General features: G+C 47.2%; 4 long non-coding RNA genes across 4 annotated transcripts; all 4 read left to right on the top strand.

The window, feature by feature from the left end:
• The first annotated feature begins 19,570 nt into the window (after positions 1–19,570).
• LOC144901668 (uncharacterized) lies at positions 19,571–20,887 on the top strand. The gene is made up of 3 exons (XR_013629712.1): positions 19,571–19,707; positions 19,933–20,179; positions 20,609–20,887. It is a non-coding gene; the product is annotated as an uncharacterized LOC144901668 (long non-coding RNA).
• A 6,135-nt stretch (positions 20,888–27,022) lies between these two features.
• LOC144901705 (uncharacterized) lies at positions 27,023–29,002 on the top strand. The gene is made up of 4 exons (XR_013629769.1): positions 27,023–27,082; positions 27,175–27,271; positions 28,765–28,835; positions 28,929–29,002. It is a non-coding gene; the product is annotated as an uncharacterized LOC144901705 (long non-coding RNA).
• A 3,823-nt stretch (positions 29,003–32,825) lies between these two features.
• On the top strand, positions 32,826–34,805 carry LOC144901706 (uncharacterized). The gene is made up of 4 exons (XR_013629770.1): positions 32,826–32,885; positions 32,978–33,074; positions 34,568–34,638; positions 34,732–34,805. It is a non-coding gene; the product is annotated as an uncharacterized LOC144901706 (long non-coding RNA).
• An 8,786-nt stretch (positions 34,806–43,591) lies between these two features.
• Positions 43,592–44,978, top strand: LOC144901688 (uncharacterized). The gene is made up of 2 exons (XR_013629745.1): positions 43,592–43,819; positions 43,889–44,978. It is a non-coding gene; the product is annotated as an uncharacterized LOC144901688 (long non-coding RNA).
• The last annotated feature ends 24,132 nt before the right edge of the window (positions 44,979–69,110 follow it).

Raw genomic sequence — 69,110 nt, 5'->3', positions numbered from 1 at the left:
AAGGCTGGCCCTTTAAGGCTGGCCCTTTAAGGCTGGCCCTTTAAGCTGGCCCCTTAAGGCTGGCCATCTAAGGCTGGCCCTTTAAGCTGGCCCTTTAAGGCTGGCCCTTTAAGCTGGCCTTTTAAGGCTGGCCCTTTAAGCTGGCCCTTTAAGGCTGGTCCTCTAAGGCTGGCCCTTTAAGACTGGCCCTTTAAGGCTGGCCCTTTAAGGCTGGCCCTTTAAGCTGGCCCCTTAAGGCTGGCCCTTTAAGCTGGCCCTCTAAGGCTGGCCCTTTAAGCTGGCCCTCTAAGGCTGGCCCTTTAAGGCTGGCCCTTTAAGGCTTGCCCTTTAAGGCTGTCCCTTTAAGCTGGCCCTTTAAGGCTGGCCATCTAAGTCTGGCCCTTTAAACTGGCCCTTTAAGGCTGGGCCTCTAAGGCTGGACCTCAAAGGCTTGCCCTTTAAGCTGGCCCTTTAAGGCTGGCCCCCTAAGGCTGGCCCTTTAAGGCTGGCCCTTTAAGGCTGGCCCTTTAAGGCTGGCCCTTTAAGGCTGGCCCTCTAAGGCTGGCCCTTTAAGGCTGGCCCTTTAAGGCTGGCCCTTTAAGCTGGCCCCTTAAGGCTGGCCATCTAAGGCTGGCCCTTTAAGCTGGCCCTTTAAGGCTGGCCCTTTAAGCTGGCCCTTTAAGGCTGGCCCTTTAAGCTGGCCCTTTAAGGCTGGCCCTCTAAGGCTGGCCCTTTAAGACTGGCCTTTTAAGGCTGGCCCTTTAAGGCTGGCCCTTTAAGCTGGCCCCTTAAGGCTGGCCCTTTAAGCTGGCCCTCTAAGGCTGGCCCTTTAAGCTGGCCCCTTAAGGCTGGCCCTTTAAGCTGGCCCTCTAAGGCTGGCCCTTTAAGCTGGCCCTCTAAGGCTGGCCCTTTAAGGCTTGCCCTTTAAGGCTGGCCCTTTAAGGCTGGCCCTTTAAGCTGGCCCTTTAAGGCTGGCCATCTAAGTCTGGCCCTTTAAACTGGCCCTTTAAGGCTGGGCCTCTAAGGCTGGACCTCAAAGGCTGGCCCTTTAAGCTGGCCCTTTAAGGCTGGCCCCCTAAGGCTGGCCCTTTAAGGCTGGCCCTTTAAGGCTGGCCCTTTAAGGCTGGCCCTCTAAGGCTGGCCCTTTAAGGCTGGCCCTTTAAGGCTGGCCCTTTAAGCTGGCCCCTTAAGGCTGGCCATCTAAGGCTGGCCCTTTAAGCTGGCCCTTTAAGGCTGGCCCTTTAAGCTGGCCCTTTAAGGCTGGCCCTTTAAGCTGGCCCTTTAAGGCTGGCCCTCTAAGGCTGGCCCTTTAAGACTGGCCTTTTAAGGCTGGCCCTTTAAGGCTGGCCCTTTAAGCTGGCCCCTTAAGGCTGGCCCTTTAAGCTGGCCCTCTAAGGCTGGCCCTTTAAGCTGGCCCCTTAAGGCTGGCCCTTTAAGCTGGCCCTCTAAGGCTGGCCCTTTAAGCTGGCCCTCTAAGGCTGGCCCTTTAAGGCTTGCCCTTTAAGGCTGGCCCTTTAAGGCTGGCCCTTTAAGGCTGGCCCTTTAAGCTGGCCCCTTAAGGCTGGCCATCTAAGGCTGGCCCTTTAAGCTGGCCCTTTAAGGCTGGCCCTTTAAGCTGGCCCTTTAAGGCTGGCCCTTTAAGCTGGCCCTTTAAGGCTGGCCCTCTAAGGCTGGCCCTTTAAGCTGGCCCTTTAAGGCTGGCCCTTTAAGCTGGCCCTTTAAGGCTGGCCCTTTAAGCTGGCCCTTTAAGGCTGGCCCTCTAAGGCTGGCCCTTTAAGCTGGCCCTTTAAGGCTGGCCCTTTAAGCTGGCCCTGTAAAGCTGGCCCTCTAAGGCTGGCCTTTTAAGCTGGCCCTTTAAGGCTGGCCCTTTAAGCTGGCCCTCTAAGGCTGGCCCTTTAAGGCTGGCCCTTTAAGGCTGGCCCTTTAAGGCTGGCCCCTTAGGGCTGGCCCTCTAAGGCTGGCCCTTTAAGCTGGCCCTTTAAGGCTGGCCCTGTAAGCTGGCCCTTTAAGGCTGGCCCTTTAAGGCTGGCCCTTTAAGCTGGCCCTTTAAGGCTGGCCCTTTAAGGCTGGCCCTTTAAGGCTGGCCCTTTAAGCTGGCCCTTTAAGGCTGGCCCTTTAAGCTGGCCCTTTAAGGCTGGCCCTTTAAGCTGGCCCTGTAAAGCTGGCCCTCTAAGGCTGGCCTTTTAAGCTGGCCCTTTAAGGCTGGCCCTTTAAGCTGGCCCTTTAAGGCTGGCCCTTTAAGCTGGCCCTTTAAGGCTGGCCCTTTAAGCTGGCCCTTTAAGGCTGGCCCTCTAAGGCTGGCCCTTTAAGCTGGCCCTTTAAGGCTGGCCCTTTAAGCTGGCCCTGTAAAGCTGGCCCTCTAAGGCTGGCCTTTTAAGCTGGCCCTTTAAGGCTGGCCCTTTAAGCTGGCCCTCTAAGGCTGGCCCTTTAAGGCTGGCCCTTTAAGGCTGGCCCTTTAAGGCTGGCCCCTTAGGGCTGGCCCTCTAAGGCTGGCCCTTTAAGCTGGCCCTTTAAGGCTGGCCCTGTAAGCTGGCCCTTTAAGGCTGGCCCTTTAAGGCTGGCCCTTTAAGCTGGCCCTTTAAGGCTGGCCCTTTAAGGCTGGCCCTTTAAGGCTGGCCCTTTAAGCTGGCCCTTTAAGGCTGGCCCTTTAAGCTGGCCCTGTAAAGCTGGCCCTCTAAGGCTGGCCTTTTAAGCTGGCCCTTTAAGGCTGGCCCTTTAAGCTGGCCCTTCTTCTTCTTCTTCTTCTTAATTTATTTCAGACATGAATACTATGTTACATTATTCTTTCTCACATATGCACTTACAATATCTATTTATATATATATATATATATATATATACATACACAAATATATACATACATATACATACACAAATATCTACATACATACATATATACATATATACACATACACATACATGCATACACACAACACCTCATTACTACACATGTCTGAAAAGGAGCAGGAAGAAGCAAAGCTTATTAAATCCTACCCCTTCTCCACGCCATAGCAGTTACCAATTCAATAAGTTTTTTTTTTTTTTTTGTTTGCTTTTTTATTCCACACTTATGACAAAACAACAAAAGAAGAGTGGGAACATCGGACACCCCAGCAAAACCCCAGAACATTGCTGAAGCACACCACCAACCCCGCCAGTCAACCCACCTGGCCCCGACCCCCCTAGCCCCTGAGTGCACCCACCGAGTGCCCAGCACCCCAGCAGTCCCCGCACACCCCGCTGCCCTCCAATAAGACGCCATTTTGGCTGAACCCACAAGTATGTGTGATCCCTGGGCGGGCCTACATTTGGATGGATTGTTTGTTCTGTTATCCAACAGACCTCTTCCTCGTGCCACAGACATGTTACCAACATGTGGTCAACGTGACACCCGATGTCCAACCATCATTTACCTCATTATTGTGAGGCCACACGGAATGCTCCCATAAGAAGCACCCACCAAGCCCGGGCGCCCACAGCGCCATCTGCGGCTATTGAGGCCCCAGCCCCGCCAGAGAGCAGCAAGCAGCTGCTGAAGCACCTGAGACCCAGACTCACACCCCCAGTAGCCAGGGGAGGCCAGACAAGGCAGGGTCCACTTTACGAGGCCACAGCACACTCCCGCCCTTCCCAGAGCTTCACCTAGATGCCCGACATCACCCCCCCCTCATGTTGTCTGCCTATAAATGATGTTACCATGATGTAAACATAACAACTGGATTTGTTGCAACTTGGCTCACAGCAACTGTTATGTAATCTATACAATGCGGTTTACAATTTGCTTTCTGGTACTCATGATTCCCTTTCATATTTACTCATAAGATTGTTTATAAATAGTTGTTTAAATCTATTTAGCGTATCACAAGTTTTCATCTTTAAATCTAAATTATTCCATATATCTACTCCGTTGATTGACATACATCTTTGCTTTACATTTGTTCGTACTTTCCCTTTTGTATACACACTCATTCCTCGTAGGTCATATTGACTAGTACGAATCTGAAACATCCCCTGGACAACATTTGGGAGCATGTTTTTATTTACCTTAAACATCATTTGCGCAGTTTTGAAATCAACTAGGTCATAAAATTTTACAATTTGTGAATGTAAATAGAATTTACTTGTTGGTGCTTGGTAAGCAGCTTGATTGATTATCCTTATTATTCTCTTTTGCATCATGTAAATTGGTTTTGCAATGGTTTTGTAGGTGTGTCCCCAGATTTCAATGCCATAGACAATATATGGCTCTATAAAAGTTCGATATAGTAATTGTAGAGAGTGTTTATTGAGGATATACTTTAGTTTATATAGTATTGCGATTACTTTTGATATTTTGTTTTTTATATGATTTATATGTGATTTCCAGTTGAGTTTGTCATCTACAATAATTCCTAAAAATTTGCTTTCCTTTACGCGTTCAATTTCCGTATTCTCTATTTTAATTTGTGTTTGTTTTATTTTTTTATAGTTTCCAAATACAATATATTTGGTTTTATGTAGGTTTAATGATAATTTATTTGTGGCGAGCCATCTTTTTATGGTTCCGAGCTCCCTCTGCACTGTAACCAGGAGATGTTCCAGATCCCCACCAGTACATAATACATTTGTGTCATCGGCAAACAAAACAAAATGTAACAGCTTAGACACTTTACAGATGTCATTCATATATATAATAAATAATTTAGGACCCAGCACAGAACCTTGTGGTACCCCGCATGTCACATTCAGTAGATCAGATTTATTATCATTTAGTTGCACATATTGTTGTCTATTATTTAAATAATCTTGTAACCACCTTAGTGCTATACCTCTGATCCCATATCTTTCCAGCTTCTTTATTAATAAGTTGTGGTCAATAGTATGGAATGCTTTTTGTAAGTCCATAAAAATACCAATTGCATATTCCTTATTATCTATTGCTGTCGCTATTTTTTCTGTAAGTTCCATGACTGCTAATGTCGTAGATCGCTTTGATCTGAACCCATATTGATGTTCAGTTAGTACTTTTTGTGTTTCTATAAAGTGATCAAGTCTATGGTTAAAAAGTTTCTCTAAAATTTTGGAGAATTGTGGAAGTATAGAGATGGGTCTATAATTAGCGAATATATGTTTATTTTCGGTTTTATATATTGGAATGACTTTTGCTATTTTCATTTGATTAGGAAATATGCCTGTTTGAAATGACTGGTTGCAAATATGGGTCAGAGGTGTAGCTATACAATCTACAACTTCTTTTACTAATTGCATATCAATGCCAGTATAGTCAACTGATTTTTTGTTTTTACATGTATTTACCACATCCACAAGTTCTCTTTCAGTTATTTTCTTGAGGAAGATGGTATTTGGATTTACCTTAATAATATTCTCATCTACATCTTGAGTTGCTGTTGGGTGTACAATTTCTTTTGACAAGTCATGGCCCATATTCACAAAATAGTTGTTAAAGCCATTTGTAATTTCATTAGCTTTGGTTATATGTGGCTGATTCTCTTTAGTAAAGTAATTAGGATAATATAATTTAGTAACTCCTTTTTTAATAATAGTATTAAGCACTTTCCATAAACTCTGTGTGTCATTTTTGTGCTCTTCTAATTGTCTATGATAGTAATCCTTCTTATTGGTTCTCAATATGCTAATTAATTTATTTTTATATTTTTTATATTTATTCTCAGCTTCCTTTGTTCTTGACTGCAGAAACTGTTTGTAAAGTAGGTTTTTCTTTTTACACGCATTTTCCAAACCCCTTGTCATCCAAGGCTTTTCACATTGTATTTTCTTCTTTTTTGTTGTAATGGGACAATGTTTATCATATAATTTGGTAAAAGTTGCCAGAAATTCTTCGTATGCTTTATTAGGGTCATTGTTTGAGTAAATACCTGTCCATCTTTGCTCTTTTAAGTCCTTCTTAAGTGCTTCTATGGATTCAGTTGTTCTATATCTTATGTTGTAGGTATCAGAGTTTGCCTGTGTTTGGGTGTCATATGAACATTGTACTGTTATGAATACAGGTAAATGGTCACTGATGTCATTAAGAAGAAGTCCACTTACTATTTTTTTCTCCATTGCATTGGTAAATATATTATCTATTAGTGTTGCAGTGTCTGTTGTTATTCTACTAGGTTTTAATATGGTAGGAAATAAATTTACACTGTACAGTGATTCAATATAGCGTTTTGTCTTATTGTGTTTATGTGGGTTTAATAGATCTATGTTAAAGTCACCACAGACAATTACCATTTTTCTATCATTCATCTTATGATACATTTCAATAAGTTTATCATTAAATACATCTATACAAGATCCTGGTGTTCTGTAGATGCAACTTATTATTATGTTACTGGTTTTCCCCATATCTATTTCTATTGTGACACATTCCATGATGTTTTCTATTTGCACTGACATATGCTCAATTTTTTTATACTTTAAATCACTGCTCACAAATAGGGCAACTCCTCCTCCCTTCTTATTGCTCCGATTTGTGGTAAATAATTCATACCCATCTAAACTAACATCAGCTTCTTTCTCACTGTCCAACCAAGTCTCTGATATTGCAATCACGTTAAAGGTAGGAATTTGTTTTAAATAGTCCCTGATTTTGGTGAAGTTTCTACTCAAACTTCTGCTGTTGAAGTGTATGACTGAAAAGGTTCCATCCATTAATTTTTTTTCTGTAAATGTCTCATCTGTGTAGTAGTCACAGCTACAGTTAATTGTGTTATAATGATGATTTTCTGAATCAATACTATTGTCTATATCATACATCTTGTGTTCAGTGTATGCAAAAGTTTCCAAATTCAGCTGTTCTAAATCATGATGTTCACTGCTCACGCTGTCTGCCACAGTCTCAATCAGTCCATCATCGTCTAAATCACTGAAGGGAAGTCTATATTCATTGTTCAGTTCCATTATTGGCATCATAGTGTATCATATAAACACAGTTATAATTTGGGATAAATGCACTTTTGTTCATACCCTCATTTACCTCATATATTTCACTCATAATATCAATATCTATATTTATATATGCATCCATGTTCTAATATATGCCCATTTTCTATATCCCACCACAACATATTGTCCATAGCCTGTCTTTCAATCAATTATAACAACAATTGTTCATTTCCTTCTTCTAAGTTGTTCAAGGTCTTTCAAGTCTCTTATCATCCTCGGCTGTGACCCTTCTTGTTCTCTTATCCATATGTTGCCATTTCTGGTCCATGTTGCGAAAATGCTTTTTTGTTTTCTTAGTATCCTTGCCTCTCGTGCAATGTCCCCATTTTTCTTTGTCAAGTGCTCATTTAAGTATACATTTGTACCTTTAAGTTTCTTTGCTTGCATTAACAGTTCATTCCTATGCTTTCTACTGATAAATCTTATGATGATAGCCGGTTTCTCCTTCTCTGTCTTTCTGGGTAATACGTGACAGATAGATATATCAGCACTTTGAATGCTTATGTTCTTACTGTGCAGAAATCCCACTACTTGTTGCTCCAGTGTCAGTAGTTCTTCCCGTGGTGCATCTTCTGTTGTCTCCAAGTTAGCTGTAGCTCGTGCGTAAGTTCGGTGTCGCGTTTCCAGACCTGTTAGTACCAAGTTGTCTCTTTTCGTGTATTGTTCCAATTCGTCCACCCTCTGCTCCAGCACAATAATCCTTCTGTCTTTTTCCATTAGCATAGCCTTCAAGGTTTTTACTTCCTCCACCAGTCCAATTAGTCGTTCCTGTTGTGATGTTAGCTTTGCAAGCTCACCAGACATAAAATTCAATGCTTTTTTAATCTCTTCCATGTCGTCAGCTGCTGCCGTGTCCTTATCTTTGTCCCGTGTATTGCTTCTCCCACTAGGCATTCTCGTTTCACTAGTCAGTGATTTGAGGGGGGGGTAAATAATAATAATAATAATAGTCCGGTGTCTTCCGGGTTTGCGTAAAGCTTCACTCATTTCCCGGTAAGTCAGCATGATGTATTTTGTATGGATGAATTCATTGAAATCTCAAGATATATGATGGTTTGGCAGTAGTTTTAAAGCTCAGTCCGCTATATTGTCAAAAGTGTCACTCTTGTATTTTTTTCCTCTTATACAGCATGATACTCCAAAACAATTAGCTGCACCACATACAGTTGAAATAAAAGTCTATGGTCACGTCGCGGTAAAACAGTTCAACTTTGCAACAACTTTTCACTCCTTTCCCGGTCAGCAAGCATGATGTATTTGGTGTCAATGGATTGGTTGAAATCTCAAGATTCATATAATACCACTGGTTTGGTGCTACCTTTGAGTCCGCTAGATTGTCAAACATGTCCATGTTGCATTTTTCTCTCTTATGCAGTACGCTAGGAGCCTCCAGCACGCTAGGCCTAATGTTTGTAAACATTGCCAATCATGAATTGTTATTAGTAAGGATCATTTGAGATGGTTATGTTTTAATGTGATGTTTTGCTTAATGTCTATAGCCTGTACTATTTACAGCATCATTTAGTTTGTTTTTGTAACCCACATGGAAGTTATGCATCCTTGGAAAATAATGAAAATATATTTTATAATCAAATGATGATGATGAATATTTCTATCATATAAAAATATTCCCCGGTCTTTTATAACGTCCGTGAATGCAACCCAGTCACATGACGGAAGACGGAACGTTCTTCCGCTTGCGCTGCGTCTCAGCCAATCAGGTTCGCCAGGGCCGCAATCAAATACACCGGTGCGCTCTCCCTCACACACACTGGTGAGGAGACAGGCTACAGGACGCTGCTAACACGGTTAGTCTCGAACAAACTACTTCAACTTATATATATTGTTGATCGTTCTCTAAAACTTTGTGCATTATAAAACTTGTAGAAGCCGCGTGCCGTCGCTGCAGACATCTGGGTTCTAGCGGGGACTGAATTACGAGGGAATCGGTGAGTCTGGATGCTATTGTTGCGTGTGGTTAGCTTATGTAGCGTTAGCATATCAATGCGATCGGCAACCAACTTCGCTGCTGTAATGCGATTCATTGTTATGCTAACCCCCAAAACGATAATCAAACTTTTTAACTTGATTAACTGTTTAAATATTGAGCCACTGCTTTTGATTACTGTGTATTCTGAATGTTATGCACCTTAAATTGCATTTTAAAACAATCCTCTTTAAAGCTAAACCGGGGTTGATCATTGAAAATGTATTTTTATATTCTGATTTTGCATACTGATTCATTGATTTGTGTACACTGAGCTAGCTGATGATAATTATGACTGATTTACTGATAGTGGTCCTGTCTGTGATATACAGGCCAGGTGTGCCTGGTTGGGGACCCCGAGGCGAGCTAGACCCAAAGAGAACCGAACCACTTCAACATCCTCCTGCGGTCTGGTAGGGGTGTTGGCAGCCAGTTCTCTCCCACCTATGCACTGGTCACTTTATCTGTTCACATATGAACTCTGTTGCGCGCGATCATGGACAATTTCCACATATACCATGGACTCTGGGTTCCTATGAGATGGACATTCGCTCCACACATTGTTGTGGCCACTGACCCTTTATTGTGAATACTGTGATTTTGTGCTTTGTGTGATTTGAAGGGCGTTTACACCCTGGACTGTGCTGAGCCACTGTTGAATTGTGATTTCTTTATTTGTAAGAAACAAATGAACTAGATTGAAAGACTGAAGTGCACTTCATCAAACAGCTATAGGAATTCCCAAAACCTCTATACCATTTTACTGCCGTTTGTAAATATTGTCAATAATTTGTCACTGTTTGCACTTAAAGCAAATAATAAGGCACCAAGCCACTTAAAAGTACATTTTGTGTCTTGTGTGATATTACTGTACCTCAACCTCCCTAGAGCCGAGCATAGATCTTCTGAGCTAGTCCGTACTTGTATTTAATTCATCTTGACCTTTTCTTGCATTTCTCATACGTATATGCTACATTTTCACAAAATGCAATTTGATATTGTAATACTTACTGTAATACATTACCGTTGTGGTGTACTGGCCACCGGTCCAGGGTGTACCCCGCCTCTCGCCCCCAAGTCAGCCGTACTATGTACTATGTACTATGTACTATGTACTATGACTGTTGTGATCAGAGGTGTAAATGTTCAGAAATCCTATGTGTTTGATTGTAGGACCTTCTGGGCTGTGACCTGTCTGAGACTTCAGGACCATAGACAGCGATGGTCACAGACTGAGTGCTGTCAGTCTTAAAGGTACTATATGTAAGAAATGTGTAGATTGATTGATTTTTGAAAAAATGGGACATGGGAGATGATAGCCGTATGGCTAATTTGCACTTCCCATTGGCAGCTTGGTTTTGAACATATAAATCACATTATTCATAAAACATGCAAGGTTATGTGTTTCATGCGTATTACTATATTGCAACTTGCCCAAGTGCACACTAGATGCTGTAAAGTGCTATTTTCATTTGACAATTCTCCAAACATTTTACAATCATGAAATACCAACAATGGTCATTTTATAATACTGAGAGAACTAGACTCTAAAAATGATTCATGGGATTAGTTAGTTGAGCTTAAAATCAAGGGCTTTTTCAACATAAAAGAATAAGGTTGTTACATGGACTTATTATAACAAGTTGGTAACTTATTTGAAGAAGTTGGTCCAGCTGAAAATATGGGCTTAGTTAGTTGAGTTGAGTTAAAATCAAGAGCTTTTTCAACATAAAACGATAAACTTGTGTCACTGACTTATTAAAACAAGTTGTTAACTTATTTGAAGAAGTTGGCCCAGCTGAAAATAGAAAAATAGAAATGTTAACTTAAATATGTATGTATATTTTGAAGCAAACTTTTGAACAAATTCAAATACAAAAACTTTATCTGTCCCCAGGGGTAATTCAAAGGCCACATTAAACATGCCGTTTCAAAACAAGAGCACCGCTCATGTTTCATGTTCATAGTAATGGGAGCTTTTATTTTGAAAAAAACAGGGAAGACGTTCTATTGTACGATGTCTCCGAGATGTCAGGACCAAACGTTTCTCCGAATTTTCTGGATGAAGGTAAGCTACAGGGTCACATTCTCACTTAAAAGGTTGTTAAAACTTGATGAAATGACATATTCCCACAGCTAGAGCCAAATGTTCAACAGCTTTCAGAAGCTGCTCTGCTCCTGCTCCTGCTTCTGGTTTTATCCTGCAATCACGTACAGAGAGGAGCCAGACTGCGACTGCTATTAATGCCTGTTGGAAAATCCCCAAAATCCCAAGAAAAAAACAAGAGTTTCTATGGAGCAATACGAGGTAAGTAACTGTTTTTGCTTTATTTTGTTCATAACGGCTACTAACTGTATCAGCAAATGTTGCACTAATTCGTGTTAACGCAGACATCATTGAAATGAAGCTAATGTAGCCATTTTGTAAAATGGTAGCTTCATAGCTGCCTATAACTGCATGTTACAAAACTTTAGAACTGAAGCTGTTCATAAATGTCCTTTTGCCCGCGCTCTCTCGCCCAGCGCCGCCCCTCGACCGTTTATCGTCAGACAAAGACGTCTGTGGCAGCCGAACGATTTGAATTAGCGGTAAACGTTAGTTAGTATATCACTCTTATCAAGGTAAGAGAAATGAGTGTATTGTTTTGTTCACATTTTTTCCAAGTTTGGACTACATTGATGAAGTTTGGCCAGCTAGTAGTTTCTGTTTTAAGTGACGTGTTGGTGTGTGTCTATGAGAGGTTAAGGCACCCACATTAGTTGTAGATACGCCATAGAACAAGTTTCCTTTTAGTAAGGCTGCAGTAGGCCTGGCTATTTTTCTCTTTTGCTATTGAGACAGGTGGCATTTTCTGAAGTTAGGAATGAATGTATACACACAAAATGTGTGTATAGTGGTGTGTAGTGTTTTTTTTTCTCATTTAGCTCACTTTAAAAGTCCAAAATATTGTGAAGCAGTTCAACCATATTTCAAATCCTTTAGAACCCAAGACAAAGGATCATTTTTGTGCAGTTGGTTGCAAGCACATTTTTCACACTTTTTCCATCTTCAATTTAGAAACACATCATAGGCAATATATTTTTCCAAGTCATGCTGCACACGCTGTAAGCACTAAAGCTATGAATCACTAAACAATTCCAAATGTCATGAAAAAATTCAAAGCCGTTTAAATAGAGCTTTGTTTAGTTTTAAAAATGAATTGGACCTGTAAACTTGTGTCAAGAAAAAGTGATCTTTGAAAGCATTATAGGCTTAGACCATGGTGGCCATGGTGGAGAACTTCTCCCTTGCCTCCATTGGGAGCGTTATTGGGAGCGTTATTGCTCGTTTAAAACATGGGGCAGCCTGAGAACCCATCTGTCAAGAAGCCATTCAACTCGTGAGACAGGGACACGCAGAGAAGTTCTGTCTTTGAAATGTTCATGTTGCTCTTTAAACACCATCTCCACAGAAAGAGAATACTTTGAACACATTGGCCGTCATTTAAAAAAGCAGGAAACAGTGTCTTGTGTTTTTGAAAATTGCTCTTGCTCTCAAAACAAACATTTCTGGAACATTTGCCTCTCATAGGAGCCGGAAACACACTCCTCATTCCCTGGATGACTTCAAGCCTGAGCTCTTGCAGAGGTACTGTATGTTCATCTTTCAAATACAGGGGTCCTTTTGATATGATCCTTTTGACGAGGATATGGAGGTTACAGTGAGTGAAGATCCTGAAGATGAAGAAATGAGAGAACTGCCACTGCAACTTCATTGAAAAAAATGTAGCCCACCTGCTGTTGAAAATGGAAAGCATATTCAATGTACCACAAAGGCCACAAAGGTGTATTCATGAGTTAGTGGAAGAACTGCACTTTATTTCTTCATCAGCTTCAGGTCCTCTTTTGAAAGATATTTTACAGTCATGCTTAAAGAGGCATAATTGTTGATGAAAAGTTGATGATGTGATCATCTCAGAGATGGCGACAGACCTATCTGTGCAAGTCTAAGCCAATGACATTAGCTCTAGGACATACTGCTCCTCTTTCCACCTTTCCACCTACAAAAGAAGGGAGCATTTTTCCATGGTGGAACCTACAGAATATCTAATCATGTCTTCTCAGTTCTTCTCAGGGAGAAGAAAAGTTTCCAACATGTACCAATTTGAAAGTCCTTGCATGAGGTTTTGAAGAAAAAAAGAGATCCAGGATTTGCTCAAACATAGCTCTGAAGCAGACAGCAGCTCTGACACTCACTACAATTCATTTCATGATGGCATACATTTGAAAAACAATAAATTGCTATGAGAAAAGAATCCAGCCATTTCTCTCATTCTGTATGTGGATGATTTTGAAGTGTGTAATCCACTTGGCACATCAAGAAAAAAACACAAAATGACTGCTGTGTATTGGGTTTTAGCCAATGTGCCACCATTGCTCAGATCCTCGCTCACATCAATCTACCTTGCCATTCTCTGCAAGGCTGATGATGTTCAAAAGTTTGGCTATAGTGCTGTGTTAGAACCACTGCTTAAGGACCTTCCTTGCCAGCCTAGAAGAAGAAGGACTTTACATTCCTTCAATAGGTCTACGAGTCAAAGGTACTGTGTATTGTGTCGTTGCAGATAACCTTGGTGCCCACTCTATTGGAGGGTTTGTGGAGAGCTTCTCACGTCTCACAAGTACACACACCTGCAGGTTCTGTCTTGGAGAAAGATCTCAATTCCAGGTGAGTGAAGTTAAAACAGGAACAACACAAGAGCACAGGTTGCATGTTCAGACAGCACAGAGAGATACAAGTGCATTCTTCTCATTGTTATGGAGTAAAGAGACAGTGCCCACTGACTGACAAACTCAAATATTTCAATGTTTTATCTGGCTATCCACCTGATTTGCTACATGATCTCTTTGAAGGCGTTGTGCCTTTAGAGTTAGCACTATGCCTAAATGTGTTCATCAAAGAGAAATATTTCACACTCGAGGAATGAAATCAATGAATCAAAGAGTTCCCATACAGATGGACAGATAGAACGGATGCACCGCAACCAGTTCCACTGACTTTTGCTGCAAGAAAAACTGTTGGTGGAAATGCCCATGAAAACTGGGCTTTGCTTCGCCTCCTTCCCCTGATAGTTGGAGAAAGAATCCCTGAGAATGAACCAGCATGGCTGATCCTTCTGAACCTTAAGGACATAGTTGAACTTGTCCTTTCTCCTGTTCACACAGACCTCGCTGTTTGTTTCCTTGAAAGCAAGATTTCTGAGCATCGGCACAGATTCCTGGAGGTTTTCCCTCAGGAAAGCATCATTTTCTTGAACACTACCCACACCAGCCAGATGAAAGCTTTTGGTCCACTTGGTTCATTTGGTTCACTTTGTGGACTATGCGCTTTGAAGCTAAGCACAGCTTTTTGAAGCGTGTGGTCAGACATACGCATAGCTTCCGAAACATTCTGTTGTCTCTTGCAGTGAAGCATCAGTTAATGATTGCATACCATCTACATGGCAGTAAAATTGTTCAGTCTCTACAAGTAGCAAAAGTGTCAACAGTGGATTTGACTGTGCTGAGGGAAGACATTAAGAAAGCAGTGGAATGAAAATTCCCTGGTGAATCATTTGTCCACATGGCAAACACAGTGTGCTACAGTGGCACCAGTTATTCCACTGGCATGATCTTGGCACATGGTTCAACAGGTGGTCTGCCAGATTTTGTAGAATTGATGCAGCTTGTTGTCATAAATGGCAAGGTTGGCTTCATTGTCAAATGTTTCAATTCATGGTATATTGAGCATCTTAGAAACACAACAAGTGTTTTCAAGCTCATTGAGCCTCGTGAGTTGTTTGACATCTTCCCCATGGCAGCATACGGTGTTGCAGGGAAGCGTATGGTGACCCAGAAGTGCTACATGAATGTACCATAGATTGCAAAGGGGTCAGTATAACTCATCATTTGTTTGAGTTTATAGGAGAGACCTCAAAAATGGCATCATCCTCTCTGTATATGGGGTTACTGTCTCATTACAAAAACAAAGTTGTTGTTTTTTTTCAATGAACGTGCTTGCCCCACACTTGAGCACAAATGATCATTTTCACTTGCAGGTGTAGTGAGAATATACAACTCCTTGAATGTGTGTATTCCAATCATATTTTTGTGATGAAGTGTGATAATGTTCAACCTATAATCAAACATGAGACAATATTAGTTTGTCAATTTGCCAGAAGCATGGTAAGACTTTTAAACCCAGACCACACTGATTCTCGCTGAGGAGAGGATGTTAGGCTCTTGATGACTATGCCAATATGGAGATCTGAAATTATGATTAGTAGTAGTTGTAAATATGAGCTCCATAATACTGACACGAGATGGACAACAAGATGGTACAAGATCTTTGTAGTTTGACTTTTATGACATTATTCTTCAGGGGGAAATGTTCAAGTGAACAAAGCTTTGTTCCTATCCTTGTCTTTGCCACAGAAATAAAAGTCTTCAACATTTAATCATAGTATAAGCAGGCATATAGGATTCTTTGCATTGGCTTTTGTAGAAGTATACTTATGGACACAAATCTAAGACTTGGTGTGAAGTTTGATGATGAGGAAATGTCACGGATGTGTGATGTCAAATTTCTTGGAGACTGAATCAACCAGTACTTGTCAGCATACTAGTTTACTATATGATAAATGTGATGAAAATTCAAAGTCCAAAGCTTTTATTTATCTAGAGTCATTTTTAGTGGTCATATTCTTCTCCCATACTGAATGATGATGATTATATGATGTGTCTGCATGTATTCTAGAACCCAAACTGATGTCATGTTTTCTCTAATAGATACCCTGATGTCTCCTCAAGCCAAACTTGGGATCATTCTTCAGGACCGTGAAATTGGCAAACTGGACTTACCGGATGGAATCCCTGATGAACTTGAGTCTATTGTGAGGGAGAAATTTGGGCTTGATGGGAACTTTACCTTGCATTATAAGGATGCTGACTTTGGAGAGGAATATTTTTCTCTTACCTCAACAAGTGACACCAAGGACAAGGATACCATTAAGGTGGTTCACATTGTTGAACCTCCTACAGTTACTCTGACCTTTACTGATGGGTACTGACAGTTCCTTTGAAAGTGCATCAGTAGCCTCGCTCCCTAATTCTGAGACCTCTGTCCATCCTGCTAGCAGCAGCTGTTCCTCTGGATCGCAGGACACACTGATCACACTTTCATCACCTGAACAGGTTACTCACCGTACACAGTGTTGGCCCACTACATTTCCTGTACCTAATTTTGCTTACGACACAGAGCTTGTGCTGGCCTCAGGAAATGAAGTTTTCAAGAAGGATGGAATTCAGCTCAACTTTGCCACAATCCTTTGCCTCCAGACATCCTTGAGAAGCTGGCTGAAAGCATCTTACCCCACTAGTGCGCAGTTTAACCATGTTGCTGAGGCACTGATTCAGAAGCATCCTTGCCTTAAAGAACCAGGGTCATATAATGGATGCTACGCATGGCAACAAAGACTAAAACATAAAATGGCCAGCTATAGATCTAAATGGAGAGGGCTAGGATGCCCTGAGCTTGATGTGAACTCTCTCAGAAAGAAGCGAGCATAGAGCATGAGAAAGCCCCTGCAAAGAATATCCAAAAAAAAAGCCAAGAAGGGCAGGCAGAGGTGAACTATTTACCTCCTCACCCACAAGGAGAAACAGAAGGAACTTTGGAGCTCCTTGATGAAGTAAAGAAGAGGAACAACTGCCAGGTCATCAGTGAGAAAATGGCAAAGACTTTCTCCATTCGCAGGCAGGAAGTTGCACCACAAGCACCACAAATCTGTGACATAAGAGACCGATGGCCGGCTCTTTTCGATGCAACTCAGGTTAATATTGTTTTATAAAATGGTTTGCAGTATGTGCTATGTCAGTCAATTTACTACATGAACAAATTGCACCTTTTTATTTGTATTTTATACAGATAAATGAAGAATTCAGAAGGATCACCACTGGTTGCCTTGAGAGAACATTCATGGCAAAACTGGACCAGTATACCCCAAAAATAATGGCACTGGTGTCCTCAAGAGGAGGAGATTCAGCACATAAAGAACATGCTGCTAGAGGTATAAATAAATGTAACAAGGTTCATTTCAAATAGAAAAAAAAATCACTTTATTTTTAGGAGGTGTTGATGGGTTAGTTAAATAAATATTTCAATCAATAAATCATAAATTCATCTTTTTAAAGATTGTTTCATTTTCTTGTATTATTTTATTTACAGGACCAGTCGGTAGAAAGTAGGAGAGAAGCTGCAATCCGTAGCCTAATCGTGTACCTGAGAGAACAGGAGGAGGATCTCTTTAAAGAACAGCTGCTAAGTAATCCAACACTTCAACTTCAAGGATTTAACCTGGGCAGTATTTAGGGGTGGCAGACTGAATGACTGGGTGCAACTGAATGATAGGAACCAAAATCAGGACCATCAGTGATATATTCAGGAAGTTTGGTGAAAAGTGAAAGTTTTCTACGTTTTATCAGGGCTTTATGGGCAGCGTTTGTTTGTCAAAAGTATGTCATTAAAAATGTTTGTTTTGCTACTAAACAGCCATCCCCAAAGCCCACGTTAAATCCTGAAGTTAACCCAAGTGCAGATTCACTGTACATTATTCTTGTTTTTACATAAGACAAAAAACACTGATGTTGACTCTGATCTACTTATGCCAGAATGGTGATGAAGTGATGAAGATTGTTGTGAGCAGAGGGGCATCTGAACCAGCCAACGCAACAGTGGTGATTGAGGGAGCAGAAGTCCTGGATGGCCTGACTGTCCCAAGAGCATGTGCCTTGCTCATGGGACTAATGTATGCACTCAACCTGAGTTACCCAAAAGAGTTACCTGAAAAGCACTTTTGAGGTATTTCAAAAGATATTCCTTGAGCTGGATGCTCTGAGAGCAAGTCCCAAGGTAATGTCTCTAAAAGCTAAACTGCTGCACTGAAAATTAGGCTGCATTCTAATTTCACTGTTATGTTTAATGCAGTTTAATACAAGTCATTTCTTTGAAGGATCATTTTGAAGACTAGTTTGTCATTTTTTTTTTTTACTTTTGAGCTGTTAGCTGTCAATATTTAGACCTACATACATACGTACACATTTGATATATTCTGTGTTCTTTTTTGGAAGAAGTATGACTGCTATGTAAAATATGTTTCAATATTCTTCAGGAAGAAATATGTATAATATGTAATATTTGATTTCATGTCTTCATTTGGAGCTCCTCCATGTTTATTTGATGGTAAACAGTTGGACAAGTTGGCCATTATATGCAGTGGTGGAGTGAGTACACGACTTCAGTACTTGAGTAAGAGTACAAATCCTCCTTGTCAAATTTACTCCACTACAAGTAAAAGTAGCTCTGTCAAAATGTTACTCGAGTAAGAGTATGAAATCAATTTTCTACTCGAGTAAAGTACAAATCCTTAAAATCTGTACTCAAGTAAATTTACTCCGTTACTTTCCACCACTGATTATATGTAATAAACAAGTTTGACCATTAAACTGACTGAACTGTATTTATGTTCATAAAATTAACGTTATTGATAAAAAAAACAATTGAGAAAACAATTTGAAATATTTGTGATGAGGAATGAAAAACAAATGAGCTGGAATAGCTTAAATTAATTATATTGACAACTTCATTGAACTTTAACCATTTTATTAAAATTGAGTTGGTTCACCTGAATTGAACTTGAACCATTTTATTAAAATGAAGTTGGTTCACCTTAATTAACTGTTTGCAGGATGAAGTAAATCATGTCGGTTGTCCTTAAATAACTTAGTTAATAACATTAAAAGACTTGTTGGATTTACTGAAAGGTTTTAGTTGGAATTTCTTAAAAAGATTGACGCAAATTGTTACCTTCATTGAATTAAGCTGAGCCACTATATTTTTTTTTAGAGTGTATAGAACAGAAATATAAAGTGCTTGTTGAATTGCACGTTGCTCTCCTGCCTAAGAATAAAAGATAAATGATGACAGAATTACAGACTTATGACATACTACAATAATGAATTAGCAGTTATAATTTGTGGCTACCCAACTATGTAAAAATGCAACATTATAACATACAATAGATAATAACACACAACAAATCAGCAGCAGTGGACAAGTTAAAAATGATCACAATCAGTGGCAACGGGTTTGATTTTCCAAAGTTGAAGATGCTTGGAAAATGAAGCAATAGTGGGTAGATCAGGCACTTGGTGTGGAGTTCCAAGAATTTGTCGCTCCGTAGGAAAAAGTTGCTTGACCAAAGGTCCTTCTCCTTAAAAGAACAGTGGGTTAGCACAGCAAATCAGAGACCTTTTCTCCAAAAATAACAGGTGGGCGAGAGCTTGGATGACTCTGACCTATCTCGCTTATGGGCGGTACAAAGTCAAAGTCTTCTTTTGGAAGCCTCAGTCCTCCTGTGGGCGTCTCTTTCCCGAGTGAATGGTCTTATATGGTAGAAGCACATGCATGCAGAAGCCAACTTTTAACATACACTTGCATACTTGCACTTAAGTGCGTTCACACTGTGTACAAGCAGAACAGAGACACCTAGTGCCAAAAACGCAGAACTACAGCACACAGACTTCCCACAATGCCATTTTTCTTAAAGGGCCATGACGCACTTTCCGGAAACGATGGTCGCAACATTCAGATGAAGCACGGACGGCCGGAAGCCCCGCCCGGCACGCTATAGAGCGGTTTCAAATAAAAGAGGGACGGCCTGAGGGCAACCTGCTTCTTACGCACTTTGAAGAAAATTGAACAAGTGTGAGTAGTAAGTACGCAAACTCTCTGTACTCTTTGTACACGCTATTAAAACATTATAATTGTTAAATGGCTTTAAGTGACCTTTAAACGGCATACATTGAGCTAGCTTAAGTAGCACACGGCCTTCAACTTCAGAGGCTCATATTCAAAAAACTAAAGCAGACAGCAGGCTGAATTCTATATAGTTTGAAAGCATATTGACTGCGCTTTCCCTCCTTTTTTTGTTTTACAGAACTCCCTTCTATGGCAGGAGGCTGGTCCACCGGTCACACCTGTAATTGATTGCAGCAGCTACTCACAGTGAACATGGCCACCTTGTGCCATGCCATTCTGCGCATGCGTCAGAGGATCGTTTGAGCTCAGACTTCCCAAGGCGAAGTTCGAGGGCGCCATGTTTTCACGGGAAGACAATGGAAGACGACGGAAGACGACGTGGACAGTCGTTTAACAAGGAAATTCATCGATGTGGAGCCATATGGGTAGGTCATATGCTTATCTGACTTGTTTTCTGTCACCTTTCCTGTTCCTGTTCAATGTTTACGTCAGTGTCATAATGTGACATACGCGACGTTAGCATTAGCTTACCTTTAGCCTGCCAGCCAGCTAGCTAGCTAGCGAGCTAGCTCGCTATCAACTGCGAGCTGTTTTCGGTTGCAGAACAGGAGATTTTTATGTTTATTAAATGTGTAAGGATTCGTCCCTTTTATATATGTTATGTGATTATTTTGGCAGCAGCAGTGTCCTCTAAGCCATGGGAACCGCGTGTAGCGCAAACATTTGTTGAAGTATGCTAGCGACCTGAGTCTTGTGGATACCGTCGGGGAGCGGGAGTTTTTGTTTGTGACAAGTATTCCATGGAAGTGAATTTTGGAACTTTAATTTCACCTATACACATACACCATCTCTAGACACCTGGGGTGAAGGACGCGCCACAGAGAGGCCGCCGCCGGGGTCAAGGTGGCCAACCCCTACAGAAGGTAACATTACAATATGTATATGGTTATTTGAATCTGGAAATGGCAGTTTAGCCTTTTAAGTTTTATTGATTTAAAGAGTTGGATAATGGAGTTCCTCAACGATATCCCGTTGTGAGGAAAAAAGAGTTTTGTTTAGGTTAGGTTTCAAGACACAGATGAAAAATGTGTATTAACCCGTAGATGCATAAGTGGGTCAAAAATGACCCAGTCAGGTTGTTTTCTTGAAATATCTTCATAATGAATTTTTTTTTATCATTTCATATTCCAGTTATTCCGAAAAAAACATGTTTTCAATATAATACCATTCAAATTTTTAACTTAGCTTTTATACATTTCAAGAAATATGGACTCTTATGGAAGAGTGTAGGGTCCAGTCACTCATGCATCTTAGGGTTAAGAACTAAGTTGATTTTGAGTGTTTTGTTTAAAAAAAAAAAAACAAAAAAAAAACCCAACAAATATTGTCAAGCAGCTTTGTCGTTTGGACTACTAACCATTGTGATGATTTTAGATTTTGTAGTTGCCATAATTGAAATGATTTCTCCATCCATTTAACAGAATGCTGAAGGATGTTGACGCTCAAGAATTTGGTCCCAACAGCTTAGACAAGGTAAGATTACAGTACAGCTGTTGAATGACACCAACATGGTTTAGTTATTCATTCATTTTCTATGTCTCTTATCCTCACTAGGGTGGGGGTATGCTGGAGCCTGATTTGGGGCGAGAGGCGGGGTACACCCTGGACCGGTGGCCAGCCAATCCCAGGGCACATACAGTACATCCGGAAAGTATTCACAGCGCTTCACTTTTTCCACATTTTGTCAAGTTACAGCCTCATTCCCAATTGTATTAATTTAATCTCTTACCTCAAAATTCTACACAAAATACTCCATTATGACAATGTGAAAAAGTTTTTTTTTTTTTACTTTTTTGAATTTATTAAAAATAGAAAACAAAAAAATCACATTTACATAAGTATTCACAGCCTTTGCCATGAAGCTCAAAATTGAGCTCAGGTGCATCTTTTTTCCACTGATCATCCTTGAGATAATAACTGTCTATATAAGGTCCCACAGTTGACTGTGCATGTCAGAGCACAAACGCCAAGCATGAAGTCAAAAGAACTGTCTGTAGACCTGCGAGACAGGATTGTCTTGAGGCACAAATCTGGGGAAGGATACAGAAACATTTCTGCTGCTTTGAAGGTCCCAATGAGCACAGTGGCCTCCATCCCTACAGTGAAGCATGGTGGTGGCAGCATCATGCTGTGGGGATGTTTTTCAGCAGCAGGAACTGGCAGACTAGTCAGGATAGAAGGAAAAATGAATGCAACAATATATAGAGATATCCTGGATGAAAATATTGCTGCATTCATTTTTCCTTCTATCCTGGCTGGTCGAATAATGGGGGCCACTGTGCTCATTGGGACCTTCAAAGCAGCAGAAATGTTTCTGTATCCTTCCCCAGATTTGTGCCTCAAGACAATCCTGTCTCGCAGGTCTACAGACAGTTCTTTTGACTTCATGCTTGGCGTTTGTGCTCTGACATGCACAGTCAACTGTGGGACCTTATATAGACAGTTATTGTATTTCCAAATCATGTCCAGTCAACTGAATTTACTGCAGGTGGACTCCAATTGAGTGTATAGTAGACACCAAACGTCCAGAAGGAGGCGACTGGCACACTAGTGTGGGAAGTCCATACCTGCATGAGGAAAGTGGAAGTCAAAAAATAATCATTCTAATAATACGATTCCCAATTAAGGGAATAAATCCCAGGTCTTTGGTTTAGTTATGAAATGTTGAATTCATTTCACAGGTGCCTCAACCTGTGGCTGTGTTGTGTTTTTGTGCACAGTCATCTGGAAGTAAATACAGCTTTACTACAAATGCAGTGAAGCTGTTCTGGTTTGAAATAATGTTTTGTAGAAGATGTGTTAAGATCATTTCATTCAAAGAAGGCCATCTTAAAAAAATACTACACAATCATATTAGAAAAGTGGTGTAGGTGGTAGCTTAAATCATGTAAATATTACTTATAATTTGCTCCAAATAAAGTCAGGGAAAACTAGTTAAACAATCCTGAAAAGCGAGTACATTTATATGGATTTTGAAGTAGATTCAAAGGTAGTTTGGGGTCAAATTTACTAGCAAAGAGTACCTCTTTCATTCAAAAAAAGTAAATTTGACCAGAGTATTTCCCAAGGAAAAGTTGCTTGGGAATTGTGCGTGCAAATTGTTACCTAGCTTTTCTCAAGTAAATGGCACTCCAAATTTTTTTTCAGTGTACTGCCCAGTGGACCGCGACCTCCTCCAGCTGTTTTTGGGAGTTCTTTTGTCTCTGGACTGCTCCATGGTATGCCTTCTGCCCCTATCGCCTTGCTTTTCCTTTTTTGGACTGCACTAATGAATACAGATATTCTGGCTGCCACATGAATTACATGTGCAGCATTCTCCATCCATTTAACAGAATGCTGAAGGATGTTGACGCTCAAGAATTTGGTCCCAACAGCTTAGACAAGGTAAGATTACAGTACAGCTGTTGAATGACACCAACATGGTTTAGTTATTCATTCATTTTCTATGTCTCTTATCCTCACTAGGGTGGGGGTATGCTGGAGCCTGATTTGGGGCGAGAGGCGGGGTACACCCTGGACCGGTGGCCAGCCAATCCCAGGGCACATACAGTACATCCGGAAAGTATTCACAGCGCTTCACTTTTTCCACATTTTGTCAAGTTACAGCCTCATTCCCAATTGTATTAATTTAATCTCTTACCTCAAAATTCTACACAAAATACTCCATTATGACAATGTGAAAAAGTTTTTTTTTTTTACTTTTTTGAATTTATTAAAAATAGAAAACAAAAAAATCACATTTACATAAGTATTCACAGCCTTTGCCATGAAGCTCAAAATTGAGCTCAGGTGCATCTTTTTTCCACTGATCATCCTTGAGATAATAACTGTCTATATAAGGTCCCACAGTTGACTGTGCATGTCAGAGCACAAACGCCAAGCATGAAGTCAAAAGAACTGTCTGTAGACCTGCGAGACAGGATTGTCTTGAGGCACAAATCTGGGGAAGGATACAGAAACATTTCTGCTGCTTTGAAGGTCCCAATGAGCACAGTGGCCCCCATTATTCGACTAGCCAGGATAGAAGGAAAAATGAATGCAGCAATATTTTCATCCAGGATATCTCTATATATTGTTGCATTCATTTTTCCTTCTATCCTGACTAGTCTGCCAGTTCCTGCTGCTGCTGCATGATGCTGCCACCACCATGCTTCACTGTAGGGATGGAGGCCACTGTGCTCATTGGGACCTTCAAAGCAGCTGAAGTGTTTCTGTATCCTTCCCCAGATTTGTGCCTCAAGACAATCCTGTCTCGCTGGTCTACAGACAGTTCTTTTGACTTCATGCTTGGCGTTTGTGCTCTGACATGCACAGTCAACTGTGGGACCTTATATAGACAGTTATTATATTTCCAAATCATGTCCAATCAACTGAATTTACTGCAGGTGGACTCCAACTGAGTGTATAGTAGACACCAAACGTCCAGAAGGAGGCGACTGGCACACTAGTGTGGGAAGTCCATACCTGCATGAGGAAAGTGGAAGTCAAAAATAATCATTCTAATAATACGATTCCCAATTAAGGGAATAAATCCCAGGTCTTTGGTTTAGTTATGAAATGTTGAATTAATTTCACAGGTGCCTCAACCTGTGGCTGTGTTGTGTTTTTGTGCACCGCCATCTGGAAGTAAATACAGCTTTAGTACAAATGCAGTGAAGCTGTTCTGGTTTGAAATAATGTTTTGTAGAAGATGTGTTAAGATCATTTCATTCAAAGAAGGCCATCTTAAAAAAAATACTACACAATCATATTAGAAAAGTGGTGTAGGTGGTAGCTTAAATCATGTAAATATTACTTATAATTTGCTCCAAATAAAGTCAGGGAAAACTAGTTAAACAATCCTGAAAAGCGAGTACATTTATATGGATTTTGAAGTAGATTCAAAGGTAGTTTGGGGTCAAATTTACTAGCAAAGAGTACCTTTTTCATTCAAAAAAAGTAAATTTGACCAGAGTATTTCCCAAGGAAAAGTTGCTTGGGAATTGTGCGTGCAAATTGTTACCTAGCTTTGCTCAAGTAAATGGCACTCCAAATTTTTTTTCAGTGTACTGCCCAGTGGACCGCGACCTCCTCCAGCTGTTTTTGGGAGTTCTTTTGTCTCTGGACTGCTCCATGGTATGCCTTCTGCCCCCATCGCCTTGCTTTTCCTTTTTTGGACTGCACTAATGAATACAGATATTCTGGCTGCCACATGAATTACATGTGCAGCATTCTCCATCCATTTAACAGAATACTGAAGGATGTTGACGCTCAAGAATTTGGTCCCAACAGCTTAGACAAGGTAAGATTACAGTACAGCTGTTGAATGACACCAACATGGTTTAGGTTATTCTATGCTTTACAGTGTCAAAACCTTTTTTCAAGTCGAAGATTGGTTTGAAATTGGAAACGGACAAGGATCTACGTTCTTATATATTGAATGACAGCTGATGCCTTCCATACACAAGGAAAAACTGCCGCAGAAATTGAGAGAGTGAGATTTGTGGTTACAGGAGTTATTGATGTACAATTGAGTTCTTTCAACATAAAAGTATCAATGCCCAATCTGCATCTTTTGTTTTAGAATATTTAATCCTTAATCCATTTGTAGAAAGCTTGCTGGCCACAGTAAAGTAGCAACTCGTCACATTATGAATACATGTACCAGATGATAAATGATGAGTTTTGTTGCTCCATCAGGTTACATCTGGAGGTGTTTGATAAAGACATGGACATGAAGGATGACTTTATGGGAAGGTACTGCTTCCAGTACACATTAGTAGTGTTGTTATTATCGATACTGTCACATACTGCAACTGCTTGATAATACTGCTTACTACCTCCAGCGCAGCGATGCCAGTATTGAGAAGAGCACCGCCATCCTCCTTTATCTACACTTTATTGTCCGATTCACAAGAAAAATTATGTCACACACTTACAGTATATTAAAGACAGGTTGTAGAATTTGATATGGTTGGAATCATTTAGAACATTCATGTAGAACGCAAATGATATTAAATATATATGTATAAATATCAAATATTGCAGTGTAAATAAATAAAAATAAACATGAATTAGAGAAAAGAAATCCATTCCATTATCAAGTGGTTGAAATAATTGTCATGTTTCTCAACATGCAGGCTGAAGGTCAAACTGAAGGACATAATTGATTCTCAGTACACGGATCAGGTATGGAAACGGCTTATATTATTGTCATTGAATTGTTCAAGCATTCAAAGGATTGTGTGTGTTTTATGTATCAGTGTATCAGTACACGCTCAGTGATGTCAAGTCAGGTCGCGTTCACCTGATCCTGGAATGGCTTCCAACAGCCTCGGAGGCAGACCAACTGGATAAGGGGGGTGCTTCCAGAAGAAGAAAAAGCGTACTAATGCTTCATTCAACTATAAAAAATACTAATATCGAACCATTCTCTTCAGATTCTCAAGTTCTACTCCAGGCAGTCCTACCAGAACAAAGCCGTTCCATCTGTGGGACTTTTGTTTGTCTTCATCGAACAAGCAGATGGTTTACCAGTAAGTGAGTCGAGGAGGTACTGAGGAGGCATGATCTGTGTTTTATTATGACCCATGTGGCGTGTCAACAGGTGGAAAAGAGTGGAAAAGAGCCAAAAGTGGGAGCGGATATGCTTCTTGGAAAAACATCCCACAAAACTACTGTGAGACTACTAAGCGTGGCAACTAGCCAAATAATAACCAGGGTATTGGCATCCGGGACTAACACGTCCATCTTTGCTGTAGGTGTGTGATCGCACGACATCACCTCATTGGAATGAGGCGTTCTGCTTCCTGGTTCATGACCCTAGAGAAGAGAATGTTGTTGTCAAGGTAAGTTAACAATATTATTTTTAGTATTTCCACCATGTGATATCAACAAACTTGACTTGTATTACTACCTTTACACTTTGTTTCTCCAGCTCTCTCACAGCTGGACGTTGCCCATGGGTTCCTTAGTCGTCCCAATCAGAGAGCTGCTCTCGGAACCAGAACTGGTCCTGGATCAGTGGTTCCATCTGGATGGCGCCTCCCCAGAGAGTCAGATTCTTCTTCGAGCTGAACTCAAGGTAGGCGATCTCTCATTCTAGTCTTAACTCGCACCAGACTTCACATGCAATTGTTGCAGATGCTGATTCCGAGCAAATGTCCTCGTGGTGATCATGAGGCTAAATTCACTTCCAAAGACTCCGACCGCTCGACTGAGCAGCAGAAACGGGAGGCAGATGTGATGCAAAAGTGAGCGCTGCGTATATCCAAGCACACTAGTCTCAGGTCTTATTTGGTTTTCATGCTACATTGGGTTCTTAGGTCAAGTTTGGTGGACACTCCGGTAGAAACTCTTTTCTATGTCTTATCCTCACTAGGGTTGGGGTATGCTGGAGCCTGATTTGGGGCGAGAGGCGGGGTACACCCTGGACCGGTGGCCAGCCAATCCCAGGGCACATACAGTGCATCCGGAAAGTATTCACAGCGCTTCACTTTTTCCACATTTTGTCAAGTTACAGCCTCATTCCAAATTGTATTAATTTAATCTCTTACCTCAAAATTCTACACAAAATACTCCATTATGACAATGTGAAAAAGTTTTTTTTTTACTTTTTTGAATTTATTAAAAATAGAAAACAAAAAAATCACATTTACATAAGTATTCACAGCCTTTGCCATGAAGCTCAAAATTGAGCTCAGGTGCATCTTTTTTCCACTGATCATCCTTGAGATAATAACTGTCTATATAAGGTCCCACAGTTGACTGTGCATGTCAGAGCACAAACGCCAAGCATGAAGTCAAAAGAACTGTCTGTAGACCTGCGAGACAGGATTGTCTTGAGGCACAAATCTGGGGAAGGATACAGAAACATTTCTGCTGCTTTGAAGGTCCCAATGAGCACAGTGGCCTCCATCCCTACAGTGAAGCATGGTGGTGGCAGCATCATGCTGTGGGGATGTTTTTCAGCAGCAGGAACTGGCAGACTAGTCAGGATAGAAGGAAAAATGAATGCAACAATATATAGAGATATCCTGGATGAAAATATTGCTGCATTCATTTTTCCTTCTATCCTGGCTGGTCGAATAATGGGGGCCACTGTGCTCATTGGGACCTTCAAAGCAGCAGAAATGTTTCTGTATCCTTCCCCAGATTTGTGCCTCAAGACAATCCTGTCTCGCAGGTCTACAGACAGTTCTTTTGACTTCATGCTTGGCGTTTGTGCTCTGACATGCACAGTCAACTGTGGGACCTTATATAGACAGTTATTGTATTTCCAAATCATGTCCAGTCAACTGAATTTACTGCAGGTGGACTCCAATTGAGTGTATAGTAGACACCAAACGTCCAGAAGGAGGCGACTGGCACACTAGTGTGGGAAGTCCATACCTGCATGAGGAAAGTGGAAGTCAAAAAATAATCATTCTAATAATACGATTCCCAATTAAGGGAATAAATCCCAGGTCTTTGGTTTAGTTATGAAATGTTGAATTCATTTCACAGGTGCCTCAACCTGTGGCTGTGTTGTGTTTTTGTGCACAGTCATCTGGAAGTAAATACAGCTTTACTACAAATGCAGTGAAGCTGTTCTGGTTTGAAATAATGTTTTGTAGAAGATGTGTTAAGATCATTTCATTCAAAGAAGGCCATCTTAAAAAAATACTACACAATCATATTAGAAAAGTGGTGTAGGTGGTAGCTTAAATCATGTAAATATTACTTATAATTTGCTCCAAATAAAGTCAGGGAAAACTAGTTAAACAATCCTGAAAAGCGAGTACATTTATATGGATTTTGAAGTAGATTCAAAGGTAGTTTGGGGTCAAATTTACTAGCAAAGAGTACCTCTTTCATTCAAAAAAAGTAAATTTGACCAGAGTATTTCCCAAGGAAAAGTTGCTTGGGAATTGTGCGTGCAAATTGTTACCTAGCTTTTCTCAAGTAAATGGCACTCCAAATTTTTTTTCAGTGTACTGCCCAGTGGACCGCGACCTCCTCCAGCTGTTTTTGGGAGTTCTTTTGTCTCTGGACTGCTCCATGGTATGCCTTCTGCCCCTATCGCCTTGCTTTTCCTTTTTTGGACTGCACTAATGAATACAGATATTCTGGCTGCCACATGAATTACATGTGCAGCATTCTCCATCCATTTAACAGAATGCTGAAGGATGTTGACGCTCAAGAATTTGGTCCCAACAGCTTAGACAAGGTAAGATTACAGTACAGCTGTTGAATGACACCAACATGGTTTAGTTATTCATTCATTTTCTATGTCTCTTATCCTCACTAGGGTGGGGGTATGCTGGAGCCTGATTTGGGGCGAGAGGCGGGGTACACCCTGGACCGGTGGCCAGCCAATCCCAGGGCACATACAGTACATCCGGAAAGTATTCACAGCGCTTCACTTTTTCCACATTTTGTCAAGTTACAGCCTCATTCCCAATTGTATTAATTTAATCTCTTACCTCAAAATTCTACACAAAATACTCCATTATGACAATGTGAAAAAGTTTTTTTTTTTTACTTTTTTGAATTTATTAAAAATAGAAAACAAAAAAATCACATTTACATAAGTATTCACAGCCTTTGCCATGAAGCTCAAAATTGAGCTCAGGTGCATCTTTTTTCCACTGATCATCCTTGAGATAATAACTGTCTATATAAGGTCCCACAGTTGACTGTGCATGTCAGAGCACAAACGCCAAGCATGAAGTCAAAAGAACTGTCTGTAGACCTGCGAGACAGGATTGTCTTGAGGCACAAATCTGGGGAAGGATACAGAAACATTTCTGCTGCTTTGAAGGTCCCAATGAGCACAGTGGCCCCCATTATTCGACTAGCCAGGATAGAAGGAAAAATGAATGCAGCAATATTTTCATCCAGGATATCTCTATATATTGTTGCATTCATTTTTCCTTCTATCCTGACTAGTCTGCCAGTTCCTGCTGCTGCTGCATGATGCTGCCACCACCATGCTTCACTGTAGGGATGGAGGCCACTGTGCTCATTGGGACCTTCAAAGCAGCTGAAGTGTTTCTGTATCCTTCCCCAGATTTGTGCCTCAAGACAATCCTGTCTCGCTGGTCTACAGACAGTTCTTTTGACTTCATGCTTGGCGTTTGTGCTCTGACATGCACAGTCAACTGTGGGACCTTATATAGACAGTTATTATATTTCCAAATCATGTCCAATCAACTGAATTTACTGCAGGTGGACTCCAACTGAGTGTATAGTAGACACCAAACGTCCAGAAGGAGGCGACTGGCACACTAGTGTGGGAAGTCCATACCTGCATGAGGAAAGTGGAAGTCAAAAATAATCATTCTAATAATACGATTCCCAATTAAGGGAATAAATCCCAGGTCTTTGGTTTAGTTATGAAATGTTGAATTAATTTCACAGGTGCCTCAACCTGTGGCTGTGTTGTGTTTTTGTGCACCGCCATCTGGAAGTAAATACAGCTTTAGTACAAATGCAGTGAAGCTGTTCTGGTTTGAAATAATGTTTTGTAGAAGATGTGTTAAGATCATTTCATTCAAAGAAGGCCATCTTAAAAAAAATACTACACAATCATATTAGAAAAGTGGTGTAGGTGGTAGCTTAAATCATGTAAATATTACTTATAATTTGCTCCAAATAAAGTCAGGGAAAACTAGTTAAACAATCCTGAAAAGCGAGTACATTTATATGGATTTTGAAGTAGATTCAAAGGTAGTTTGGGGTCAAATTTACTAGCAAAGAGTACCTTTTTCATTCAAAAAAAGTAAATTTGACCAGAGTATTTCCCAAGGAAAAGTTGCTTGGGAATTGTGCGTGCAAATTGTTACCTAGCTTTGCTCAAGTAAATGGCACTCCAAATTTTTTTTCAGTGTACTGCCCAGTGGACCGCGACCTCCTCCAGCTGTTTTTGGGAGTTCTTTTGTCTCTGGACTGCTCCATGGTATGCCTTCTGCCCCCATCGCCTTGCTTTTCCTTTTTTGGACTGCACTAATGAATACAGATATTCTGGCTGCCACATGAATTACATGTGCAGCATTCTCCATCCATTTAACAGAATACTGAAGGATGTTGACGCTCAAGAATTTGGTCCCAACAGCTTAGACAAGGTAAGATTACAGTACAGCTGTTGAATGACACCAACATGGTTTAGGTTATTCTATGCTTTACAGTGTCAAAACCTTTTTTCAAGTCGAAGATTGGTTTGAAATTGGAAACGGACAAGGATCTACGTTCTTATATATTGAATGACAGCTGATGCCTTCCATACACAAGGAAAAACTGCCGCAGAAATTGAGAGAGTGAGATTTGTGGTTACAGGAGTTATTGATGTACAATTGAGTTCTTTCAACATAAAAGTATCAATGCCCAATCTGCATCTTTTGTTTTAGAATATTTAATCCTTAATCCATTTGTAGAAAGCTTGCTGGCCACAGTAAAGTAGCAACTCGTCACATTATGAATACATGTACCAGATGATAAATGATGAGTTTTGTTGCTCCATCAGGTTACATCTGGAGGTGTTTGATAAAGACATGGACATGAAGGATGACTTTATGGGAAGGTACTGCTTCCAGTACACATTAGTAGTGTTGTTATTATCGATACTGTCACATACTGCAACTGCTTGATAATACTGCTTACTACCTCCAGCGCAGCGATGCCAGTATTGAGAAGAGCACCGCCATCCTCCTTTATCTACACTTTATTGTCCGATTCACAAGAAAAATTATGTCACACACTTACAGTATATTAAAGACAGGTTGTAGAATTTGATATGGTTGGAATCATTTAGAACATTCATGTAGAACGCAAATGATATTAAATATATATGTATAAATATCAAATATTGCAGTGTAAATAAATAAAAATAAACATGAATTAGAGAAAAGAAATCCATTCCATTATCAAGTGGTTGAAATAATTGTCATGTTTCTCAACATGCAGGCTGAAGGTCAAACTGAAGGACATAATTGATTCTCAGTACACGGATCAGGTATGGAAACGGCTTATATTATTGTCATTGAATTGTTCAAGCATTCAAAGGATTGTGTGTGTTTTATGTATCAGTGTATCAGTACACGCTCAGTGATGTCAAGTCAGGTCGCGTTCACCTGATCCTGGAATGGCTTCCAACAGCCTCGGAGGCAGACCAACTGGATAAGGGGGGTGCTTCCAGAAGAAGAAAAAGCGTACTAATGCTTCATTCAACTATAAAAAATACTAATATCGAACCATTCTCTTCAGATTCTCAAGTTCTACTCCAGGCAGTCCTACCAGAACAAAGCCGTTCCATCTGTGGGACTTTTGTTTGTCTTCATCGAACAAGCAGATGGTTTACCAGTAAGTGAGTCGAGGAGGTACTGAGGAGGCATGATCTGTGTTTTATTATGACCCATGTGGCGTGTCAACAGGTGGAAAAGAGTGGAAAAGAGCCAAAAGTGGGAGCGGATATGCTTCTTGGAAAAACATCCCACAAAACTACTGTGAGACTACTAAGCGTGGCAACTAGCCAAATAATAACCAGGGTATTGGCATCCGGGACTAACACGTCCATCTTTGCTGTAGGTGTGTGATCGCACGACATCACCTCATTGGAATGAGGCGTTCTGCTTCCTGGTTCATGACCCTAGAGAAGAGAATGTTGTTGTCAAGGTAAGTTAACAATATTATTTTTAGTATTTCCACCATGTGATATCAACAAACTTGACTTGTATTACTACCTTTACACTTTGTTTCTCCAGCTCTCTCACAGCTGGACGTTGCCCATGGGTTCCTTAGTCGTCCCAATCAGAGAGCTGCTCTCGGAACCAGAACTGGTCCTGGATCAGTGGTTCCATCTGGATGGCGCCTCCCCAGAGAGTCAGATTCTTCTTCGAGCTGAACTCAAGGTAGGCGATCTCTCATTCTAGTCTTAACTCGCACCAGACTTCACATGCAATTGTTGCAGATGCTGATTCCGAGCAAATGTCCTCGTGGTGATCATGAGGCTAAATTCACTTCCAAAGACTCCGACCGCTCGACTGAGCAGCAGAAACGGGAGGCAGATGTGATGCAAAAGTGAGCGCTGCGTATATCCAAGCACACTAGTCTCAGGTCTTATTTGGTTTTCATGCTACATTGGGTTCTTAGGTCAAGTTTGGTGGACACTCCGGTAGAAACTCTTTTCTATGTCTTATCCTCACTAGGGTTGGGGTATGCTGGAGCCTGATTTGGGGCGAGAGGCGGGGTACACCCTGGACCGGTGGCCAGCCAATCCCAGGGCACATACAGTGCATCCGGAAAGTATTCACAGCGCTTCACTTTTTCCACATTTTGTCAAGTTACAGCCTCATTCCAAATTGTATTAATTTAATCTCTTACCTCAAAATTCTACACAAAATACTCCATTATGACAATGTGAAAAAGTTTTTTTTTTACTTTTTTGAATTTATTAAAAATAGAAAACAAAAAAATCACATTTACATAAGTATTCACAGCCTTTGCCATGAAGCTCAAAATTGAGCTCAGGTGCATCTTTTTTCCACTGATCATCCTTGAGATAATAACTGTCTATATAAGGTCCCACAGTTGACTGTGCATGTCAGAGCACAAACGCCAAGCATGAAGTCAAAAGAACTGTCTGTAGACCTGCGAGACAGGATTGTCTTGAGGCACAAATCTGGGGAAGGATACAGAAACATTTCTGCTGCTTTGAAGGTCCCAATGAGCACAGTGGCCTCCATCCCTACAGTGAAGCATGGTGGTGGCAGCATCATGCTGTGGGGATGTTTTTCAGCAGCAGGAACTGGCAGACTAGTCAGGATAGAAGGAAAAATGAATGCAACAATATATAGAGATATCCTGGATGAAAATATTGCTGCATTCATTTTTCCTTCTATCCTGGCTGGTCGAATAATGGGGGCCACTGTGCTCATTGGGACCTTCAAAGCAGCAGAAATGTTTCTGTATCCTTCCCCAGATTTGTGCCTCAAGACAATCCTGTCTCGCAGGTCTACAGACAGTTCTTTTGACTTCATGCTTGGCGTTTGTGCTCTGACATGCACAGTCAACTGTGGGACCTTATATAGACAGTTATTGTATTTCCAAATCATGTCCAGTCAACTGAATTTACTGCAGGTGGACTCCAATTGAGTGTATAGTAGACACCAAACGTCCAGAAGGAGGCGACTGGCACACTAGTGTGGGAAGTCCATACCTGCATGAGGAAAGTGGAAGTCAAAAAATAATCATTCTAATAATACGATTCCCAATTAAGGGAATAAATCCCAGGTCTTTGGTTTAGTTATGAAATGTTGAATTCATTTCACAGGTGCCTCAACCTGTGGCTGTGTTGTGTTTTTGTGCACAGTCATCTGGAAGTAAATACAGCTTTACTACAAATGCAGTGAAGCTGTTCTGGTTTGAAATAATGTTTTGTAGAAGATGTGTTAAGATCATTTCATTCAAAGAAGGCCATCTTAAAAAAATACTACACAATCATATTAGAAAAGTGGTGTAGGTGGTAGCTTAAATCATGTAAATATTACTTATAATTTGCTCCAAATAAAGTCAGGGAAAACTAGTTAAACAATCCTGAAAAGCGAGTACATTTATATGGATTTTGAAGTAGATTCAAAGGTAGTTTGGGGTCAAATTTACTAGCAAAGAGTACCTCTTTCATTCAAAAAAAGTAAATTTGACCAGAGTATTTCCCAAGGAAAAGTTGCTTGGGAATTGTGCGTGCAAATTGTTACCTAGCTTTTCTCAAGTAAATGGCACTCCAAATTTTTTTTCAGTGTACTGCCCAGTGGACCGCGACCTCCTCCAGCTGTTTTTGGGAGTTCTTTTGTCTCTGGACTGCTCCATGGTATGCCTTCTGCCCCTATCGCCTTGCTTTTCCTTTTTTGGACTGCACTAATGAATACAGATATTCTGGCTGCCACATGAATTACATGTGCAGCATTCTCCATCCATTTAACAGAATGCTGAAGGATGTTGACGCTCAAGAATTTGGTCCCAACAGCTTAGACAAGGTAAGATTACAGTACAGCTGTTGAATGACACCAACATGGTTTAGTTATTCATTCATTTTCTATGTCTCTTATCCTCACTAGGGTGGGGGTATGCTGGAGCCTGATTTGGGGCGAGAGGCGGGGTACACCCTGGACCGGTGGCCAGCCAATCCCAGGGCACATACAGTACATCCGGAAAGTATTCACAGCGCTTCACTTTTTCCACATTTTGTCAAGTTACAGCCTCATTCCCAATTGTATTAATTTAATCTCTTACCTCAAAATTCTACACAAAATACTCCATTATGACAATGTGAAAAAGTTTTTTTTTTTTACTTTTTTGAATTTATTAAAAATAGAAAACAAAAAAATCACATTTACATAAGTATTCACAGCCTTTGCCATGAAGCTCAAAATTGAGCTCAGGTGCATCTTTTTTCCACTGATCATCCTTGAGATAATAACTGTCTATATAAGGTCCCACAGTTGACTGTGCATGTCAGAGCACAAACGCCAAGCATGAAGTCAAAAGAACTGTCTGTAGACCTGCGAGACAGGATTGTCTTGAGGCACAAATCTGGGGAAGGATACAGAAACATTTCTGCTGCTTTGAAGGTCCCAATGAGCACAGTGGCCCCCATTATTCGACTAGCCAGGATAGAAGGAAAAATGAATGCAGCAATATTTTCATCCAGGATATCTCTATATATTGTTGCATTCATTTTTCCTTCTATCCTGACTAGTCTGCCAGTTCCTGCTGCTGCTGCATGATGCTGCCACCACCATGCTTCACTGTAGGGATGGAGGCCACTGTGCTCATTGGGACCTTCAAAGCAGCTGAAGTGTTTCTGTATCCTTCCCCAGATTTGTGCCTCAAGACAATCCTGTCTCGCTGGTCTACAGACAGTTCTTTTGACTTCATGCTTGGCGTTTGTGCTCTGACATGCACAGTCAACTGTGGGACCTTATATAGACAGTTATTATATTTCCAAATCATGTCCAATCAACTGAATTTACTGCAGGTGGACTCCAACTGAGTGTATAGTAGACACCAAACGTCCAGAAGGAGGCGACTGGCACACTAGTGTGGGAAGTCCATACCTGCATGAGGAAAGTGGAAGTCAAAAATAATCATTCTAATAATACGATTCCCAATTAAGGGAATAAATCCCAGGTCTTTGGTTTAGTTATGAAATGTTGAATTAATTTCACAGGTGCCTCAACCTGTGGCTGTGTTGTGTTTTTGTGCACCGCCATCTGGAAGTAAATACAGCTTTAGTACAAATGCAGTGAAGCTGTTCTGGTTTGAAATAATGTTTTGTAGAAGATGTGTTAAGATCATTTCATTCAAAGAAGGCCATCTTAAAAAAAATACTACACAATCATATTAGAAAAGTGGTGTAGGTGGTAGCTTAAATCATGTAAATATTACTTATAATTTGCTCCAAATAAAGTCAGGGAAAACTAGTTAAACAATCCTGAAAAGCGAGTACATTTATATGGATTTTGAAGTAGATTCAAAGGTAGTTTGGGGTCAAATTTACTAGCAAAGAGTACCTTTTTCATTCAAAAAAAGTAAATTTGACCAGAGTATTTCCCAAGGAAAAGTTGCTTGGGAATTGTGCGTGCAAATTGTTACCTAGCTTTGCTCAAGTAAATGGCACTCCAAATTTTTTTTCAGTGTACTGCCCAGTGGACCGCGACCTCCTCCAGCTGTTTTTGGGAGTTCTTTTGTCTCTGGACTGCTCCATGGTATGCCTTCTGCCCCCATCGCCTTGCTTTTCCTTTTTTGGACTGCACTAATGAATACAGATATTCTGGCTGCCACATGAATTACATGTGCAGCATTCTCCATCCATTTAACAGAATACTGAAGGATGTTGACGCTCAAGAATTTGGTCCCAACAGCTTAGACAAGGTAAGATTACAGTACAGCTGTTGAATGACACCAACATGGTTTAGGTTATTCTATGCTTTACAGTGTCAAAACCTTTTTTCAAGTCGAAGATTGGTTTGAAATTGGAAACGGACAAGGATCTACGTTCTTATATATTGAATGACAGCTGATGCCTTCCATACACAAGGAAAAACTGCCGCAGAAATTGAGAGAGTGAGATTTGTGGTTACAGGAGTTATTGATGTACAATTGAGTTCTTTCAACATAAAAGTATCAATGCCCAATCTGCATCTTTTGTTTTAGAATATTTAATCCTTAATCCATTTGTAGAAAGCTTGCTGGCCACAGTAAAGTAGCAACTCGTCACATTATGAATACATGTACCAGATGATAAATGATGAGTTTTGTTGCTCCATCAGGTTACATCTGGAGGTGTTTGATAAAGACATGGACATGAAGGATGACTTTATGGGAAGGTACTGCTTCCAGTACACATTAGTAGTGTTGTTATTATCGATACTGTCACATACTGCAACTGCTTGATAATACTGCTTACTACCTCCAGCGCAGCGATGCCAGTATTGAGAAGAGCACCGCCATCCTCCTTTATCTACACTTTATTGTCCGATTCACAAGAAAAATTATGTCACACACTTACAGTATATTAAAGACAGGTTGTAGAATTTGATATGGTTGGAATCATTTAGAACATTCATGTAGAACGCAAATGATATTAAATATATATGTATAAATATCAAATATTGCAGTGTAAATAAATAAAAATAAACATGAATTAGAGAAAAGAAATCCATTCCATTATCAAGTGGTTGAAATAATTGTCATGTTTCTCAACATGCAGGCTGAAGGTCAAACTGAAGGACATAATTGATTCTCAGTACACGGATCAGGTATGGAAACGGCTTATATTATTGTCATTGAATTGTTCAAGCATTCAAAGGATTGTGTGTGTTTTATGTATCAGTGTATCAGTACACGCTCAGTGATGTCAAGTCAGGTCGCGTTCACCTGATCCTGGAATGGCTTCCAACAGCCTCGGAGGCAGACCAACTGGATAAGGGGGGTGCTTCCAGAAGAAGAAAAAGCGTACTAATGCTTCATTCAACTATAAAAAATACTAATATCGAACCATTCTCTTCAGATTCTCAAGTTCTACTCCAGGCAGTCCTACCAGAACAAAGCCGTTCCATCTGTGGGACTTTTGTTTGTCTTCATCGAACAAGCAGATGGTTTACCAGTAAGTGAGTCGAGGAGGTACTGAGGAGGCATGATCTGTGTTTTATTATGACCCATGTGGCGTGTCAACAGGTGAAAAAGAGTGGAAAAGAGCCAAAAGTGGGAGCGGATATGCTTCTTGGAAAAACATCCCACAAAACTACTGTGAGACTAAGCGTGGCAACTAGCCAAATAATAACCAGGGTATTGGCATCCGGGACTAACACGTCCATCTTTGCTGTAGGTGTGTGATCGCACGACATCACCTCAGTGGAATGAGGCGTTCTGCTTCCTGGTTCATGACCCTAGAGAAGAGAATGTTGTTGTCAAGGTAAGTTAACAATATTATTTTTAGTATTTCCACCATGTGATATCAACAAACTTGACTTGTATTACTACCTTTACACTTTGTTTCTCCAGCTCTCTCACAGCTGGACGTTGCCCATGGGTTCCTTAGTCGTCCCAATCAGAGAGCTGCTCTCGGAACCAGAACTGGTCCTGGATCAGTGGTTCCATCTGGATGGCGCCTCCCCAGAGAGTCAGATTCTTCTTCGAGCTGAACTCAAGGTAGGCGATCTCTCATTCTAGTCTTAACTCGCACCAGACTTCACATGCAATTGTTGCAGATGCTGATTCCGAGCAAATGTCCTCGTGGTGATCATGAGGCTAAATTCACTTCCAAAGACTCCGACCGCTCGACTGAGCAGCAGAAACGGGAGGCAGATGTGATGCAAAAGTGAGCGCTGCGTATATCCAAGCACACTAGTCTCAGGTCTTATTTGGTTTTCATGCTACATTGGGTTCTTAGGTCAAGTTTGGTGGACACTCCGGTAGAAACTCTTTTCTATGTCTTATCCTCACTAGGGTTGGGGTATGCTGGAGCCTGATTTGGGGCGAGAGGCGGGGTACACCCTGGACCGGTGGCCAGCCAATCCCAGGGCACATACAGTGCATCCGGAAAGTATTCACAGCGCTTCACTTTTTCCACATTTTGTCAAGTTACAGCCTCATTCCAAATTGTATTAATTTAATCTCTTACCTCAAAATACTCCACTCCACTAATGAACTGCACTAATGAATACAGATATTCTTGCTGCCACATGAATTACATGTGCAGCATTTTTGGTAGGTTGAGCGTTGTTGCGCTTCCACCTGAATTGGCATCAGCTGTTGGGGCTCGATTGCGAGGCGGTGCCAGGGTTATTGATGGGTCTTGGCGTCACCGGGGCGCTCATTGTTCCTTGCTGTTCACCTGTCGAGGCTGTGTTGGCGCGCTCCGGTGGCGGGCTCTGGTCTGTCGTGCCATCAGCAGCGTATGTGAAAGGTAGGCATAAAATTACTGGGCGTGTACCGGTGACGGTGCATCATGTGACCGCAGCCATGGTTGTTTTAATTTGCAGCGGGGTTGGTTGTTGAGGACCTGGCGTGCATTTTGGAGGGCTTGCAGGAAGTGCAGTGTCAGCCTCTTGAGGCTAGGATTGCACTGGCTGTGTGTTAAGCTACCTTTGCTCCGGTAAGCTGCCGATGCTTTAAACAAGCAGAAAGCTAACTTTAGCACCACATGTTGTCTGTCTCAAAGTTAAATGATCTGGTTAGATAATTATTTTTCTTTTTTGTGGTTAGCACAGAGAGGTTGTCACGTTCCGGCTTGGGAGCTTTACGGCACGACCCCAGGATGCAGAGATGAGGACCCAATAGCAGGTAAAAAGGCATTTATTGTTGATACTATGCAGCAGACCAACGCACTAGCATGTTCAACAGAGAAAACAACATCAATGACCCAACAAAGAAAGGAGCGCGCACCTGAACCAAATAGGCATCACAAATAATGAGAAACAGGTGCGGGAGATAATGGACATCAACTGAAAACACAGCAGAGCAACACAGGAAGGAAATACAAAACAAGGGCATGAACGAGGAACTGAGGAAAACTAAGAGCTGTCACAAGGGGGTGACAGACGTTAAACTATTTGTTGGCAAATTCAGGTTCAACATTCAGTGTGTGTGTAAAATGTTGCAGATTGAATAGTTTAACAGGCTAACACACATAATATTGTTTGAAGCAATGTCGGTTCATATTCAGGTTCATATTCCTGGATTCTATTTTTCAATTTCTCTAGGGTTCTCAACGGAAAGCGAATTCTGACTCCCAATGCCGAAGGGCCTCTGTGGCCTGGGTTGGTGGGGGAGTGGGGGGAACCGATTCCCCTCGCGCCATCAGATCCAAGAGCAGGGACAGCTGGTCACCGTAATCGTCGGATTCCTCTCCCGGTGGCTGACCTTGGTCGAGGTTTTTCTCTTTCCTCGTGCGGTAGCGCTGGAGTCTCAGGGGTTTTGTCCTTCGGCGGTAAGGATGTTTTGCAGGTCTTGGGATGAGGATTTACAGGTTTTACAGGTTTTACAGGGTTCACAGGGTTCACAGGGTTCATATTCCTGGATTCTATTTTTCAATTTCTTAGGGTTCTCAACGGAAAGCGAATTCTGACTCCCAACGCCGAAGGGCCTCTGTGGCCTGGGTTGGTGGGGGAGTGGGGGGAACCGATTCCCCTCGCACCATCAGATCCAAGAGCAGGGACAGCTGGTCACCGTAATCGTCGGATTCCTCTCCCGGTGGCTGACCTTGGTCGAGGTTTTTCTCTTTACTCGTGCGGTAGCGCTGGAGTCTCAGGGGTTTTGTCCTTCGGCGGTAAGGATGTTTTGCAGGTCTTGGGATAAGGTTTTACAGGTTTTACAGGTTTCACAGGTTTCACAGGTTTTACAGGTTTCACAGGTTTCACAGGTTTTACAGGTTTTACAGGTTTTACAGGTTTCACAGGTTTCACAGGTTTCACAGGTTTCACAGGTTTCACAGGTTTCACAGGTTTCACAGGTTTCACAGGTTTCACAGGTTTCACAGGTTTCACAGGTTTCACAGGTTTCACAGGTTTCACAGGTTTCACAGGTTTCACAGGTTTCACAGGTTTCACAGGTTTCACTTTCTTAGGGTTCTCAACGGAAAGCGAATTCTGACTCCCAACGCCGAAGGGCCTCTGTGGCCCGGGTTGGTGGGGGAGTGGGGGGAACCAATTCCCCTCGCGCCATCAGATCCAAGAGCAGGGACAGCTGGTCACCGTAATGGTCGGATTCCTCTCCCGGTGGCTGACCTTGGTCGAGGTTTTTCTCTTTACTCGTGCGGTAGCGCTGGAGTCTCAGGGGTTTTGTCCTTCGGCGGTAAGCATGTTTTGCAGGTCTTGGGATGAGGTTTTACAGGTTTTACAGGTTCATATTCCTGGATTCTATTTTTCAATTTCTTAGGGTTCTCAACAGAAAGCGAATTCTGACTCCCAACGCCGAAGGGCCTCTGTGGCCCGGGTTGGTGGGGGGAACCGATTCCCCTCGCGCCATCAGATCCAAGAGCAGGGACAGCTGGTCACCGTAATCGCCGGATTCCTCTCCCGGTGGCTGACCTTGGTCAAGGTTTTTCTCTTTCCTCGTGCGTTTGCGCTGGGTGCTGACCCAGGGGGTAGCGCTGGAGTCTCAGGGGTTTTGTCCTTTGGCGGTAAGGATGTTTTGCAGGTCTTGGGATGGAATGAGGGCACCCAAGTTTGTTTGGCTTGGGGGTCTCAACGGAAAGCTTGCAGCTGAATTTGTGTAGGCAGAAGTCGGTTCTATGTTTATACGACCTTTCGTTGGGGAGTTACTGGCGAAAAACGTCGCCCATTGAGATTGCATTGTTGGAAGCAGCAGTCCATTAAAGTGACCACGAGATGGTGGTATTTACCGAGTAGAATAGCATTACTTTAAAGTGACCCCTAGTTGGCAGTACATAGCAAGTAGAAATAGCAGCCTCCCCCCTCCCTCACCCCCTGCCTTCCTCATTTGGGCCCAGCCTTCCACACCCCAGTCCCCGAGCCCCCCAGCCTTCTACATTTAGGCCCAGCCTCCCCCGTCCCACACCCCAGCCCCCCACTCCCTCGCCCCAGCCCCCCCAGCCTTCTTACACTTGTGCCCAACCTGTGGAGGGCAGTAATACGCCTTGGAGCGTTGAAACAAAAGAGGAAGAAGACAGACTGGCAGAGAATGGTGGTATCAACGGACCAGCTAACCGAAGGAAACATGAGTAGTCTGCGCTGCGCCGTTGGGTAAGTAGTCAACATAGATCTCGTTTGAATGTTTGGGTTAGGGTTTTAGGGCTATGGTTGGAGGAGGGTTTTAGGGCCGAGTTAGGGCTGGCTAGGGCGAGTTGGGGCCAGGGCTGGCTAGGGCGAGTTGGGGCTAGGGCGAGTTGGGGCCAGGGCTGGCTAGGGCGAGTTGGGGCTAGGGCGAGTTGGGGCCAGGGCTGGCTAGGGCGAGTTGGGGCCAGGGCTCTTTAGGGCTGGCTAGGGCGAGTTAGGGCGAGTTGGGGCCAGGGCTCTTTAGGGCTGGCTAGGGCGAGTTAGGGCGAGTTGGGGCCAGGGCTGGCTAGGGCGAGTTAGGGCGAGTTGGGGCCAGGGCTGGCTAGGGCGAGTTGGGGCTAGGGCGAGTTGGGGCCAGGGCTGGCTAAGGCGAGTTGGGGCCAGGGCTCTTTAGGGCTGGCTAGGGCGAGTTAGGGCGAGTTGGGGCCAGGGCTGGCTAGGGCGAGTTGGGGCTAGGGCGAGTTGGGGCCAGGGCTGGCTAGGGCGAGTTGGGGCCAGGGCTCTTTAGGGCTGGCTAGGGCGAGTTGGGGCCAGGGCTCTTTAGGGCTGGCTAGGGCGAGTTAGGGCGAGTTAGGGCGAGTTGGGGCCAGGGCTGGCTAGGGAGAGTTGGGGCCAGGGCTGGCTAGGGCGAGTTGGGGCCAGGGCTCTTTAGGGCTGGCTAGGGCTCGTTAGGGCCAGATATAAATTTGACCATCCATTTAACAGAATACTGAAGGATGTTGACGCTCAAGAATTTGGTCCCAACAGCTTAGACAAGGTAAGATTACAGTACAGCTGTTGAATGACACCAACATGGTTTAGTTATTCATTCATTTTCTATGTCTCTTATCCTCACTAGGGTGGGGGTATGCTGGAGCCTGATTTGGGGCGAGAGGCGGGGTACACCCTGGACCGGTGGCCAGCCAATCCCAGGGCACATACAGTACATCCGGAAAGTATTCACAGCGCTTCACTTTTTCCACATTTTGTCAAGTTACAGCCTCATTCCCAATTGTATTAATTTAATCTCTTACCTCAAAATACTCCATTATGACAATGTGAAAAAGTATTTTTTTTACTTTTTTGAATTTATTAAAAATAGAAAACAAAAAATCACATTTACATAAGTAGTCACAGCCTTTGCCATGAAGCTCAAAATTGAGCTCAGGTGCATCTTTTTTCCACTGATCATCCTTGAGATCTTTCTACAGCGTAATTGGAGTCCACCTGCAGTAAATTCAGTTGATTGGACATGATTTGGAAAATATAATAACTGTCTATATAAGGTCCCACAATATTTTCATCCAGGATATCTCTATATATTGCTGCATTCATTTTTCCTTCTATCCTGACTAGTCGAATAATGGGGGCCACTGTGCTCATTGGGACCTTCAAAGCAGCAGAAATGTTTCTGTATCCTTCCCCAGATTTGTGCCTCAAGACAATCCTGTCTCGCAGGTCTACAGACAGTTCTTTTGACTTCATGCTTGGTGTTTGTGCTCTGACATGCACAGTCAACTGTGGGACCTTATATAGACAGTTATTATATTTCCAAATCATGTCCAATCAACTGAATTTACTGCAGGTGGACTCCAATTGAGCTGTAGAAAGATCTGTGAATACTTATGTAAATGTGATTTTTTTGGTTTTCTATTTTTAATATATTCAAAACATGAATGTAACATGACAAAATGTAGAAAAAGTGAAGCGCTGTGAATACTTTCCGGATGCACTGTACCTTCATGGAGACAAACGTGTGACGTCTCATGTAAGGTTAGTTGTTGTGACCTTTGACCCGTACTGTGCACTTTGCTTCCTCTGTCTTTCTTGTGGTTGGTTCAGGACTGAGCGATGACATCCTAGAGACTCATTTGGATCTCGACGTGGACCCCATGCTGTACGACTCTGCTGCAAACTCAGACGAGGATGTCGTGTACTCCAGCAGCCCTTTCACTGACTCTCAACTGTTGGACGTATCTTTGCTGCCGCCCGCTCTCTGACATCCCTGCTTTGGACATGGAGGATTGTCCTTGTCTTCAATTGCTGCTTGGAACCCCAGCCAAGCCCGCCTCACCCATGTGTGTGATGAAATGGCATTGTGTATATTATGCAATAAAAAATAAGTCAACTAAAGAGACCCACTCCAAAGGGCTGGCCTCTATGTGGTTTATATACGGTATGAATATATGGGTTGGTCAAGTAGTTCAAGGTGGAGGACAGCTGGGCTATGGTGGGTCCCGTGCCTGTATCTAGTGCGGTTAAAATAGAAGGGTGACCGAGCCAGAACCATGCCGAGGGCAAAGGAGTAGCCCCAAGGAAACCCCTCACCCCCTCCACACCCAATTGTAGACCAGCCCCCAAGGTTCCTAACGCAGCAGGGAGGATACTTAATAGGTATCATAGCTACATGACAACCTTCCCTCAATCGTTGGAACAAAGTGACAATTTGAAATCACTGCAGTACTGCCATAACGCCACTAGGTGACAGCATTGCTCCGCTAACACCCTCATAACTCCGAGTTAACTCCCAAGACCCAAAGTTTCCACCGTTTTGGGAAATGTGGTGCGTAAATCCGTGTAAAAATTGGCCATGAAGCTCAAGCATGCGACGAAACGATGAACATGCACACTGTAAGAAGGCGAATAGATGTTACACGCATTATTTTCATGATTTCTGCTTTTCCATCAACTATTTGTTTTTAGTAGAGATGGTGAAATGAGCCCGAAGCCTCGAAGTGTGTCAAGTCTTCCTGAGTCACACTGCTTCCAAATGGTGACCATTTCATCACGTGACCGCTGACGTCATGAGCATCTTATGTCACAGCGCGCATTGAAACGGACTGGTTATTTTGGCGCTAACTTGTGCATATAATGACCACCAAGCAATTGAACTGTTAATGACATGAACTAATTAAAGCATTTTTGTTTGTAATGGCGATCTGTCTTTCACTCGTTGTAGCGAGATTGCTTTGCCTTCCTTCTTCCACCAGATGTCGCTAATATTGCCTTTGACGGAGACAACGCTCCCAATGTGTTCCGGGACAATGTGAAGGACAACGAAGCTCAAGTTTTCATCTTCCGAGTACACTCGGACGTTAGGAACACACCATTTCCAGCACATGCATATTTCAACTGCTAAACACATTGCTAGACAGTAGAGTGGGATGAATGCCAATAGTGAACTTTTACTGCAACTATGAAGGATGGCCATCTTGAATTGGATGTATAAGTGTTGGATTATTTACCGGTAAATTTTGTAAAGTGGACTGACATGTTGCTACATGTTTCTGGCCTGAAAGGGCCAGCCTTAGAGGGCCAGCCTTAAAGGGCCAGCCTTAGAGGGCCAGCCTTAAAGGCCCAGCTTAAAGGGCCAGCCTTAAAGGGCCAGCCTTAGAGGGCCAGCCTTAAAGGCCCAGCTTAAAGGGCCAGCCTTAAAGGGCCAGCCTTAAAGGGCCAGCTTTAAGGGCCAGCTTAAAAGGCCAGCCTAAAAGGCCAGCCTTAGAGGGCCAGCCTTAAAGGGCCAGCCTTAGAGGGCCAGCCTTAAAGGGCCAGCCTTAGAGGGCCAGCCTTAAAGGCCCAGCTTAAAGGGCCAGCCTTAGAGGGCCAGCCTTAAAGGCCCAGCTTAAAGGGCCAGCCTTAAAGGGCCAGCTTTAAGGGCCAGCTTAAAAGGCCAGCTTTAAGGGCCAGCCTAAAAGGGCCAGCCTTAGAGGGCCAGCTTAAAGGGCCAGCCTTAAGGGGCCAGCTTAAAGAGCCAGCCTTAAAGGGCCAGCCTTAAAGGGCCAGCCTTAGAGGGCCTGCTTAAAGGGCCAGCCTTAAGGGGCCAGCTTAAAGAGCCAGCCTTAAAGGGCCAGCCTTAAAGGGCCAGCCTTAAAGGCCCAGCTTAAAGGGCCAGCCTTAGAGGGTCAGCTTTAAAGGGCCAGCTTAAAGGGCCAGCCTTATAGGGCCAGCTTAAAGGGCCAGCCTTAGAGGGCCAGCCTTAAAGGGCAAGCCTTAAAGGGCCAGCCTTAGAGGGCCAGCCTTAGAGGGCCAGCTTAAAGGGCCAGCCTTAGAGGGCCAGCTTAAAGGGCCAGCCTTAAGGGGCCAGCTTAAAGGGCCAGCCTTAAAGGGCCAGCCTTAAAGGGCCAGTCCTAAAGGGCCAGCCTTAGAGGGCCAGCCTTAAAGGGCCAGCTTAAAGGGCCAGCCTTAAAGGGCCAGCCTTAAAGGGCCAGCCTTAAAGGGCCAGCTTAAAGGGCCAGCCTTAAAGGGCCAGCTTAAAGGGCCAGCCTTAAAGGGCCAGCCTTAGAGGGCCAGCTTAAAGGGCCAGCCTTAAAGGGCCAGCTTAAAGGGCCAGCCTTAGAGGGCCATCTTAAAGGGCCAGCCTTAAAGGGCCAGCTTAAAGGGCCAGCCTTAGAGGGCCAGCTTAAAGGGCCAGCCTTAAAGGGCCAGCTTAAAGGGCCAGCCTTAGAGGGCCAGCCTTAAGGGGCCAGCTTAAAGGGCCAGCTTAAAGGGCCAGCCTTAGATGGCCAGCTTAAAGGGCCAGCCTTAGAGGGCCAGCTTAAAGGGCCAGCCTTAAGGGGCCAGCTTAAAGGGCCAGCCTTAAAGGGCCAGCCTTAAAGGGCCAGCCTTAGAGGGCCAGCCTTAAGGGGCCAGCTTAAAGGGCCAGCTTAAAGGGCCAGCCTTAGATGGCCAGCTTAAAGGGCCAGCCTTAGAGGGCCAGCTTAAAGGGCCAGCCTTAAGGGGCCAGCTTAAAGGGCCAGCCTTAAAGGGCCAGCCTTAAAGGGCCAGCCTTAAAGGGCCAGCCTTAGAGGGCCAGCCTTAAAGGGCCAGCCTTAGAGCGCCAGCTTAAAGGGCCAGCCTTAAAGGGCCAGCCTTAGAGGGCCAGCCTTAGAGGGCCAGCTTAAAGGGCCAGCCTTAAAGGGCCAGCCTTAAAGGGCCAGCTTTAAAGGGCCAGCCATAAAGGGCCAGCTTAAAGGGCCAGCCTTAAAGGGCCAGCCTTAAAGGGCCAGCCTTAGAGGGCCAGCTTAAAGGGCCAGCCTTAGAGGGCCAGCTTAAAGGGCCAGCCTTAAGGGGCCAGCTTAAAGGGCCAGCCTTAGAGGGCCAGCTTTACAGGGCCATCTTAAAGGGCCAGCCTTAAGGGGCCAGCTTAAAGGGCCAGCCTTAAAGGGCCAGCTTAAAGGGCCAGCTTAAAGGGCCAGCCTTAAAGGGCCAGCTTAAAGGGCCAGCCTTAAAGGGCCAGCCTTAAAGGGCCAGCTTAAAGGGCCAGCCTTAAAGGGCCAGCCTTAAAGGGCCAGCTTAAAGGGCCAGCCTAAAGGGCCAGCCTTAGAGGGCCAGCTTAAAGGGCCAGCCTTAAGGGGCCAGCTTAAAGGGCCAGCCTTAAAGGGCCAGCCTTAAAGGGCCAGTCTTAAAGGGCCAGCCTTAGAGGGCCAGCCTTAAAGGGCCAGCTTAAAGGGCCAGCCTTAGAGGGCCAGCTTAAAGGGCCAGCCTTAAGGGGCCAGCTTAAAGGGCCAGCCTTAAAGGGCCAGCTTAAAGGGCCAGCCTTAAAGGGCCAGCCTTAAAGGGCCAGCTTAAAGGGCCAGCCTTAAAGGGCCAGCTTAAAGGGCCAGCCTTAAAGGGCAAGCCTTAAAGGGCCAGCCTTAAAGGGCCAGCCTTAGAGGGCCAGCTTAAAGGGCCAGCCTTAGAGGGCCAGCTTAAACAGCCAGCCTTAAGGGGCCAGCTTAAAGGGCCAGCCTTAAAGGGCCAGCCTTAAAGGGCCAGTCTTAAAGGGCCAGCCTTAGAGGACCAGCCTTAAAGGGCCAGCTTAAAGGGCCAGCATAAAGGGCCAGCCTTAAGGGGGAGGGCTTAAAGGGCCAGCCTTAAAGGGCCTGCCTTAAAGGGCCAGCTTTAAAGGGCCAGCTTAAAGGGCCAGCCTTAAAGGGCCAGCCTTAAAGGGCCAGCTTAAAGGGCCAGCCTTAAGGGGCCAGCTTAAAGGGCCAGCCTTAAAGGGCAAGCCTTAAAGGGCCAGCCTTAGAGGGCCAGCTTAAAGGGCCAGCCTTAGAGGGCCTGCTTAAAGGGCCAGCCTTAAGGGGCAGGCTTAAAGGGCCAGCCTTAAAGGGCCAGCCTTAAAGGGCCAGCTTAAAGGGCCAGCCTTAAAGGGCCAGCTTAAAGGGCCAGCCTTAAAGGGCCAGCTTAAAGGGCCGGCCTTAAAGGGCCAGCCTTAAGGGGCCAGCTTAAAGGGCCAGCCTTAGAGGGCCAGCTTAAAGGGCCAGCCTTAAGGGGCCAGCTTAAAGGGCCAGCCTTAAAGGGCAAGCCTTAAAGGGCCAGCCTTAGAGGGCCAGCTTAAAGGGCCAGCCTTAGAGGGCCAGCTTAAAGGGCCAGCCTTAAGGGGCCAGCTTAAAGGGCCAGCCTCAAAGGGCCAGCCTTAAAGGGCCAGCTTAAAGGGCCAGCCTCAAAGGGCCAGCCTTAAAGGGCCAGCTTAAAGGGCCAGCCTTAAAGGGCCAGCTTAAAGGGCCAGCCTTAAAGGGCCAGCCTTAAAGGGCCAGCTTAAAGGGCCAGCTTTAAAGGGCCAGCTTAAAGGGCCAGCCTTAAAGGGCCAGCCTTAAAGGGCCAGCCTTAAAGGGCCAGCCTTAGAGGGCCAGCTTAAAGGGCCAGCCTTAAGGGGCCAGCTTAAAGGGCCAGCTTAAAGGGCCAGCCTTAGAGGGCCAGCTTAAAGGGCCAGCCTTAAGGGGCCAGCTTAAAGGGCCAGCCTTAAAGGGCAAGCCTTAAAGGGCCAGCCTTAGAGGGCCAGCTTAAAGGGCCAGCCTTAGAGGGCCAGCTTAAAGGGCCAGCCTTAAGGGGCCAGCCTTAAAGGGCCAGCCTTAAAGGGCCAGCCTTAAGGGACCAGCTTAAAGGGCCAGCCTTAAAGGGCCAGTCTTAAAGGGCCAGCCTTAGAGGGCCAGCTTAAAGGGCCAGCCTTAAAGGGCCAGCTTAAAAGGCCAGCCTTAAAGGGCCAGCTTAAAGGGCCAGCCTTAGATGGCCAGCCTTAAGGGGCCAACTTAAAGGGCCAGCCTTAAAGGGCCAGCCTTAAAGGGCCAGCCTTAAAGGGCCAGCCTTAAAGGGCCAGCCTTAAAGGGCCAGCTTAAAGGGCCAGCTTAAAGGGCCAGCCTTAGAGGGCCAGCTTAAAGGGCCAGCCTTAAGGGGCCAGCTTAAAGGGCCAGCCTTAAAGGGCAAGCCTTAAAGGGCCAGCCTTAGAGGGCCAGCCTTAGAGGGCCAGCTTAAAGGGCCAGCCTTAGAGGGCCAGCTTAAAGGGCCAGCCTTAAGGGGCCAGCTTAAAGGGCCAGCCTTAAGGGGGAGGGCTTAAAGGGCCAGCCTTAAAGGGCCTGCCTTAAAGGGCCAGCTTTAAAGGGCCAGCCTTAAAGGGCCAGCCTTAAAGGGCCAGCTTAAAGGGCCAGCCTTAAGGGGCCAGCTTAAAGGGCCAGCCTTAAAGGGCCAGCCTTAAAGGGCCAGCTTAAAGGGCCAGCCTTAAAGGGCCAGCCTTAAAGGGCCAGCTTAAAGGGCCAGCTTTAAAGGGCCAGCTTAAAGGGCCAGCCTTAAAGGGCCAGCCTTAAAGGGCCAGCCTTAGAGGGCCAGCTTAAAGGGCCAGCCTTAGAGGGCCAGCTTAAAGGGCCAGCCTTAAGGGGCCAGCCTTAAAGGGCCAGCCTTAAAGGGCCAGCCTTAAGGGACCAGCTTAAAGGGCCAGCCTTAAAGGGCCAGTCTTAAAGGGCCAGCCTTAGAGGGCCAGCCTTAAAGGGCCAGCTTAAAGGGCCAGCCTTAAAGGGCCAGCTTAAAAGGCCAGCCTTAAAGGGCCAGCTTAAAGGGCCAGCCTTAGATGGCCAGCCTTAAGGGGCCAACTTAAAGGGCCAGCCTTAAAGGGCCAGCCTTAAAGGGCCAGCCTTAAAGGGCCAGCCTTAAAGGGCCAGCCTTAAAGGGCCAGCTTAAAGGGCCAGCTTAAAGGGCCAGCCTTAGAGGGCCAGCTTAAAGGGCCAGCCTTAAGGGGCCAGCTTAAAGGGCCAGCCTTAAAGGGCAAGCCTTAAAGGGCCAGCCTTAGAGGGCCAGCCTTAGAGGGCCAGCTTAAAGGGCCAGCCTTAGAGGGCCAGCTTAAAGGGCCAGCCTTAAGGGGCCAGCTTAAAGGGCCAGCCTCAAAGGGCCAGCCTTAAAGGGCCAGCTTAAAGGGCCAGCCTTAAAGGGCCAGCTTAAAGGGCCAGCCTTAAAGGGCCAGCCTTAAAGGGCCAGCCTTAAAGGGCCAGCTTAAAGGGCCAGCCTTAAAGGGCAAGCCTTAAAGGGCCAGCCTTAAAGGGCCAGCCTTAAAGGGCCAGCTTAAAGGGCCAGCCTTAAAGGGCCAGCCTTTAAGGGCCAGCTTAAAGGGCCAGCCTTAAAGGGCCAGCTTAAAGGGCCAGCCTTAGAGGGCCAGCTTAAAGGGCCAGCCTTAAGGGGCCAGCTTAAAGGGCCAGCCTTAAAGGGCCAGCCTTAAAGGGCCAGTCTTAAAGGGCCAGCCTTAGAGGGCCAGCCTTAAAGGGCCAGCTTAAAGGGCCAGCCTTAGAGGGCCAGCTTAAAGGGCCAGCCTTAAGGGGCCAGCTTAAAGGGCCAGCCTTAAAGGGCCAGCTTAAAGGGCCAGCCTTAAAGGGCCAGCCTTAAAGGGCCAGCTTAAAGGGCCAGCCTTAAAGGGCCAGCTTAAAGGGCCAGCCTTAAAGGGCAAGCCTTAAAGGGCCAGCCTTAAAGGGCCAGCCTTAGAGGGCCAGCTTAAAGGGCCAGCCTTAGAGGGCCAGCTTAAACAGCCAGCCTTAAGGGGCCAGCTTAAAGGGCCAGCCTTAAAGGGCCAGCCTTAAAGGGCCAGTCTTAAAGGGCCAGCCTTAGAGGACCAGCCTTAAAGGGCCAGCTTAAAGGGCCAGCTTAAAGGGCCAGCCTTAAGGGGGAGGGCTTAAAGGGCCAGCCTTAAAGGGCCTGCCTTAAAGGGCCAGCTTTAAAGGGCCAGCTTAAAGGGCCAGCCTTAAAGGGCCAGCCTTAAAGGGCCAGCTTAAAGGGCCAGCCTTAAGGGGCCAGCTTAAAGGGCCAGCCTTAAAGGGCAAGCCTTAAAGGGCCAGCCTTAGAGGGCCAGCTTAAAGGGCCAGCTTAAAGGGCCAGCCTTAGAGGGCCTGCTTAAAGGGCCAGCCTTAAGGGGCCAGCTTAAAGGGCCAGCCTTAAAGGGCCAGCCTTAAAGGGCCAGCTTAAAGGGCCAGCCTTAAAGGGCCAGCTTAAAGGGCCAGCCTTAAAGGGCCAGCTTAAAGGGCCGGCCTTAAAGGGCCAGCCTTAAGGGGCCAGCTTAAAGGGCCAGCTTAAAGGGCCAGCCTTAGAGGGCCAGCTTAAAGGGCCAGCCTTAAGGGGCAAGCTTAAAGGGCCAGCCTTAAAGGGCAAGCCTTAAAGGGCCAGCCTTAGAGGGCCAGCTTAAAGGGCCAGCCTTAGAGGGCCAGCTTAAAGGGCCAGCCTTAAGGGGCCAGCTTAAAGGGCCAGCCTCAAAGGGCCAGCCTTAAAGGGCCAGCTTAAAGGGCCAGCCTTAAAGGGCCAGCTTAAAGGGCCAGCCTTAAAGGGCCAGCCTTAAAGGGCCAGCTTAAAGGGCCAGCTTTAAAGGGCCAGCTTAAAGGGCCAGCCTTAAAGGGCAAGCCTTAAAGGGCCAGCCTTAAAGGGCCAGCCTTAGAGGGCCAGCTTAAAGGGCCAGCCTTAGAGGGCCAGCTTAAAGGGCCAGCCTTAAGGGGCCAGCTTAAAGGGCCAGCCTTAAAGGGCCAGCCTTAAAGGGCCAGTCTTAAAGGGCCAGCCTTAGAGGGCCAGCCTTAAAGGGCCAGCCTTAAAGGGCCAGCCTTAAAGGGCCAGCCTTAGAGGGCCAGCCTTAAAGGGCCAGCTTTAAAGGGCCAGTCTTAAAGGGCCAGCCTTAGAGGGCCAGCCTTAAAGGGCCAGCTTAAAGGGCCAGCCTTAAAGGGCCAGCTTAAAGGGCCGGCCTTAAAGGGCCAGCCTTAAAGGGCCAGCTTAAAGGGCCAGCCTTAAAGGGCCAGCTTAAAGGGCCAGCCTTAGAGGGCCAGCCTTAAGGGGCCAGCTTAAAGGGCCAGCCTTAAAGGGCCAGCCTTAGAGGGCCAGCTTAAAGGGCCAGCCTTAGAGGGCCAGCCTTAAGGGGCCAGCTTAAAGGGCCAGCTTTAAAGGGCCAGCCTTAGATGGCCAGCTTAAAGGGCCAGCCTTAGAGGGCCAGCTTAAAGGGCAAGCCTTAAGGGGCCAGCTTAAAGGGCCAGCCTTAAAGGGCCAGCCTTAAAGGGCCAGTCTTAAAGGGCCAGCCTTAGAGGGCCAGCTTTAAAGGGCCAGCTTAAAGGGCCAGCCTTAAAGGGCCAGCCTTAAAGGGCCAGGTTAAAGGGCCAGCCTTAGAGGGCAAGCCTTAAGGGGCCAGCTTAAAGGGCCAGCCTTATAGGGCCAGCCTTAAAGGGCCAGCTTAAAGGGCCAGCCTTAAAGGGCCAGCTTAAAGGGCCAGCCTTAAAGGGCCAGCCTTAGAGGGCCAGCTTAAAGGGCCAGCCTTAGAGGGCCAGCTTAAAGGGCCAGCCTTAAGGGACCAGCTTAAAGGGCCAGCCTTAAAGGGCCAGTCTTAAAGGGCCAGCCTTAGAGGGCCAGCCTTAAAGGGCCAGCTTAAAGGGCCAGCCTTAAAGGGCCAGCTTAAAGGGCCAGCCTTAGAGGGCCAGCTTAAAGGGCCAGCCTTAAGGGGCCAGCTTAAAGGGCCAGCCTTAAAGGGCCAGCTTAAAGGGCCAGCCTTAAAGGGCCAGCCTTAAAGGGCCAGCTTAAAGGGCCAGCCTTAAAGGGCCAGCTTAAAGGGCCAGCCTTAAAGGGCAAGCCTTAAAGGGCCAGCCTTAAAGGGCCAGCCTTAGAGGGCCAGCTTAAAGGGCCAGCCTTAGAGGGCCAGCTTAAACAGCCAGCCTTAAGGGGCCAGCTTAAAGGGCCAGCCTTAAAGGGCCAGCCTTAAAGGGCCAGTCTTAAAGGGCCAGCCTTAGAGGACCAGCCTTAAAGGGCCAGCTTAAAGGGCCAGCTTAAAGGGCCAGCCTTAAGGGGGAGGGCTTAAAGGGCCAGCCTTAAAGGGCCTGCCTTAAAGGGCCAGCTTTAAAGGGCCAGCTTAAAGGGCCAGCCTTAAAGGGCCAGCCTTAAAGGGCCAGCTTAAAGGGCCAGCCTTAAGGGGCCAGCTTAAAGGGCCAGCCTTAAAGGGCAAGCCTTAAAGGGCCAGCCTTAGAGGGCCAGCTTAAAGGGCCAGCTTAAAGGGCCAGCCTTAGAGGGCCTGCTTAAAGGGCCAGCCTTAAGGGGCCAGCTTAAAGGGCCAGCCTTAAAGGGCCAGCCTTAAAGGGCCAGCTTAAAGGGCCAGCCTTAAAGGGCCAGCTTAAAGGGCCAGCCTTAAAGGGCCAGCTTAAAGGGCCGGCCTTAAAGGGCCAGCCTTAAGGGGCCAGCTTAAAGGGCCAGCTTAAAGGGCCAGCCTTAGAGGGCCAGCTTAAAGGGCCAGCCTTAAGGGGCAAGCTTAAAGGGCCAGCCTTAAAGGGCAAGCCTTAAAGGGCCAGCCTTAGAGGGCCAGCTTAAAGGGCCAGCCTTAGAGGGCCAGCTTAAAGGGCCAGCCTTAAGGGGCCAGCTTAAAGGGCCAGCCTCAAAGGGCCAGCCTTAAAGGGCCAGCTTAAAGGGCCAGCCTTAAAGGGCCAGCTTAAAGGGCCAGCCTTAAAGGGCCAGCCTTAAAGGGCCAGCTTAAAGGGCCAGCTTTAAAGGGCCAGCTTAAAGGGCCAGCCTTAAAGGGCAAGCCTTAAAGGGCCAGCCTTAAAGGGCCAGCCTTAGAGGGCCAGCTTAAAGGGCCAGCCTTAGAGGGCCAGCTTAAAGGGCCAGCCTTAAGGGGCCAGCTTAAAGGGCCAGCCTTAAAGGGCCAGCCTTAAAGGGCCAGTCTTAAAGGGCCAGCCTTAGAGGGCCAGCCTTAAAGGGCCAGCCTTAAAGGGCCAGCCTTAAAGGGCCAGCCTTAGAGGGCCAGCCTTAAAGGGCCAGCTTTAAAGGGCCAGTCTTAAAGGGCCAGCCTTAGAGGGCCAGCCTTAAAGGGCCAGCTTAAAGGGCCAGCCTTAAAGGGCCAGCTTAAAGGGCCGGCCTTAAAGGGCCAGCCTTAAAGGGCCAGCTTAAAGGGCCAGCCTTAAAGGGCCAGCTTAAAGGGCCAGCCTTAGAGGGCCAGCCTTAAGGGGCCAGCTTAAAGGGCCAGCCTTAAAGGGCCAGCCTTAGAGGGCCAGCTTAAAGGGCCAGCCTTAGAGGGCCAGCCTTAAGGGGCCAGCTTAAAGGGCCAGCTTTAAAGGGCCAGCCTTAGATGGCCAGCTTAAAGGGCCAGCCTTAGAGGGCCAGCTTAAAGGGCAAGCCTTAAGGGGCCAGCTTAAAGGGCCAGCCTTAAAGGGCCAGCCTTAAAGGGCCAGTCTTAAAGGGCCAGCCTTAGAGGGCCAGCTTTAAAGGGCCAGCTTAAAGGGCCAGCCTTAAAGGGCCAGGTTAAAGGGCCAGCCTTAGAGGGCAAGCCTTAAGGGGCCAGCTTAAAGGGCCAGCCTTATAGGGCCAGCCTTAAAGGGCCAGCTTAAAGGGCCAGCCTTAAAGGGCCAGCTTAAAGGGCCAGCCTTAAAGGGCCAGCCTTAGAGGGCCAGCTTAAAGGGCCAGCCTTAGAGGGCCAGCTTAAAGGGCCAGCCTTAAGGGACCAGCTTAAAGGGCCAGCCTTAAAGGGCCAGTCTTAAAGGGCCAGCCTTAGAGGGCCAGCCTTAAAGGGCCAGCTTAAAGGGCCAGCCTTAAAGGGCCAGCTTAAAGGGCCAGCCTTAAGGGGCCAGCTTAAAGGTCCAGCCTTAAAGGGCAAGCCTTAAAGGGCCAGCCTTAGAATGCCAGCCTTAGAGGGCCAGCTTAAAGGGCCAGCCTTAGAGGGCCAGCTTAAAGGGCCAGCCTTAAGGGGCCAGCTTAAAGGGCCAGCCTCAAAGGGCCAGCCTTAAAGGGCCAGCCTTAAAGGGCCAGCTTAAAGGGCCAGCCTTAAAGGGCCAGCTTAAAGGGCCAGCCTTAAAGGGCCAGCCTTAAAGGGCCAGCTTAAAGGGCCAGCCTTAAAGGGCCAGCTTAAAGGGCCAGCCTTAAAGGGCCAGCCTTAGAGGGCCAGCTTAAAGGGCCAGCCTTAGAGGGCCAGCTTAAAGGGCCAGCCTTAAGGGACCAGCTTAAAGGGCCAGCCTTAAAGGGCCAGCCTTAAAGGGCCAGCTTAAAGGGCCAGCTTAAAGGGCCAGCCTTAGAGGGCCAGCTTAAAGGGCCAGCCTTAAAGGGCCAGCTTAAAGGGCCAGCCTTAAAGGGCAAGCCTTAAAGGGCCAGCCTTAGAGGGCCAGCCTTAGAGGGCCAGCTTAAAGGGCCAGCCTTAGAGGGCCAGCTTAAAGGGCCAGCCTTAGAGGGCCAGCTTAAAGGGCCAGCCTTAGAGGGCCAGCTTAAAGGGCCAGCCTTAAAGGGCCAGCTTAAAGGGCCAGCCTTAGAGGGCCAGCTTTACAGGGCCAGCTTAAAGGGCCAGCCTTAAAGGGCCAGCTTAAAGGGCCAGCCTTAGAGGGCCAGCTTAAAGGGCCAGCCTTAAGGGGACAGCTTAAAGGTCCAGCCTTAAAGGGCAAGCCTTAAAGGGCCAGCCTTAGAGGGCCAGCCTTAGAGGGCCAGCTTAAAGGGCCAGCCTTAGAGGGCCAGCTTAAAGGGCCAGCCTTAAGGGGCCAGCTTAAAGGGCCAGCCTCAAAGGGCCAGCCTTAAAGGGCCAGCCTTAAAGGGCCAGCTTAAAGGGCCAGCCTTAAAGGGCCAGCTTAAAGGGCCAGCCTTAAAGGGCCAGCTTAAAGGGCCAGCCTTAAAGGGCCAGCTTAAAGGGCCAGCCTTAAAGGGCCAGCTTAAAAGGCCAGCCTTAAAGGGCCAGCTTAAAGGGCCAGCCTTAGATGGCCAGCCTTAAGGGGCCAGCTTAAAGGGCCAGCCTTAAAGGGCCAGCCTTAAAGGGCCAGCCTTAAAGGGCCAGCCTTAAAGGGCCAGCTTAAAGGGCCAGCTTAAAGGGCCAGCCTTAGAGGGCCAGCTTAAAGGGCCAGCCTTAGAGGGCCAGCTTAAAGGGCCAGCCTTAAGGGGCCAGCTTAAAGGGCCAGCCTTAAAGGGCCAGCCTCAAAGGGCCAGCCTTAAAGGGCCAGCCTTAAAGGGCCAGCTTAAAGGGCCAGCCTTAAAGGGCCAGCTTAAAGGGCCAGCCTTAAAGGGCCAGCCTTAAAGGGCCAGCTTAAAGGGCCAGCCTTAAAGGGCCAGCTTAAAGGGCCAGCCTTAAAGGGCAAGCCTTAAAGGGCCAGCCTTAAAGGGCCAGCCTTAAAGGGCCAGCCTTAAAGGGCCAGCTTAAAGGGCCAGCCTTAAAGGGCCAGCTTAAAGGGCCAGCCTTAAAGGGCCAGCCTTAAAGGGCCAGTCTTAAAGGGCCAGCCTTAGAGGGCCAGCCTTAAAGGGCCAGCTTAAAGGGCCAGCCTTAAAGGGCCAGCTTAAAGGGCCAGCCTTAAAGGGCCAGCCTTAAAGGGCAAGCCTTAAAGGGCCAGCCTTAGAGGGCCAGCTTAAAGGGCCAGCCGTAGAGGACCTGCTTAAAGGGCCAGCCTTAAGGGGCCAGCTTAAAGGGCCAGCCTTAAAGGGCAAGCCTTAAAGGGCCAGCCTTAGAGGGCCAGCTTAAAGGGCCAGCCTTAGAGGGCCAGCTTAAAGGGCCAGCCTTAAGGGGCCAGCTTAAAGGGCCAGCCTCAAAGGGCCAGCCTTAAAGGGCCAGCTTAAAGGGCCAGCCTTAAAGGGCCAGCTTAAAGGGCCAGCCTTAAAGGGCCAGCCTTAAAGGGCCAGCTTAAAGGGCCAGCCTTAAAGGGCCAGCTTAAAGGGCCAGCCTTAAAGGGCAAGCCTTAAAGGGCCAGCCTTAAAGGGCCAGCCTTAAAGGGCCAGCTTAAAGGGCCAGCCTTAAAGGGCCAGCTTAAAGGGCCAGCCTTAAAGGGCCAGCCTTAAAGGGCCAGTCTTAAAGGGCCAGCCTTAGAGGGCCAGCCTTAAAGGGCCAGCTTAAAGGGCCAGCCTTAAAGGGCCAGCTTAAAGGGCCAGCCTTAAAGGGCCAGCCTTAAAGGGCCAGCCTTAGAGGGCCAGCTTAAAGGGCCAGCCGTAGAGGACCTGCTTAAAGGGCCAGCCTTAAGGGGCCAGCTTAAAGGGCCAGCCTTAAAGGGCAAGCCTTAAAGGGCCAGCCTTAGAGGGCCAGCTTAAAGGGCCAGCCTTAGAGGGCCAGCTTAAAGGGCCAGCCTTAAGGGGCCAGCTTAAAGGGCCAGCCTCAAAGGGCCAGCCTTAAAGGGCCAGCTTAAAGGGCCAGCCTTAAAGGGCCAGCTTAAAGGGCCAGCCTTAAAGGGCCAGCCTTAAAGGGCCAGCTTAAAGGGCCAGCCTTAAAGGGCCAGCTTAAAGGGCCAGCCTTAAAGGGCAAGCCTTAAAGGGCCAGCCTTAGAGGGCCAGCTTAAAGGGCCAGCCTTAGAGGGCCAGCTTAAAGGGCCAGCCTTAAGGGGCCAGCTTAAAGGGCCAGCCTTAGATGGCCAGCCTTAAGGGGCCAGCTTAAAGGGCCAGCCTTAAAGGGCCAGCCTTAAAGGGCCAGCCTTAAAGGGCCAGCCTTAAAGGGCCAGCCTTAAAGGGCCAGCCTTAAAGGGCCAGCTTAAAGGGCCAGCCTTAAGGGGCCAGCTTAAAGGGCCAGCCTTAAAGGGCAAGCCTTAAAGGGCCAGCCTTAGAGGGCCAGCTTAAAGGGCCAGCCTTAGAGGGCCAGCTTAAAGGGCCAGCCTTAAGGGGCCAGCTTAAAGGGCCAGCATTAAAGGGCCAGCCTTAAAGGGCCAGCTTTAAAGGGCCAGCTTAAAGGGCCAGCCTTAAAGGGCCAGCCTTAAAGGGCCAGCTTAAAGGGCCAGCCTTAAGGGGCCAGCTTAAAGGGCCAGCCTTAAAGGGCAAGCCTTAAAGGGCCAGCCTTAGAGGGCCAGCTTAAAGGGCCAGCCTTAGAGGGCCTGCTTAAAGGGCCAGCCTTAAGGGGCCAGCTTAAAGGGCCAGCCTTAAAGGGCCAGCCTTAAAGGGCCAGCTTAAAGGGCCAGCCTTAAAGGGCCAGCTTAAAGGGCCGGCCTTAAAGGGCCAGCCTTAAAGGGCCAGCTTATAGGGCCAGCCTTAAAGGGCCAGCCTTAAAGGGCCAGCTTAAAGGGCCAGCCTTAAAGGGCCAGCTTAAAGGGCCAGCCTTAGAGGGCCAGCTTAAAGGGCCAGCCTTAAGGGGCCAGCTTAAAGGGCCAGCCTTAAAGGGCAAGCCTTAAAGGGCCAGCCTTAGAGGGCCAGCCTTAAAGGGCCAGCTTAAAGGGCCAGCCTTAAAGGGCCAGCTTAAAGGGCCAGCCTTAAAGGGCCAGCTTAAAGGGCCAGCCTTAGATGGCCAGCCTTAAGGGGCCAGCTTAAAGGGCCAGCCTTAAGGGGCCAGCTTAAAGGGCCAGCCTTAAAGGGCCAGCCTTAAAGGGCCAGCCTTAAGGGGCCAGCCTTAAAGGGCCAGCCTTAAAGGGCCAGCTTAAAGGGCCAGCCTTAAGGGGCCAGCTTAAAGGGCCAGCCTTAAAGGGCAAGCCTTAAAGGGCCAGCCTTAGAGGGCCAGCTTAAAGGGCCAGCCTTAGAGGGCCAGCTTAAAGGGCCAGCCTTAAGGGGCCAGCTTAAAGGGCCAGCCTTAAAGGGCCAGCCTTAAAGGGCCAGCCTTAGAGGGCCAGCCTTAAGGGGCCAGCTTAAAGGGCCAGCCTTAAAGGGCCAGCCTTAAAGGGCCAGCCTTAAAGGGCCAGCCTTAGATGGCCAGCTTAAAGGGCCAGCCTTAGAGGGCCAGCTTAAAGGGCCAGCCTTAGAGGGCCAGCTTAAAGGGCCAGCCTTAAGGGGCCAGCTTAAAGGGCCAGCCTTAAAGGGCCAGTCTTAAAGGGCCAGCCTTAGAGGGCCAGCCTTAAAGGGCCAGCTTAAAGGGCCAGCCTTAAAGGGCCAGCTTAAAGGGCCAGCCTTAGATGGCCAGCCTTAAGGGGCCAGCTTAAAGGGCCAGCCTTAAAGGGCCAGCCTTAAAGGGCCAGCTTTAAAGGGCCAGCTTAAAGGGCCAGCCTTAAAGGGCCAACTTAAAGGGCCAGCCTTAAAGGGCCAGCCTTAAAGGGCCAGCTTAAAGGGCCAGCCTTAAAGGGCCAGCCTTAAAGGGCCAGCTTACAGGGCCAGCCTTAAAGGGCCAGCTTAAAGGGCCAGCCTTAGAGGGCCAGCCCTAAGGGGCCAGCTTAAAGGGCCAGCCTTAAAGGGCCAGCCTTAAAGGGCCAGCCTTAGAGGGCCAGCTTAAAGGGCCAACCTTAAAGGGCCAGCTTAAAAGGCCAGCCTTAGAGGGCCAGCTTTAAAGGGCCAGCTTAAAGGGCCAGCCTTAAAGGGCCAGCTTAAAGGGCCAGCCTTAGAGGGCCAGCTTAAAGGGCCAGCCTTAAGGGGCCAGCTTAAAGGGCCAGCCTTAAAGGGCAAGCCTTAAAGGGCCAGCCTTAGAGGGCCTGCCTTAAAGGGCAAGCCTTAAAGGGCCAGCCTTAAAGGGCCAGCCTTAGAGGGCCAGCTTAAAGGGCCAGCCTTAGAGGGCCAGCTTAAAGGGCCAGCCTTAAGGGGCCAGCTTAAAGGGCCAGCCTTAAAGGGCCAGCCTTAAAAGGCCAGTCTTAAAGGGCCAGCCTTAGAGGGCCAGCCTTAAAGGGCCAGCTTAAAGGGCCAGCCTTAAAGGGCCAGCTTAAAGGGCCAGCCTTAAAGGGCCAGCTTAAAGGGCCAGCCTTAGATGGCCAGCCTTAAGGGGCCAGCTTAAAGGGCCAGCCTTAAAGGGCCAGCCTTAGAGGGCCAGCCTTAAAGGGCCAGCCTTAAAGGGCCAGCCTTAAAGGGCCAGCCTTAGATGGCCAGCCTTAAAGGGCCAGCTTAAAGGGCCAGCCTTAAAGGGCCAGCTTACAGGGCCAGCCTTAAAGGGCAAGCCTTAAAGGGCCAGCCTTAAAGGGCCAGCCTTAGAGGGCCAGCTTAAAGGGCCAGCCTTAGAGGGCCAGCTTAAAGGGCCAGCCTTAAGGGGCCAGCTTAAAGGGCCAGCCTTAAAGGGCCAATCTTAAAGGGCCAGTCTTAAAGGGCCAGCCTTAGAGGGCCAGCCTTAAAGGGCCAGCTTAAAGGGCCAGCCTTAAAGGGCCAGCTTAAAGGGCCAGCCTTAAAGGGCCAGCTTAAAGGGCCAGCCTTAGATGGCCAGCCTTAAGGGGCCAGCTTAAAGGGCCAGCCTTAAAGGGCCAGCCTTAAAGGGCCAGCCTTAAAGGGCCAGCCTTAAAGGGCCAGCTTAAAGGCCAGCCTTAAGGGGCCAGCTTAAAGGGCCAGCCTTAAAGGGCAAGCCTTAAAGGGCCAGCCTTAAAGGGCCAGCCTTAAAGGGCCAGCTTAAAGGGCCAGCCTTAAAGGGCCAGCTTAAAGGGCCAGCCTTAAAGGGCCAGCCTTAAAGGGCCAGCTTAAAGGGCCAGCCTTAGAGGGCCAGCTTAAAGGGCCAGCCTTAAGGGGCCAGCTTAAAGGGCCAGCCTTAAGGGGCCAGCTTAAAGGGCCAGCCTTAAAGGGCAAGCCTTAAAGGGCCAGCCTTAGAGGGCCAGCTTAAAGGGCCAGCCTTAGAGGGCCAGCTTAAAGGGCCAGCCTTAAGGGGCCAGCTTAAAGGGCCAGCCTCAAAGGGCCAGCCTTAAAGGGCCAGCTTAAAGGGCCAGCCTTAAAGGGCCAGCTTAAAGGGCCAGCCTTAAAGGGCCAGCCTTAAAGGGCCAGCTTAAAGGGCCAGCCTTAAAGGGCCAGCTTAAAGGGCCAGCCTTAAAGGGCAAGCCTTAAAGGGCCAGCCTTAAAGGACCAGCCTTAGAGGGCCAGCTTAAAGGGCCAGCCTTAGAGGGCCAGCTTAAAGGGCCAGCTTTAAGGGGCCAGCTTAAAGGGCCAGCCTTAAAGGGCCAGCCTTAAAGGGCCAGTCTTAAAGGGCCAGCCTTAGAGGACCAGCCTTAAAGGGCCAGCTTAAAGGGCCAGCCTTAAAGGGCCAGCTTAAAGGGCCAGCCTTAAAGGGCCAGCTTAAAGGGCCAGCCTTAGAGGGCCAGCCCTAAGGGGCCAGCTTAAAGGGCCAGCCTTAAAGGGCCAGCCTTAAAGGGCCAGCCTTAGAGGGCCAGCTTAAAGGGCCAGCCTTAAAGGGCCAGCTTAAAAGGCCAGCCTTAGAGGGCCAGCTTTACAGGGCCAGCTTAAAGGGCCAGCCTTAAAGGGCCAGCTTAAAGGGGCCAGCCTTAGAGTGCCAGCTTAAAGGGCCAGCCTTAAAGGGCCAGCCTTAAAAGGCCAGTCTTAAAGGGCCAGCCTTAAAGGGCCAGCCTTAAAGGGCCAGCTTAAAGGGCCAGCCTTAGATGGCCAGCCTTAAGGGGCCAGCTTAAAGGGCCAGCCTTAAAGGGCCAGCCTTAAAGGGCCAGCTTTAAAGGGCCAGCTTAAAGGGCCAGCCTTAAAGGGCCAGCTTAAAGGGCCAGCCTTAAAGGGCCAGCCTTAAAGGGCCAGCCTTAAAGGGCCAGCCTTAAAGGGCCAGCTTACAGGGCCAGCCTTAAAGGGCCAGCTTAAAGGGCCAGCCTTAGAGGGCCAGCCCTAAGGGGCCAGCTTAAAGGGCCAGCCTTAAAGGGCCAGCCTTAAAGGGCCAGCCTTAGAGGGCCAGCTTAAAGGGCCAGCCTTAAAGGGCCAGCTTAAAAGGCCAGCCTTAGAGGGCCAGCTTTACAGGGCCAGCTTAAAGGGCCAGCCTTAAAGGGCCAGCTTAAAGGGCCAGCCTTAAAGGGCCAGCCTTAAAGGGCCAGCCTTAAAGGGCCAGCTTAAAGGGCCAGCCTTAAAGGGCCAGCCTTAAAGGGCCAGCTTACAGGGCCAGCCTTAAAGGGAAAGCTTAAAGGGCCAGCCTTAGAGGGCCAGCCCTAAGGGGCCAGCTTAAAGGGCCAGCCTTAAAGGGCCAGCCTTAGAGGGCCAGCTTAAAGGGCCAGCCTTAAAGGGCCAGCTTAAAAGGCCAGCCTTAGAGGGCCAGCTTTACAGGGCCAGCTTAAAGGGCCAGCCTTAAAGGGCCAGCTTAAAGGGCCAGCCTTAGAGGGCCAGCTTAAAGGGCCAGCCTTAAGGGGCCAGCTTAAAGGGCCAGCCTTAAAGGGCAAGCCTTAAAGGGCCAGCCTTAGAGGGCCTGCCTTAAAGGGCAAGCCTTAAAGGGCCAGCCTTAAAGGGCCAGCCTTAGAGGGCCAGCTTAAAGGGCCAGCCTTAGAGGGCCAGCTTAAAGGGCCAGCCTTAAGGGGCCAGCTTAAAGGGCCAGCCTTAAAGGGCCAGCCTTAAAAGGCCAGTCTTAAAGGGCCAGCCTTAGAGGGCCAGCCTTAAAGGGCCAGCTTAAAGGGCCAGCCTTAAAGGGCCAGCTTAAAGGGCCAGCCTTAAAGGGCCAGCTTAAAGGGCCAGCCTTAGATGGCCAGCCTTAAGGGGCCAGCTTAAAGGGCCAGCCTTAGAGGGCCAGCCTTAAAGGGCCAGCCTTAAAGGGCCAGCCTTAAAGGGCCAGCTTAAAGGGCCAGCCTTAAGGGGCCAGCTTAAAGGGCCAGCCTTAAAGGGCAAGCCTTAAAGGGCCAGCCTTAAAGGGCCAGCCTTAAAGGGCCAGCTTAAAGGGCCAGCCTTAAAGGGCCAGCTTAAAGGGCCAGCCTTAAAGGGCCAGCCTTAAAGGGCCAGCTTAAAGGGCCTGCCTTAGAGGGCCAGCTTAAAGGGCCAGCCTTAAGGGGCCAGCTTAAAGGGCCAGCCTTAAGGGGCCAGCTTAAAGGGCCAGCCTTAAAGGGCAAGCCTTAAAGGGCCAGCCTTAGAGGGCCAGCTTAAAGGGCCAGCCTTAGAGGGCCAGCTTAAAGGGCCAGCCTTAAGGGGCCAGCTTAAAGGGCCAGCCTCAAAGGGCCAGCCTTAAAGGGCCAGCTTAAAGGGCCAGCCTTAAAGGGCCAGCTTAAAGGGCCAGCCTTAAAGGGCCAGCCTTAAAGGGCCAGCTTAAAGGGCCAGCCTTAAAGGGCCAGCTTAAAGGGCCAGCCTTAAAGGGCAAGCCTTAAAGGGCCAGCCTTAAAGGGCCAGCCTTAGAGGGCCAGCTTAAAGGGCCAGCCTTAGAGGGCCAGCTTAAAGGGCCAGCCTTAAGGGGCCAGCTTAAAGGGCCAGCCTTAAAGGGCCAGCCTTAAAGGGCCAGTCTTAAAGGGCCAGCCTTAGAGGACCAGCCTTAAAGGGCCAGCTTAAAGGGCCAGCCTTAAAGGGCCAGCTTAAAGGGCCAGCCTTAAAGGGCCAGCTTAAAGGGCCAGCCTTAGAGGGCCAGCCCTAAGGGGCCAGCTTAAAGGGCCAGCCTTAAAGGGCCAGCCTTAAAGGGCCAGCCTTAGAGGGCCAGCTTAAAGGGCCAGCCTTAAAGGGCCAGCTTAAAAGGCCAGCCTTAGAGGGCCAGCTTTACAGGGCCAGCTTAAAGGGCCAGCCTTAAAGGGCCAGCTTAAAGGGCCAGCCTTAGAGTGCCAGCTTAAAGGGCCAGCCTTAAAGGGCCAGCCTTAAAAGGCCAGTCTTAAAGGGCCAGCCTTAAAGGGCCAGCCTTAAAGGGCCAGCTTAAAGGGCCAGCCTTAGATGGCCAGCCTTAAGGGGCCAGCTTAAAGGGCCAGCCTTAAAGGGCCAGCCTTAAAGGGCCAGCTTTAAAGGGCCAGCTTAAAGGGCCAGCCTTAAAGGGCCAGCTTAAAGGGCCAGCCTTAAAGGGCCAGCCTTAAAGGGCCAGCCTTAAAGGGCCAGCTTAAAGGGCCAGCCTTAAAGGGCCAGCCTTAAAGGGCCAGCTTAAAGGGCCAGCCTTAAAGGGCCAGCCTTAAAGGGCCAGCTTACAGGGCCAGCCTTAAAGGGCCAGCTTAAAGGGCCAGCCTTAAAGGGCCAGCCTTAAAGGGCCAGCCTTAGAGGGCCAGCTTAAAGGGCCAGCCTTAAAGGGCCAGCTTAAAAGGCCAGCCTTAGAGGGCCAGCTTTACAGGGCCAGCTTAAAGGGCCAGCCTTAAAGGGCCAGCTTAAAGGGCCAGCCTTAAAGGGCCAGCCTTAAAGGGCCAGCCTTAAAGGGCCAGCTTAAAGGGCCAGCCTTAAAGGGCCAGCCTTAAAGGGCCAGCTTACAGGGCCAGCCTTAAAGGGCCAGCTTAAAGGGCCAGCCTTAGAGGGCCAGCCCTAAGGGGCCAGCTTAAAGGGCCAGCCTTAAAGGGCCAGCATTAAAGGGCCAGCCTTAGAGGGCCAGCTTAAAGGGCCAGCCTTAAAGGGCCAGCTTAAAAGGCCAGCCTTAGAGGGCCAGCTTTACAGGGCCAGCTTAAAGGGCCAGCCTTAAAGGGCCAGCTTAAAGGGCCAGCCTTAGAGGGCCAGCTTAAAGGGCCAGCCTTAAGGGGCCAGCTTAAAGGGCCAGCCTTAAAGGGCAAGCCTTAAAGGGCCAGCCTTAGAGGGCCTGCCTTAAAGGGCAAGCCTTAAAGGGCCAGCCTTGAAGGGCCAGCCTTAGAGGGCCAGCTTAAAGGGCCAGCCTTAAAGGGCCAGCCTTAAAGGGCCAGCCTTAAAGGGCCAGCCTTAAAGGGCCAGCCTTAAAGGGCCAGCTTAAAGGGCCAGCCTTAAGGGGCCAGCTTAAAGGGCCAGCCTTAAAGGGCAAGCCTTAAAGGGCCAGCCTTAGAGGGCCAGCTTAAAGGGCCAGCCTTAGAGGGCCAGCTTAAAGGGCCAGCCTTAAGGGGCCAGCTTAAAGGGCCAGCCTTAAAGGGCCAGCTTTAAAGGGCCAGCTTAAAGGGCCAGCCTTAAAGGGCCAGCTTAAAGGGCCAGCCTTAAGGGGCCAGCTTAAAGGGCCAGCCTTAAAGGGCAAGCCTTAAAGGGCCAGCCTTAGAGGGCCAGCTTAAAGGGCCAGCCTTAGAGGGCCTGCTTAAAGGGCCAGCCTTAAGGGGCCAGCTTAAAGAGCCAGCCTTAAAGGGCCAGCCTTAAAGGGCCAGCCTTAAAGGGCCAGCTTAAAGGGCCAGCCTTAAAGGGCCAGCTAAAAGGGCCAGCCTTAAAGGGCCAGCTTAAAGGGCCGGCCTTAAAGGGCCAGCCTTAAAGGGCCAGCTTAAAGGGCCAGCCTTAAAGGGCCAGCTTAAAGGGCCAGCCTTAGAGGGCCAGCCTTCAGGGGCCAGCTTAAAGGGCCAGCCTTAAAGGGCCAGCCTTAGAGGGCCAGCTTAAAGGGCCAGCCTTAAAGGGCCAGCTTAAAGGGCCAGCCTTAGAGGGCCAGCTTTACAGGGCCAGCTTAAAGGGCCAGCCTTAAAGGGCCAGCTTAAGGGGCCAGCCTTAGAGGGCCAGCTTAAAGGGCCAGCCTTAAGGGGCCAGCTTAAAGGGCCAGCCTTAAAGGGCAAGCCTTAAAGGGCCAGCCTTAGAGGGCCAGCCTTAGAGGGCCAGCTTAAAGGGCCAGCCTTATAGGGCCAGCTTAAAGGGCCAGCCTTAAGGGGCCAGCTTAAAGGGCCAGCCTCAAAGGGCCAGCCTTAAAGGGCCAGCCTTAAAGGGCCAGCTTAAAGGGCCAGCCTTAAAGGGCCAGCTTAAAGGGCCAGCCTTAAAGGGCCAGCCTTAAAGGGCCAGCTTAAAGGGCCAGCCTTAAAGGGCCAGCTTAAAGGGCCAGCCTTAAAGGGCAAGCCTTAAAGGGCCAGCCTTAAAGGGCCAGCCTTAGAGGGCCAGCTTAAAGGGCCAGCCTTAGAGGGCCAGCTTAAAGGGCCAGCCTTAAGGGGCCAGCTTAAAGGGCCAGCCTTAAAGGGCCAGCCTTAAAGGGCCAGTCTTAAAGGGCCAGCCTTAGAGGGCCAGCCTTAAAGGGCCAGCTTAAAGAGCCAGCCTTATAGGGCCAGCTTAAAGGGCCAGCCTTAAAGGGCCAGCTTAAAGGGCCAGCCTTAGATGGCCAGCCTTAAGGGGCCAGCTTAAAGGGCCAGACTTAAAGGGCCAGCCTTAAAGGGCCAGCCTTAAAGGGCCAGCCTTAAAGGGCCAGCCTTAAAGGGCCAGCTTAAAGGGCCAGCCTTAAGGGGCCAGCTTAAAGGGCCAGCCTTAAAGGTCCAATCTTAAAGGGCCAGTCTTAAAGGGCCAGCCTTAGAGGGCCAGCCTTAAAGGGCCAGCCTTAAAGGGCCAGCTTAAAGGGCCAGCCTTAAAGGGCCAGCTTAAAGGGCCAGCCTTAAAGGGCCAGCCTTAAAGGGCCAGCTTAAAGGGCCAGCCTTAAAGGGCCAGCTTAAAGGGCCAGCCTTAAAGGGCAAGCCTTAAAGGGCCAGCCTTAAAGGGCCAGCCTTAGAGGGCCAGCTTAAAGGGCCAGCCTTAGAGGGCCAGCTTAAAGGGCCAGCCTTAAGGGGCCAGCTTAAAGGGCCAGCCTTAAAGGGCCAGCCTTAAAGGGCCAGTCTTAAAGGGCCAGCCTTAGAGGACCAGCCTTAAAGGGCCAGCTTAAAGGGCCAGCCTTAAAGGGCCAGCTTAAAGGGCCAGCTTAAAGGGCCAGCCTTAGATGGCCAGCCTTAAGGGGCCAGCTTAAAGGGCCAGCCATAAAGGGCCAGCCTTAAAGGGCCAGCCTTAAAGGGCCAGCCTTAAAGGGCCAGCTTAAAGGGCCAGCCTTAAGGGGCCAGCTTAAAGGGCCAGCCTTAAAGGGCAAGCCTTAAAGGGCCAGCCTTAGAGGGCCAGCTTAAAGGGCCAGCCTTAGAGGGCCAGCTTAAAGGGCCAGCCTTAAGGGGCCAGCTTAAAGGGCCAGCCTTAAAGGGCCAGCTTTAAAGGGCCAGCTTAAAGGGCCAGCCTTAAAGGGCCAGCCTTAAAGGGCCAGCTTAAAGGGCCAGCCTTAAGGGGCCAGCTTAAAGGGCCAGCCTTAAAGGGCAAGCCTTAAAGGGCCAGCCTTAGAGGGCCAGCTTAAAGGGCCAGCCTTAGAGGGCCTGCTTAAAGGGCCAGCCTTAAGGGGCCAGCTTAAAGAGCCAGCCTTAAAGGGCCAGCCTTAAAGGGCCAGCCTTAAAGGGCCAGCTTAAAGGGCCAGCCTTAAAGGGCCAGCTAAAAGGGCCAGCCTTAAAGGGCCAGCTTAAAGGGCCGGCCTTAAAGGGCCAGCCTTAAAGGGCCAGCTTAAAGGGCCAGCCTTAAAGGGCCAGCTTAAAGGGCCAGCCTTAGAGGGCCAGCCTTAAGGGGCCATCTTAAAGGGCCAGCCTTAAAGGGCCAGCCTTAGAGGGCCAGCTTAAAGGGCCAGCCTTAAAGGGCCAGCTTAAAGGGCCAGCCTTAGAGGGCCAGCTTTACAGGGCCAGCTTAAAGGGCCAGCCTTAAAGGGCCAGCTTAAAGGGCCAGCCTTAGAGGGCCAGCTTAAAGGGCCAGCCTTAAGGGGCCAGCTTAAAGGGCCAGCCTTAAAGGGCAAGCCTTAAAGGGCCAGCCTTAGAGGGCCAGCTTTAGAGGGCCAGCTTAAAGGGCCAGCCTTAGAGGGCCAGCTTAAAGGGCCAGCCTTAAGGGGCCAGCTTAAAGGGCCAGCCTCAAAGGGCCAGCCTTAAAGGGCCAGCCTTAAAGGGCCAGCTTAAAGGGCCAGCCTTAAAGGGCCAGCTTAAAGGGCCAGCCTTAAAGGGCCAGCCTTAAAGGGCCAGCCTTAGCGGGCCAGCCTTAAAGGGCCAGCTTAAAGGGCCAGCCTTTGAGGTCCAGCCTTAGAGGCCCAGCCTTAAAGGGCCAGCTTAAAGGGCCAGCCTTAGAGGACCAGCTTAAAGGGCCAGCCTTTGAGGTCCAGCCTTAGAGGCCCAGCCTTAAAGGGCCAGCTTAAAGGGCCAGCCTTAGAGGACCAGCTTAAAGGGCCAGCCTTAAGGGGCCAGCTTAAAGGGCCAGCCTTAAAGGGCCAGCCTTAAAGGGCCAGCCTTAAAGGGCCAGCTTAAAGGGCCAGCCTTAAAGGGCCAGCCTTAAAAGGCCAGTCTTAAAGGGCCAGCCTTAGAGGGCCAGCTTAACGGGCCAGCCTTAAAGGGCCAGCTTAAAGGGCCAGCCTTAAAGGGCCAGCTTAAAGGGCCAGCCTTAGATGGCCAGCCTTAAAGGGCCAGCTTAAAGGGCCAGCCTTAAAGGGCCAGCCTTAAAGGGCCAGCCTTAGAGGGCCAGCCTTAAAGGGCCAGCCTTAAAGGGCCAGCCTTAAAGGGCCAGCCTTAGAGGGCCAGCCTTAAAGGGCCAGCTTAAAGGGCCAGCCTTTGAGGTCCAGCCTTAGAGGCCCAGCCTTAAAGGGCCAGTTTAAAGGGCCAGACTTAGCTGGCCAGCCTTAAAGGGCCAGCTTAAAGGGCCAGCCTTAGAGGGCCAGCTTAAAGGGCCAGCCTTAGAGGGCCTGCTTAAAGGGCCAGCCTTAAGGGGCCAGCTTAAAGAGCCAGCCTTAAAGGGCCAGCCTTAAAGGGCCAGCTTAAAGGGCCAGCCTTAAAGGGCCAGCTAAAAGGGCCAGCCTTAAAGGGCCAGCTTAAAGGGCCGGCCTTAAAGGGCCAGCCTTAAAGGGCCAGCTTAAAGGGCCAGCCTTAAAGGGCCAGCTTAAAGGGCCAGCCTTAGAGGGCCAGCCTTAAGGGGCCAGCTTAAAGGGCCAGCCTTAAAGGGCCAGCCTTAGAGGGCCAGCTTAAAGGGCCAGCCTTAAAGGGCCAGCTTAAAGGGCCAGCCTTAGAGGGCCAGCTTTACAGGGCCAGCTTAAAGGGCCAGCCTTAAAGGGCCAGCTTAAAGGGCCAGCCTTAGAGGGCCAGCTTAAAGGGCCAGCCTTAAGGGGCCAGCTTAAAGGGCCAGCCTTAAAGGGCAAGCCTTAAAGGGCCAGCCTTAGAGGGCCAGCCTTAGAGGGCCAGCTTAAAGGGCCAGCCTTAGAGGGCCAGCTTAAAGGGCCAGCCTTAGAGGGCCAGCTTTACAGGGCCAGCGTAAAGGGCCAGCTTAAAGGGCCAGCCTTAGAGGGCCAGCTTAAAGGGCCAGCCTTAAGGGGCCAGCTTAAAGGGCCAGCCTTAAAGGGCAAGCCTTAAAGGGCCAGCCTTAGAGGGCCAGCCTTAGAGGGCCAGCTTAAAGGGCCAGCCTTAGAGGGCCAGCTTAAAGGGCCAGCCTTAAGGGGCCAGCTTAAAGGGCCAGCCTCAAAGGGCCAGCCTTAAAGGGCCAG

This window comes from Doryrhamphus excisus, linkage group LG14, assembly GCF_037039965.1.
Source record: "Doryrhamphus excisus strain RoL-2023G ecotype Guam linkage group LG14, RoL_Dexc_Guam_v1.1, whole genome shotgun sequence".
NCBI classification, from domain to species: domain Eukaryota; kingdom Metazoa; phylum Chordata; class Actinopteri; order Syngnathiformes; family Syngnathidae; genus Doryrhamphus; species Doryrhamphus excisus.
Note: the sequence above shows the minus strand (reverse complement) of the source record. Positions and strands in the feature narration are given on the sequence as shown.